This window comes from Hordeum vulgare, chromosome 1H, assembly GCF_904849725.1.
Source record: "Hordeum vulgare subsp. vulgare chromosome 1H, MorexV3_pseudomolecules_assembly, whole genome shotgun sequence".
Classification (NCBI taxonomy): Eukaryota; Viridiplantae; Streptophyta; class Magnoliopsida; order Poales; family Poaceae; genus Hordeum; species Hordeum vulgare.
This window is the reverse complement of record NC_058518.1, coordinates 370944977-371017065: the sequence shown is the minus strand read 5'-3', so window position 1 is coordinate 371017065 and position 72089 is coordinate 370944977. Positions and strand designations below refer to the sequence as shown.

The 72089-nt window shown below is 44.6% G+C and overlaps 1 protein-coding gene across 1 annotated transcript; it reads left to right on the top strand.

The window, feature by feature from the left end:
- The first annotated feature begins 23072 nt into the window (after nt 1-23072).
- Nucleotides 23073-46347, top strand: LOC123438056 (kinesin-like protein KIN-7L). Its single transcript, XM_045115749.1, has 14 exons — nt 23073-23376; nt 23482-23690; nt 23945-24058; nt 24136-24217; nt 24302-24369; nt 24470-24532; nt 24622-24764; nt 30838-30940; nt 31044-31124; nt 32499-32567; nt 32647-32706; nt 32836-32985; nt 33182-33409; nt 45735-46347. Exons 1-14 carry the CDS (start codon nt 23196-23198, stop codon nt 46101-46103), a joined length of 1920 nt encoding a protein of 639 aa, XP_044971684.1. The 5' UTR covers nt 23073-23195; the 3' UTR covers nt 46104-46347.
- The last annotated feature ends 25742 nt before the right edge of the window (nt 46348-72089 follow it).

Here is a 72089-nt window from a genome sequence, read left to right as displayed (position 1 = left end):
GAACCTCTCCTTATTTATCACTTCCTATTAATTGCAACAATGACCAAGGTCTACATTTGTCTACCCTCAACAAGTTTCAATCAACATTCTTTTTATATGCGAAGCCATCACTTCCCATAAGATCATTACATGATCTTTCATGCTTTTGTTATTTTCTCACTATTTTGATCATGGCAAGAGGCAAATCCCTCAACTAAGACACTCTTTATTATATGGCTCACGAGCTCGAATACATCGGGGGTGACACAAAGCAAATCTCAAGACTAAAACACTAAGACTTTTAATCAAATAGAGAAAAAGAAAACTGAAAAGGAACAAACTAAAACAAAGGTAAAAGCAAAAGATGTGATGGTGATACGATACCGGGGCAACTCCCCCAAGCTTGGAAAAAACCAAGGGGATTGCCCATACCCATGCTTAGTTGTCTTCCTTTGGAGGTGATGGTGGTGGAGTTGTTGCAGAGGTCTTGAGCTTGTTTAATTTCCACCTGAGCATAAAATTCTGCTCCCTCAGATCATCACTTTCCTCTTCCAGCTTCAACACCCTTTGGCATAATTCCTGCTTGCTCTCCTGCAAGAAACGAGAAGGGATAAACAAAGTCTTAGGCTTCTTCCTTGAGTCAGGGAGGCTCGACTTCTTGAACTCCACATGCGTGTGTCGAGGTTGAGGTAGAGGAGCCTCCTCTTCATCGGAACTTGTTTGTTCCTTCCCCTTGGGATCATAATCTTCTTCGTCATCAGTGGTCCAGCCATAAGGATCCAAGTCCCCATAGACCTTGGGGTTAGCAAGGTAATCAGCCACATAGCTCTCCTCCTTTGAATCCTGAGAAGACATCTTGACCTAGATCTGTGGCAGAAAACAGACTCGAAATGAAAACAGAGGAAATCTGCGTGATACGATGGTCAGACCTTTCGGGAGAATATATATTGATTTTTTCCAGACCAGAAGGAGTACTCCGCACGAAAACGGAGTCCGGGAGGCACACGAGGTGGCCACAAGCCCCCCAGGCGCGGCCAGGGGGTGGGCCCGTGCCTGGCAGGCTTGTCGCCTCCTCGCGCGCTTTCTGGACTACTTCCAATTTTTCTATTTTTTCAAATATTCCAAAACGGAGAAAAATTCCTATTGGAAAAGTTTTTGAATCTGTTTTCTTACCGAATCACATACCTCTTCATTTTCGGAGTCTGAAACAGGCTGATAAACATCCCTTAGGTATTCCTCCGGAGTTATGGTATTGATGATATTGCTTTCAACATTTATGGGAGTACCTGAGATATAATGCTTGATTCTCTGCCCATTTACAACTCTCGGACAATTACCTTCCGTGTTGTTGATCTTGATAGCGCCGGAACGGTATACTTCCTCAACAATATAGGGACCTTCCCATTTAGAGAGAAGCTTGCGTGCAAAAAATCTTAAACGAGAATTATATAGCAAGACATAATCACCTACATTGAACTCACGCTTTTGTATCCTCTTATCATGCCACCTCTTAACGTTCTCTTTGAACAACTTGGCATTCTCATATGCCTGAGTTCTCCATTCATCAAGCGAGCTAATGTCAAATAACCTCTTCTCACCAGCAAGTTTGAAATCAAAGTTGAACTCTTTGATTGCCCAATAAGCTTTATGCTCTAGCTCAAGAGGTAAATGACATGCTTTACCGTACACCATTTTGTATGGAGACATGCCCATGGGATTCTTATAGGCAGTTCTATAAGCCCACAGTGCATCATCGAGCTTCTTAGACCAATTCTTTCTAGACCTGTTGACCGTCTTTTGCAGAATTGGTTTAATCTCTCTATTGCTTAGCTCTACTTGACCACTGGACTGAGGGTGATAAGGGGACGCAATTCTATAGTTGACATCGTACTTAGCAAGCGTTTTACGGAAAGCACCAGGAATGAAATGTGAACCACCATCGGTCATTAGATATCTAGGGACTCCAAATCTAGGGAAGATAACTTCTTTAAGCATCCTAATAGATGTGTTGTGATCAGCACTACTAGTGGGGATAGCTTCTACCCACTTAGTGACGTAGTCAACAGCAACTAGGATGTGAGTATACCCGTTGGATTTTGGAAAAGGTCCCATATAATCAAAGCCCCAAACATCAAATGGTTCAATGACAAGTGAATAGTTCATAGGCATTTCCTGACGTTTATCGATATTACCTACTCTTTGACATTCGTCACAAGACAAGACAAACTTACGGGCATCCTTGAAGAGAGTGGGCCAATAGAAACCTGATTGCAATACCTTGTGTGCAGTTCTATCTCCAGCATGGTGTCCTCCGTAGGCCTCGGAGTGACACTTCTGTAGGATTTGTCCCTATTCATGTTCAGGTACACAACGTCTAATAACACCATCTACTCCTTCCTTATAAAGGTGAGGATCATCCCATAAGTAATGTCTCAAGTAAAAGAAGAATTTCTTCTTTTGCTGGTAAGTGAAACTAGGTGGTATATATTTGGCAACGATATAGTTTGCATAATCAGCATACTGATACGTCTCCAACGTATCTATAATTTTTTATGGTTTCATGCTATTATCTTGTCAAACTTTGGATGTTTTGCATGCCTTTTATATATTTTTTGGGACTAACTTATTAACTCAGTCCCAAGTGCCAGTTCCTGTTTCTTCCATGTTTTTGACCCCTTTCAGAGGAGATTTTGAAACGGAGTCCAAACGGAAGAAAATCCCCAAAAAGATTTTTTCTGGAAAATATCAAAAATACCGGAAGAAAAAGATACCGGAGAAGAGTACCGAGGAAGCCACAAGCCTGGTGGCGCCCCCACCCCCCTGGTCGTGCCCCAATGGCTTGTGACTCCCTCGTGGGTCCCCGTGACTTGTTCTCGACGCCATCTGGTCTTATAAATACGAAAAACCTCCAGAAAGAAACCTAAATCAGGAGTTCCATCGCCGCAAGCCTCTGTAGCCACCAAAAACCAATCTGGAGCCCGTTTCGGCACCCTGCTGGAGGGGGGATCCATCTTTGGTGGCCATCTTCATCATCCCGACGATCTCCATGACAAGGAGGGAGTAGTTCACCCTCGGGGCTGAGGATATGTACCAGTAGCTATGTGTTTAATCTCTCTCTCTCTCTCTCTCTCTCTCTCGTGTTCTTGAGATGTCTTGATCTCGATGTACCGTGGGATTTGCTACTATAGTTGGATCTTATGATGTTCTTCCCCCTCTCCCTTCTTGTAATGAATTGAGTTTCCCCTTTGAAGTTATCTTATCGGATTGAGTCTTTGAGAACACTTGATGTATGTCTTGCACGTGTCTATCTGCTGTGATCAATTTGTGTGTTTGTGACAATTGGGAACCTATGCATATGGGTTGGCACACGTGGATTCATGTGAGTACTTGATGTATGTTTTGGTGATCAGCTTGCGGGTTCGTGACATTGGGAACCTATGCATAGGGTTTGGCACACGTTTTGACTCTCTGGTAGAAACTTTGGGGCACTCTTTGAAGTTCTGTGTGTTTGTTGAATAGATGATTCTGAGATTGTGTGATGCATACCGTATAATCATGCCCACGGATACTTGAGGTGACAATGGAGTATCTAGGTGACATTAGGGTCTTGGTTGATATGTATCTTAAGGTGTTATTCTAGTACGAACTCTTGAATAGATCGATCAGAAAGAATAACTTTATGGTGGTTTCGTACCCGACAATAATCTCTTCGTTTGTTATCCGCTATTAGTGACTTTGGAGTGACTCTTTGTTGCATGTTGAGGGCTAGTTATATGATCCAATTATGTTATCATTGTTGAGAGAACTTCACTAGTGAAAGTATGAACCTTAGGCCTTGTTTCCACGCATTGCAATACCGTTCGTGCTCACTTTTACCATTTGTTACCTTGTTGTTTTTGTAATTTCAGATTACAAAAACCTATATCTACCATCCATATTGCACTTGTATCACCACCTCTTTGCCGAACTAGTGCACCTATACAACTTACCATTGTATTGGGTGTGTTGGGGACACAAGAGACTCTTTGTTATTTGGTTGCAGGGTTGCTTGAGAGAGACCATCTTCATCCTACGCCTCCCGCGGATTGATAAACCTTAGGTCACCCACTTGAGGGGAAAATGCTACTGTCCTACAAACCTCTGCACTTGGAGGCCCAACAACGTCTACAAGGAGAAGGTTGCGTAGTAGACATCACATACCATGGTGCACTACGGGAAGTATTGATGACATTCAATTGCTCATCGGGAAAGCTATCATCAATAGGTTGTGGGTCATCAAGAACGTTCTCTAACCTAGACAAGTTATCTGCTATGGGTTTATCAGCACCCTTCTTGTCGACAACGTGCAAATCAAATTCTTGTAGAAAGAGAACCCATCTGATAAGTCTAGGTTTAGCGTCCTTCTTTTCCATGAGGTACTTAATAGCAGCGTGATCAGTGTGAATAGTGACTTTGGAATCAACTATGTAAGACCTGAACTTCTCACATGCAAACACGCCTGCTAAAAACTCCTTTTCCGTAGTAGCATAGTTTCTTTGGGCACTGTCTAGAGTTTTACTAGCATAGTGAATAACATTCAACTTCTTATCAACTCTTTGCCCTAGAACAGAACCAACAACATAATCACTAGCATCGCACATGATTTCAAACGGCAAGTTCCAATCATGTGGTTGAACAATAGGTGCAGTTATCAAAGCCCTCTTGAGTATTTCGAAGGCTTCCTCACAATCATCGTCAAAGACAAAAGGAATATCCATTTGTAAGAGATTGGTAAGAGGCCTAGAAATCTTAGAGAAGTCTTTAATGAACCTTCTATAGAGACCAGCATGACCAAGGAAACTTCTTATACCTTTGATATCTGTGGGGTATGGCATTTTCTCGATTGCATCAACCTTAGCCTTGTCGACTTCAATACCTCTTTCAGAATTTTTGTGTCCTAAGACGATGCCTTCATTAACCATAAAGTGGCACTTCTTCCAATTCAAGACAAGATTGGTGTCTTTACATCTCTGCAAGACTCGATCAAGGTTGTTGAGGCAATCATCAAAGGAAGACCCGTAAACGGAGAAGTCATCCATGAAAACCTCAACAATCTTTTCACAAAAGTCAGAGAATATGGCCATCATACATCTTTGGAAGGTGGCAGGTGCATTACACAAGCCAAAAGGCATACGTCTATAAGCAAAGGTACCGAAAGGACAGGTGAAAGTGGTTTTATCCTGATCAGCTTGTGCAACTGGTATTTGGGAGAAACCAGAATAACCGTCTAGAAAGCAGAAGTGTGTGTGTTTAGACAGTCTTTCTAGCATTTGGTCGATAAAAGGCAAAAGGTAATGATCTTTCCTAGTGGCTTTATTCAATTTCCTAAAATCGATCACCATCCTATAGCCAGTAATAATCCTCTGTGGGATCAATTCATCCTTATCGTTAGGGACAACGGTAATGCCTCCCTTCTTAGGGACACAATGCACTGGACTCACCCAATCACTATGAGCAACATGGTAGATAATACCTGCTTCCAGGAGCTTTAGTATTTCTTTTCTCACTACTTCTTTCATCTTAGGATTTAATCTCCTTTGATGATCAGCAATTGGGTTGGAATCAGGATCAGTTTTAATCTTGTGCTGGCATAGAGTGGGACCAATGCCCTTAAGATCATCAAGAGTATATCCAATAGCAGCACGGTGTTTTCTCAGAGTTTTTAGTAACTTCTTTTCTTCATGCTCTGAGAGGCTAGCACTAATAATAACAGGATATATCTCTTTTTCATCAAGATAAGCATACTTAAGAGTATCAGGCAACTGTTTAAGCTCGAACACAGCATGACCCTTTGTTGGGGGTGGATCCCCAAGCAGTTCAACAGGCAAGTTATTCTTAAGGATAGGATATTGTTCTAAGACAACTCTATCTATCTCATCCCTTTCATCCATATGCATATCATTTTCATGCTCAAGCAAGTATTGCTCTAAGGGATCAGTAGGAGGCACGGCAATAGAAGCTAAGGCAATAGTTTCATCCTTACTAGGCAGCTCTTTTTCATGAGGTTATCTACCAAACTTGAAGAAATTGAACTCATGTGACACACCTTCAAAGCCAACAGTGACAGTTTGCTTTTCACGGTCAATATGAGCATTGACGGTATTGAGAAAAGGTCTGCCAAATATGATGGGACAAAAGCTATATTGTGCGGTAGCAAGAACGAGGAAATCAACAGGATACTTCGTTTTACCACACAAGACTTCAACATCCCTAACAATTCCCACAGGGCAGATAGTATCTCTATTGGCAAGCTGAATAGTGACATCAATAGGCTCTATCTCAACAGGTGCAATCTCATCTTTGATTTCATCATATAAGGATTGAGGTATTGCACTAACACTAGCACCCACGTCACATAAACCATGATAGCAATGATCTCCTATCTTAATAGAAACAACAGGCGTGCCAACAACAGGCCTATGTTTGTCTCTAGTGTGAGGTTTAGCAATTCTAGCAGCATCTTCACATAAGTGAATATTATGTCCCTCAACATCGTCGGATAGAAGATCTTTGATAATAGCAATGCTAGGTTCAACTCTAATTTGCTCAGGGGGTGTAGGTGTTCTAATGTAGCCTCTACGTATCACATTTGAAGCTTTAGAATGATCCTTTATCCTAACAGGGAAAGGTTGTTTCTCAATGTAAGCACTGGGAACAATAGGATCATTATAGGCAATTACTTTCTCTTCAACTAGATTGGGTGTAACTACATTGACTTCTAAAGGAGGATGATATTTAAACCACTTCTCTTTGGGGAGATCAATATGAGCAGCAAAAGATTAACACAATGAAGCTACTATCTCAGAGTCAAGTCCATACTTAGCGCTAAAATCACTAAAGGTATTTGTTTCAACAAAGGATTTAACGCAATCAAACTTGAAATTCATACCTAACTCCTTACCTTCTTCAAGCTCTCAATCTTCAGAGTTGCGTTTAATTCTCTCCAATAAATTCCATCTGAAGTCAATATCTCTCTTCATAAAAGAACTGGCACAAGAAGTGTCAAGCATGGTGCGATCATCATGAGAAAGCCGAGCATAGAAGTTCTGAATGATAATTTCTCTCGAGAGCTCATGATTGGGGCATGAATATTACATTGATTTAAGCCTCCCCAAGCTTGAGCGATGCTTTCTCTGTCACGAGGCCAAAAATTATAAATATAATTCTGATCACGATGTACTAAATGCATAGGATAAAACTTTTGATGAAATTCCAATTTCCACCGATTGTAGTTCCATGATCCAGTATCATCACATAGCCTATACCATGTCAACGCCTTATCCTTCAAAGATAACGGAAAGACCTTCTTCTTGACCTCATCCTCGGGCAAACCTACAAGCTTAAATAAACCACAAACTTCATCTACATAGATTAGATGCAAGTCTGGATGTGATGTTCCATCTCCTGTAAAAGGATTAGCCATCAGTTTCTCAAGCATACGCGAAGGAAATTCAAAGCAAATATTTTCAGTAGGTGCAGCAGGTTGAGGAGCAACTATTTGTGCTTCCGTTCAAGGTAATGATACCCCGAACAAGCCCCTCAAAGGATTAGTATCCATAGTGACAAGTGACAATAAATTTTAGCACACTATATGAATGTTTCCTTACCAAGTTCCACTTACCAAAGGCGCTTCACTCCCCAGCAACGGCGCCAGAAAAGAGTCTTGATGACCCACAAGTATAGTGGATCAATCATAGTCCTTTCGATAAGTAAGAGTGTCGAACCCAACGAGGAGCAAAAGGATCTGACAAGTGGTTTTCAGCAAGGAAATATCTGCAAGCACTGAAATTGTCGATAACAAGTGATTGTGTGGTGAGATGATTCATAGCAAGCAACAAGTAACAAAAGTAGCAACGGTGCAGCAAAGTGGTCCAATCCCTTTTGTAGCAAGGGACAAGCCTGGACAAAGTCTTATAGGAGGAAAAACCCTCCCGAGGACACACAAGAATTTCTGTCATGCTAGTTTTCATCATGTTCATATGATTCGCGTTCGTTACTTTGATAGTTTGATATGTGGATGGACCATCGCTTGGGTACTGCCCTTACTTGGACAAGCATCCCACTTATTATTAACCCCTCTCGCAAGCATCTGCAACTACGAAAGAAGAATTAAGACAAAGTCTAACCATAGCATTAAACTAGTGGATGCAAATCAGCCCCTTACGAAGCAACGCATAAACTAGGGTTTAAGCTTCTGTCACTGTAGCAACCCATCATCTACATACTACTTCCCAATGCCTTCCTCTAGGACCAAACAATGGTGAAGTGTTATGTAGTCGACATTCACATAACACCACTAGAGGAAAAACAACATACAACACATTAGAATATCGAACGAATACCAAATTCACATGACTACTATTAGCATGACTTATCCCATGTCCTCAGGAACAAAAGTAACTACTCACAAAGCATAATCATATTCATGACCAGAGAGGTAATGAGTAGCATCAAGGATCTGAACATAAACTCTTCCACCAAGTAATCCAACTAGCATCAACTACAAAGAGTAATTAACGCTACTAGCAACCTTACAAGTACTAATCGGAGTCGCGAGACGGAGATTGGTTACAAGTGATGAACTAGGGTTTGGAGATGAGATGGTGCTGATGAAGATGTTGATGGATATGAGTCCCCTCCGATGAGAGGAGTGTTGGTGATGACGATGGCGACGATTTCCCCCTTCGGGAGGGAAGTTTCCCCGACAGGATCGTCCTGCCGAAGCTCTAGATTGGTTCTGCTCAAGTTCCGCCTCGTGGCGGCGGCGAATCCATGAAAAAGCCTCCTATTGATTTATTTTCCGGATGAAACCCTTCATATAGCAGAAAAGGGGGGCCAGAGGGCCAGCTGGGTGCCCACAAGCTGCCTAGGCGCGGCCAGGGGGTGGTCGCGCCTAGCAGGCTTGTGGCCACCTGCTGGCGCCCCTCTGGCGCTTCTTCGGCCCAGTATTTTTTATAAATTCGGAAACAAATCCTCTTCGATTTTTACGGTGTTTGGAGTTGCGCAGAATAGGTATCTCAAACTTGCTCCAATTTCAGGCCAGAATTCCAGCTGCCGGCATTCTCCCTCTTCATGTAAACCTTGCAAAATAAGAGAGAAAAGGCATAAGTATTGTACCGTGAAGTGAAATAACAGCCCAAGAAGCGATAAATATCAACATGAAAGCATGATGCAAAATGGACGTATCAAGATGGCACGATCTTGATGTATCGCGAGCTTTATTAATATATATGAATCATATGGAGTTTTCCCCCTCTATCTTCTTGTGATGAATTGAGTTTTCCCTTTGAAGTTTTCTTATCAGATTGAGTCTTTAAGTATTTGAGAACACTTGATGTATGTCTTGTGATGGGTTATCCGTGGTGACAATGGGATGTTCTATTGATCCACTTGATGTATGTTTTGGTGATCAGCTTGCGGGTTTCGTGACCTTGGGAATCTATGCATAGAGGCTGGCACACGTTTTCGTCTTGACTCTCCGGTAGAAACTTTGGGGCACTCTTTGAAGTTCTTTGTGTTGGATTGAACATGATGAATCTGAAATTGTGTGATGCGTATAGTATAATCAAGCCCATGGGTACTTGTGGTTCCATTGGAGTACCTATGTGACATTAGGGTTTTGGTTGATGTGTGTATTAAGGTGTTATTTTAGTACGAACTTTAGGGCTGTTTGTGACACTTATAGGGATATCTCATAGGATTGATCGAAAAAGATAACTTTGAGAGGGTTTCGTACCCTACAATAATTTCTTCGTTTGTTCTCCGCTATTTGTGACTTTGGAGTGAACTCTTTGTCGCACGTGAGGGATTTATATACGATTCAACTATGTTAGTATTGTTGGGAGAACTTGCACTAGTGCAAGTATGGACCCTAGGCCTTGTTTCCAAGCATCTATACAATGTTTTGCTTGTTGTTTACTATTTTTTACCTTTCTCTTTTTATATTTTCAGATTACAAAAACCTTGTATCACCATCTATTCGCCGAATTAGTGCACCTATACAATTTACCATTGGATTGGGTGTGTTGGGGACACAAGAGACTCTTTGTTATTTGGTTGCAGGGTTACTTGAGAGAAACCATCTTCATCCTATGCCTCCCACGGATTGATAAACCTTAGGTCATCCACTTGAGGGAAACTTGCTATTGTCCTACAAAACTCTGCGCTTGGAGGCCCAACACGAGTCTACAAGAAGAAGGTCGTGTAGTATACATCAAGCTCTTTTCTGGCGCCGTTGCCGGGGAGGTGAGTGCTTGAAGGTATATCTTTAGATCTTGCAATTAAACCTTCTAGTTTCTTGTTTTTCACTAGTTTGGTTTTATAAAAGAAAACTACAAAAAATGGAATTGAGGTTGCCTCATATGCTTAATCTTTTCAATGTCTTTCGTGAAAATGATGGAAAGGAAAATTGTGCTCAAGTGTTAGAAGAAGAAGTTATTAAAATGTTGGCACTAAATCTTTGAGTGATGAGCATGATAGTAATATTTTTAGTATGAATTCTCTAAATATTCATGATGCTAATGATATGCAAAGCCGCAAGCTTGGGGATGCTATGCTTGATGAATATGATATTTTTAGTCCCCCAAGTTTTGATGAGCAAAACTATTATGAGGATAGCATGCCTCCTATGTATGATGATTATTGTGATGATATGTATGCTATAATTAGTGATAATAACCATGAAACTTGTTATCATGATTTTAATATTCAAAATGATTATGTCAATCAAGTACCTCATGATAGTTATTTCGTTGAATTTGCTCCCACTATTATGAATGAGAAGAAGTTTGTTTATGTGGAGAGTGATAAATTTTCTATGCTTGTAGATCATGAAAACAATGTTGTATGTGATAGTTATATTGTTGAATTACTTCATGATGCTACTGAAAATTATTATGAGGGAGTAACATATGCTTGTAGGGATTGCAATAGTATCAAGTTTCCTCCCTATGTGTTCAGAGTTTTGAAGTTGTGCTTGTTTTGCCTTCCTATGCTGGTTGATTCTTGCTTCCATAAATTGTTTGTTCACAAAATCCCTATGCATAGGAAGTGGGTTAGACTGAAATGTGCTTGTCGTGAGATTCATGATGCTCTTTTGCATGTTATAATTGTTATTCCTATGTGAGCATCATTGAAATCATCATGCCTAACTAAAAGTCTTTAAAGAAAAGCGCTTGTTGGGAGACAACCCAACAGTTTTACTTTATGTTTTTTTGTGTTCACATGATTAAGCTATTGTAGTAATCATGTTTTATGCCTTTTATTTCAATAAAGTGCCAATTAAAGCCTTTGGGATAGTGTGGATGATAGTTGACTTGATTCTGTGCAAAAATAGAAACATTTGCTCTTAGTCCAGGAATTTTGTAAATTCACTGGAACGTGATTTTAATCTGAAATTTTTGCACATGATTGATATACAAATTTCCTGTATTCTTCTAATTTGTCAGAATTTTTAGATATAGGGAAGTATGGTTACACTACAAATCTTCACAGACTGTTCTGTTTTTGACAAATTCTGTTTTTGCATGCATAGTTTGCTTGTTTTAGTGTTCCCGTAGCTTATATTCAGTGATATAAATTATGGGAATAGTAGAATACAGTAGGTATCATGTGGGAACAATTATGAATCTTGTCTTGACAGTACCTAAGTGAATGATCATTATTTATTATACTAACCCATCTCACGAAGTTCAGTTAAGTTCTGTGTGATTGAAGTTTTCAAGTTTTAGGTGAGACACCGATATGAAGAGAATAAGGAGAGACAAGAACATAAGCTTGGGGATGCCCAAGGCACCCCAAGGTAATATCCAAGGAAGACTCAAGCGCCTAAGCTTGGGGATGCCGCGGAAGGCATCCCCTCTTTCGTCTTCAACATTATCGGTATATCTTACTTGGAGCTATATTTTTATTCGTCACATAATATGAGTTTTGCTTGGAGCGTCATTTTATTTTGTTTTTCTTTGTTAGGTGTTATTTATAATATTTTTTTCAATAAAAAGTTGCAAGAATTGCATTAGGATGCTTGCATTGCATGCTTTGAGTGATGTTGTGTAAAAACAGAAACTGGTGTTGTAGTGTTTCAATTTTGATATTTTACCGGAACATGAAAAGTTTCTGAATTTTTTACACGGTGTTTTCATATAAATTTTATATCATGTCCTAAATTTTAGTAATTGTTTGAGTTACATAAGTACACTTTTTTCATAAATTGCTACATACTGTTATGTTTGGACAGATTGTTGTCATAGTTTTGTTATCTACTTCTCCTATAGTTTCCATAGCCTATATTGATAGATATAAATTGTGGAAATGATAGTAAACCATATATGATGTTTGCAATTATTATGCAACTTGTCTTGGCAGTACATAAAGAGTTGATTTATTATTATGTGTACTAACTTATCGCACGAGTTCTTTTCGAGTTTTGTGTGGATGAAGTTTTCGAGAATAGGTGAAACCGGGATACGAGAGGATTGAAAAAGATACAAAAAATCAATATTGGGGATGCCCAAGGCACCACAAGTAAATATTTCAAGAACTCTCAAGCATATAAGTTTGGGGATGCTACGCATCCCACCTCTCTTCGTCAACTATCGGTTAGCCTATGTTGAGCCTAAATTTTTATTCGTTCACATGATGCATCCTACTCTTGGAGTGCTATTTTTATTTTGCTTGTTGTTTAAATAAAATAATCAGATCTAAAAATCTTTATCAAGAGAGAGAGACAGAAAGTCCTCACATAGCTACTTAATTGTATCACTACTCATTGATCTTCACTTATATGTTTTGGAGTAGTTTTGTCATTTACTTTCGTGCTTCACTTATATACTATGAGTAAATGGTTGAATGAATTGAATATCATAAATCTGAAATTAAATATGCTTCATATACTTATCCCATGGGGAGTAATGACTTCACACATAATAAGTATAGGTGGAAAAAATTATTGAAAGTTAGCAAACACCGCATTGGTCACTTGAACAATTCATGAAAGAATATTGAAGGAAGAGAGATTTCACATATAAATATACTATCTTGGAAATCTTCTATGGTTGTGAATACCCGTTAATTATTTTCAAACTTGAGCAAATTAGTTGAAGTTGGACAAGGAAGACAACGTAATGAGTTACACTTGGGTATATTTGAATAGAAGTTATATTGGTATGGATCCTCCAACATGTGGTGCTTGCTTCCACCTCATACTAGCCAAAACTTCCGCACCAAGTAGAAATACTACTTGTGCATCCAAACACCCTTAAACCCGAAGTTGTTCCATATGAGTCCACCATACCTACCTATATGCGGTATTTACCTGCCGCTCCAAGTAATTTTGCATGTGCCAAACTCTAAACCTTCAAATAATATTCTGTTTTGTATGCCCGAATCTCTCAATATAGTGACTAGGGGATGTCAGTATCTTCCATGCTAGGTGAGTTATTCTCACGATATGTGTTGATTCACTATCATTCACGAGAAAGTGGCTGGTATTCGGGATGCCCAGTCCCATGCTAAAAAAAATCAAATCAAAATATAATGTAACAAAATTCCCCAGGATTGTTGTTTGTATGGACAGTGCCCGTGGATCCGGCTCGCCGTGGAGTGTGATTGATTGGTGGAGGGGGAGTAAAAACTTTACCATTTTGTTTGGGAACTGCCTATAATGTATCTAGCATGGAAGATACCGAGATCTCTCGGTCGTTATGTTGACAATGAAAGCATACCGCTCAAATTATTATTCATCTCTCTTTTAAAAGCTCGAGCTCTGGTACCTTTGAAAATCAATGCTTCCCTCTCCTAAGGGCCTATCTTTAACTTTCTAGTACTTACCTTTGTGCAAGAGTCATGGTGATCTTCACCACTTCCTATATTTCACCTTTTTCTCTTGGCAAGCGTCATGTGTTGGGGAATGATCTAGACATATATATCCACACATATATTTGATAATGAATTATTTTTGTTGACGATTATCTATATGATAATTAAGCTGGGAGGCAAAACATTAAGCCCATATCTTTCCCTGTGTTCGATGGATGCTATTTGTTCTTAAAATATGCTTTGAATTTCAATAATCACGGAAGACTATATGATAGTTGAGTATGTGGAATTTGCTAAATCAAAGCTCTTACATAGACCCTTCCTGAAAATACGATGAATTGCAATTGTTCGATCACTAGGATTATGGTTTGTTAGTTTACAAGAAACTTTTTGGTCTATACTTTAACATGTGAATAGCTTGTAACTTCATCATGAGAAGTTTTATGAGATGAGTTACTATTTATGATATATAATGATGCTAGAAAAAAGTGAGTGAAATTTTCATTGATCAAACTTGTGCACTTGCTAGCATTCACACTTCATGAATTATCTCTTTTATCATTTACCTGCTCGAGGACGAGTAGGAATTAAGCTTGGGGATGTTGATACGTCTCCAACGTATCTATAATTTATGAAGTATTCATGCCATGTTTACAATAATTTTATACGATTTGATTAGAACTAACCCGGACTAACGTTGTTTTCGGCAGAACTACCGTGGTGTTGTTTTTGTGCAAAAGTAGAAGTTCTTGGAATGAGATGAAAATTTACGGAGAATATTTTTGGAAAATATAAAAATATTAGCAAAAAAATCAACCGGAGGGGGTCCACCACCTGGCCACAAGCCAGGGGGGCGCGCCCCCTGTCTTGTGGGCCCCTCGGGCACCGCCTTGACGTGAGACCGATGCCGAAAAATTCTATAAATCAAGAAACCTCCAGAAAGAAACCTAGATCGGGAGTTCCGCCGCCGCAAGCCTCGAGAGCCACGAAAAACCAATCGGGATCCCGTTCCGGCACCCTGCCGGAGGGGGAAACCATCACCGGAGGCCATCTTCATTATCCTAGTGGTCCCCATGACGAGGAGGGAGTAGTTCACCCTCGGGCCTGAGGGTATGTACTAGTAGCTATGTGTTTGATCTCTCTCTCTCTCTCTCATGTTCTTGAGATGGCACGATCTTGATGTATCACGAGCTTTATTAATATAGATGAATCATATGGGGTTTTCCCCTCTGTCTTCTTGTGATGAATTGAGTTTTCCCTTTGAAGTTTTCTTATCGAATCGAGTCTTTAAGGATTTGAGAACACTTGATGTATGTCTTGCGATGGGATATCCGTGGTGATAATGGGATGTTTTATTGATCCACTTGATGTATGTTTTGGTGATCAACTTGCGGGTTCCGTGACCTTGGGAATCTATGCATAGGGGTTGGCACACGTTTTCATCTTGACTCTCCGGTAGAAACTTTGGGGCACTCTTTGAAGTCCTTTGTGTTGGATTGAACATGAAGAATCTAAATTTTTGTGATGCATATCGTATAATCAAGCCCATGGGTACTTGTGGTGACATTGTAGTATCTAGGTGACATTAGGGTTTTGGTTGATGTGTATCTTAAGGTGTTATTTTAGTACGAACTGTAGGGATGTTCGTGACACTTATAGGGATAGCTCATAAGATTGTCCGGAAAAGATAACTTTGAGGTGGTTTCGTACCCTACAATAATTTCTTTGTTTGTTCTCTGCTATTTGTGACTTTGGCGTGAACTTTTTGTCACACGTGAGGGATTTATATATGATTCAACTATGTTAGTATTGTTGGGAGTACTTGCACTAATGAAAGTATGGACCCTAGGCCTTGTTTCCAAGCATTTATACAACCTTTTGCTTGTTGTTTACTATTTTTACCTTGCTATTATTATATTTTCAGATTACAAAAATCTATATCTACCATCCATATTGCTCTTGTATCACCATCTCTTCGCCGAACTAGTGCACCTATACAATTTACCATTGTATTGGGTGTGTTAGGGACACAAGAGACTCTTTGTTATTTGATTGCAGGGTTGCTTGAGAGAGACCATCTTCATCCTACGCTCCCACGGATTGATAAACCTTAGGTCATACACTTGAGGGAAACTTGTTATTGTCCTACAAAACTCTGCGCTTGGATTCCCAAGACGAGCCTACAAGAAGAAGGTTGTGTAGTAACATCAGAAGGCCATCTTGAGAGCTTATTACCTTGGGAGGAGTAGGATCATACTTCTCCTCTTGAGGAACAAACTTGGGAACGGGATATGGACCTTATTCACAAACATCTCCATTGGCATTGAAGTAGCATACACCTTGCTTCTTCCGATGTCCTCCTTGCTCGCGCGCAATTTCCTCTAATTGCTTACTTCCGGCAAGAATTTTGAAGACACCTCTCTCTATAATCCCTTTAAATAAATCATTTTCTTGCTCAATTGTAACTTGGCTAAGTCATTAGTGGAATCAAGAGAGCTACTAGCAAGAACACCATTTGATCTAGCTATAGTGTTGTTGTTACTAGATGAAGAAACTTTCTTGCCTTTGTTACTAGTGTTCTTAGGTTTAACTTGTGGAACAAAAGTAGACAAGAGTAGTCATTTGGCTAGATAAGAAGAACTCTTCTTTTGAAGATCAACATTGATTGCTTTTAGGAACTCATGATCTTGCTCCAAGTTGAGCTTCTTGAAGAGTAGATTCTCACGAGTTCTTGCAAGCTCTCTATGGTCTTCTAGAGTAGTTTCATGAGCTAACTTAAGAGTGTTTAATTCTTTAGTTAGTCATTCAGTCTCTTTCTTATCATCATCATACAATTTATCGTGACTAGCGTTATTTTCAAGTTCATTTTCAATGTTATCACTAGCTTTATCAAGGAGCAAGTCATCCTCATCACTGTTGAAGTCAAAGTACTCGGGGTGTGATACCTTGGGTCCTTGTGCCATGAAGAAGTTTCCAATCCCTTCATTTGGTGAATCAAATAAGTCGTAGGAGTTGGAGGAAATAAGTGCAAGACCGGCAATACCTTCATCTTGACTATAGTCAGAGTTGGAATGGTAGCTTCTCTTAGATTGGTTGTCACACTCGGAGCCGAAAACCCATTCACCAACGTGAGCTTGATGTCTTCTTCTTGAGCTGCTCTTGGTGTACTCGTCATTCCTCTCCAATTCCTTTCCTCTCCGGGAGTGTATTCGTTCATGATGATCTTCTCTATTGATTCTCTCTCTACGAGATGACTTATCTCTTGAGCTTCGTCTTATAGGTGACTCTTCTCTTCTTTTGTGGGGAGCCAAGCACTCATTGGAATAGTTTCCAGGCTTTCCACAGTTATAACAGTTTCGGTCATGACTAGACGAATGCTCTTCATCATATCTTGAGCTTGAGATTCTTTCTTTACCTCTACTCTTGTAGAACTTGTTGAATTTTCTGACCACGAGGCTGATCTCTTCATTGGTAAAGAGGTTGTCATTTGCAGTAGAGGGAGTATCACTTGAAGCTTTGTAAGCACCACTTGACTTGTTGTGCAACTCATATTTTTTTCCTTGAGTGACGTTTCATGAGCAACAATCCTTCCAATGACTTGAGTTGGCTTGAGATCCTTGTAGTTTGGCATCATTTGGATTAATGCCACACGGTGTCGTATCTTCCATCCAGGGATCTAAGTATCTTCTTGATGATGAATTTGTCAGTCATCTCTTTGCTTCCTAAGCCAGCAATCTCATTTATGATGAGAGCTAGCCTAGAGTACATCTCAGCGACTACTTCACCATCGTTCATCTTGAACTTGTCAAGCTAACTTTGAAGCACATCCAACTTAGATTCCTTGACAGAATCAATACCTTCATGCATATCAATCAAAGTATCCCAAATTTCCTTTGTATTCTCAAGGCGGATGATTTTATTGAATTCTTAGGGACACAAGCAGTTGAACATGATATCACAAGCTTGAGCATTATACTGCAACATCTTCAATTCACCTGTTGTCGCATCATGATCCGGTTCTCTTCCTTCTTCTAAGGAATCACCTTGCACACCAACACGAACAACAGCCCAAACGGCAGGGTTATGACCAAGAATATGCATTTTCATCTTATGCTTCCAACTAGCAAAGTTTGTACCATTCGAATATGGACCTCTACGGTGATAATTTCACTCACTAGACGCCATACTATCCTAGGTTGTGAAACCAATGCAATGGAGACCAAGGCTATGATACCACTTGTAGGATCAAAAGTATGTCTAGAGGGGGGATTAGACTACTTGACAAGAAAAAAACTTAGCCTTTTACCAATTTTAGTTGTGGGCCACTTTTAGAAATTATGACTAGTCAAGTTCACCCTACACATGCACATCTAAGAGTATAGCAGCGGAAAGTAAATACATGCAAATGTAATGTAGAGAGTAAGGTAAGAAGATTAAACGCAAAGGTTGACACGACGATTTTTGGCATGGTTCCGATAGATGGTGTTATCGTACGTCTGTGTTAGTGCAGACTTCAACCCACGAAGGGTAACGACTACGAGAGTCCACGGAGGGCTCCACCCACAAGGGGTTCATGAAGAAGCGTCCTTATCTATTCCAACATGACTCCCGTCCGCCCAAGACTAGCCTCACTCACGGTAGATCTTCACAAAGTAGGCGATCTCCTTGCCCTTACAAACTTATTGGTTCAACTCCACAACACAAAGTAGGAGGCTCCCAAGCAACACCAAGCCAATCTAGGAGGAATCACCCTCTAAAAGGTAATAGATGCGATAGAACACTGAACTCCTTGCTCTTGTGCTTCAAAAGATAGTCTCCTGAACACTCAATCACTCTCTCACATATTTGGCATGGGTAGGAGAGATTGATCTTGTGGAAAGCAACTTGGGGAGGCTAGTAATCAAGGTTCAAATGGTTGGATTGGAATATCTTTATCTCAACACATGAGTAGGTGGCTCTCTCTCGGAAAAATGGATCTGGCAAGTGGGTGTGTGTTCTGAGTGCTCCCTGTGCGAATGAGAGGAGGTGGAGGGGTATATATAGGCATCTCCCAAAATCCAACCGTTGCAACATTATTGCCCAACTCGGTGACACCGAAATGAATCTTAGTGGTACTGAGTTGCACTAAATGTGGCAAATTTTGAATTCTCGGTGAGACCGATATATGAATCTTGGTGGTACCGATACGATGACCTAGACGAGTTTTCAAATCTCTGTGAGACCGATTTCAAACTCGGAAATTCTGATTCTTGAAATCTTCTCAACAGAAAGTTGGTCACTGAATCTTGGTGGCACCGATGTGAAAGTTGGTGGTACCGAGATGGTAGGGTTTGGCATAGGATCTGTCTGGTGGAAAATAGGTAGGGCCGAGTGGAAATAATTGGTAGCATCGATTTTGCTGACATGGCTTTGGATAGAGATATTTTGTGGGAGAATGGTTGAGTATTTTTGGTGGCTACCTCTAAGCACTTGAGCAACCAATTCATCATAATACCTCACCCCTGTTTAATAGTATTGGCTTTCCTATGGACTCAAAGTGATTTATCACAATAAAATGTAGAGTCTTCTTGCTTGAATCTTGAGATAATCCTATCCCTATCCTTGCATCAAGGGGCTTCTCCTCGCAATCATATAGCCAAGGCATCTTTGAACTTTTCTGAATATACTTGAATAAAATCATTAGTCCAAATGATGCATATGTTATTATCAATTATCAAAACCACCTCAGGGAGCAATTGTGCTTTCAATGATGTGCTACACGTGTGTACCTTCACTCTTCGGGAAGTACTCCTTGAAAGGGGGGAATGTCGGCGATCGGTCCTTGAACAAAGGCGCTCTTTTATAATCAACCAAGGTGTGAGTAGCTTGACGCAAAGTTGGTCCTTTACGTTACCTGCATGTGCCCGAGGACGTTCATGACCATAGTTTGGTTTAACCGAACACAAGGTCTCATGTAATCAGTCCCCACAGTCGCCCATGGTATTTTAAGTGCAATATTGTGTCTTCGAGGCATGTATTTTTCTGGAGGCGAGGTGTTGTTGTGGGGAGCGTATCCTTATTTATTTTGATCATGTGAGGTGGTCGGGAACTGTGGCGGAGCGTGAGATCGTTTGTGCTCCTTGACGGTTAGCTGTGACTTTAGAGTCGTGTTTCCAAACTGTACTTTGGCTGCTAGAGCCGCACTATGTACTCAAAGTTTTGCAACTGATTAAACACAATTCTTGGTAAACCTCTAATGATAAGATTGATAGTGTCAAGGTTACCAAGCATATTAACTTCATCGTCATGAGAAAGATGTATGGGGTCAATGGGAGGCGCATAGGGATATTCACCATGCTTGCGCAAATGGAACTCATCAAATATAACAAGCATTTCATTTTTCTATTGTCTAAAGTACTCCCCATCAAGAATAGACACTCTGCAACTAAAAATCCAGGAATTAGTCACATTCATTTTCCTCCAATGACGGTTAAACCAAGGTTTTGGAGACCTTGCTCTGATACCAGTTGAGGGATCGATAGAAGATGTGTCTAGGGGGGTGAATAGACTACTTGTCAAGATAACATTTCTAGCCAAACCCAAAATCTAGGAGGGCAGAAACTCAATAGTTCTAATATGTCTAGTGCACCGTGCACATGCTAGTCAACATATATGGCAGTAGAAAAATAATGAATTTGCACATGTGAAGGAGTAGAGGTTAAGAAGATCAAAGGCATGAGATTGACACGACGATTTTTGCCATGGTTCTGATAGATGGCGCTATCGTACGTCCATGTTAGTGGAGACTTCAACCCACGGAGGATAACGGATGCAAGAGTCCACGAAGGGCTCCATCCATGAAGGGTCCACAAAGAAGCGGCCTTGTCTATTCCACCACGGCTTCCGTTCACGAAGAACTAGCCTTACTCACGGTAGATCTTCATGAAGTAGGCGATCTCCTTGCCTACTTGATATTGCGCTTCTAAAGATAGTCTCCTCAACACAAATCACTCTCTCACAGAATATGCATGGCTAGAAGAGGTTGATTTGGTGGAAAGCAGTTTGGGGAGGCTAGAGATCAAGTTTCAAATGATTGGATTGGAATATCTTGGTCTCAATACATGAGTAGGTGGCTCTCTCTCAAAAAATGGATCTGGCAGTGAAGTGTATGTTCTGAGTGCTTCTTCCACGAATGAGAGGTGGGTGAAGGGGTATATATAGGCAGCAGCCAAAATCCAACCGTTACACACAGAAGGACAAACTCGGTGACACCGAAGTTGACAACTCAGTGGTACCGATTAGCACTAAAGGTGTGAACTTTTGAATCTCGGTGAGACCGATATATGAAACTCGGTGGCACCGAAAAGGTGACTAACGGTCACATGGCCAAACTCGATGGCAACGATACACAAACTCGGAAATTCTGATTTTGTGTATCTTGGCAACAGAATGTTGGTCACACTGAACTCGGTAGCATCTACTTGGTTTCAGTTGCACCGATTTGGTGGGAATGGCTAGGGTTTCTGTTTGAGGTCAGACTCGGTGGGTCCGATATGAGAATGTTGGTGACACCGAATTTTGTGTATGTGGATGTTGACAGAGTGGATATGTGGGAAAAATGACTGAGTGTTTTGGTGGCTAACTTTGAGCATTTGAGCAATCAGTTCATTTTACTACCCCATCCCCTTTTAATAGTATTGACTTTCCTATGTACTCAAAAGTGACTTCTAACAAATATAAGATGAAGAGTCTTCTAGCTTGAAGCTTGAGCCAATATTATTCCTTTCTTGCGTCCAGGGGCGTCCACACATAATCCTTTAGCCATAGCTCTTCATGGACTTTTCCTGAAATATTTAGGTAAAAGTGTTAGACCAAGAGACAATGTGTGTTGTTATGAATTATCAAAATCACCAAAGGAGCATATATGCTTTGAGGATTGGATTAGCTAGGTCATACTCTAGATGCTCTTGAGATTACTTAGAGCAACAACAAGCCGACCCAATTCGTGTGCCCGTATTTATTTGGGTCAAAACGAATAAAAGCGTCGGTCCAACGCGTCGACCCAAACCTAAAACGCGTCCGTCTAGACGCATTTCACACTTAAATTTGGGCCGCATTTGCATCCACACGGACACGAAACGAATAAGACGCACATCTTCTCGGCGTCCGTTGCGGCCCCACATATGCCCTAGTACGCGTGCGCGCACGCGAAGGAGGTGCGCAGGCGGTGGGAGCTGCTGACCTCTAGCAGCGGCGGCAGCCAGCGTACGCGGCCAACTTCCTAAACTGAGATGTTCAGTTCGCTATGAAACACGAGTAGGAGAGCCTTCACGACGTCCATAACGTTGTTTGTGATCCTATACCGGCCCCTACGGTGTCGTCGTCCTAGACTGGCGTCTCAGCGAACGCACATGTTGCAACAACATCACATCATCCTTGTCGCAACGAAGGACCTCATCATTTTCAGAAGATGCTATGTGTCAAACTAACATGGATCACAAAGAGACGCGAGCTGCCTTGGTGAAATCAGACAACCATCAACATCAGATCGGACGGCTAGCTAGCGAGATGGTAAAAAAAAGAAAACCAACTCTCCCCGGGCCAAAATTTCAAGGAAAACCTTTACAACCGGTGCGCCGGCCGAACGCTCGGGCCCGTCGCGTGCGACCCACACGATCCCTCTAATCTGGCGGCCCGTGCGCCCGTGCGTTGCTGCCCTTATGCTGCTGCCGCCCCTGCGCCCGTCCTCGTCAACCGCCCGCATCGCCGGTTTCCGCCCCCGTCGTCCGCCCACTCCGCCGGTTCGAGCCTCTGTCTGCCGTCCTCGTCGCGTGCTGTCATGGTCGGACTCGTGCGTATACAAGTGTTGCAAACGTCATCTAAAACAACTTCAAACGTTGTTAAAAAAACTTCAATTATAGACGGAGAAAGCTTCAATCATCGGCTCTGCACAGCAAGGAAAGCTGCAACCATAGTTGCATTTTGCTACTCCGAGTTAACTTTTTTTTCTACATCCAACGGGGTAGACATGCGACCTAGCGACGACTGCGATGATTTATTGCTGTAGTTGCATTTTGCTATTATCGGCGAACTTATTTGCTACATCCATCAAGACGGTGTTGCGACCTCGTGATGACGATGACGATGATTTTATTACAACCATGTTTTTACTACATCTATGATTAAAATTTGCTACCTTCACTGTTCGTTTTTTGCTATCATCGACCATTTTCTTTTGCATCACTCAAATCTCAAATAGGGTTCGATCCACGCCCGACCGGGTGAAAGTTTCGCGCACATCAGTGCCCAAATTTCAAATCCGCTCCTATCTGCCCCGACCATTCTAGCAGTGGCCGACCCGCCGTGGCGCCGTCCATCCGCTCATGGAGAAAATCTCCGTCGCCGTCCGCTTCCGCCCGCCCAAGCTTTCGGTCGACGCCAACGCCGACTCGTCCTCCTTCTCGGGCGGCGGCGCTGTCGGGAACCGCGAATGGCGCATCGACGACTCTCGAATCTCCCTCCTCCACCGCGCCGTCCCCGTCACCGGCACCTCCTTCGTCTTCGGTACGGATCCTTCCTCTATCTCACTCTCCCCCCACCTTCTGTCCCTCCGTTTCTAACTCGCGCGCGCTCTCCTTTTTTGCTGGTCGGTTCCTTGCCCACGCGAAGACCACGTGTTCAACGAGGCGGTGACCAACGCGCGGATCTACGACCTGCTCGTCCGCTCCCTCATCCGTGCTGCCGTAGATGGCTTCAACGGCACCGCCTTTGCCTACGGCCAGACCAGCAGTGGCAAGACGTTTACCATGAACGGCTCCGATGCCGACCCTGGGATCATCCCGCTCGCTGTTCGCGACATCTTTGACACGGCGGCCAAGGTAATTGCTTACTCGACGAGATCAATTTCCTTTTTGAGCTCCAGTTGTCGGAATTCCCCACACCAAGACCGGCTGTGCTACAAGTACATGCCAAGGATTAGTACATCTGTACATGAGGTGGGAATAGGCTTTAGTAGAAAAAAAATCCACAAAGGCGATGTACCTTATCAGGTGTTCCGACTTTCGTGGCAAGCCAGTTGGGCTCAAGATTTTTATTTGGTCGAGTCCTCAGTTTGATTCTTGTTTTGGGACAGGCCGCAGACAGGGAGTTCCTGATTAGGGTCTCGTACATGGAGATTTATAATGAGGAGATCAATGACCTGCTGACACTTGGGAGCGAGAAGCTGCCAATTCATGAGAGCCTTGAGGTAAATACTAGGAATGGTTATGGTAACTTTCTTCTACTTGCTGTTACACTGTGTAAGGATTTGTCTTGTGGCTGCAGCGTGGTGTGTATGTGTCCGGTCTGCGGGAAGAAATTGTTAACAATGCTGAACAAGTGCTACAACTCCTTGAGCTTGGAGAAGGTTCCATTTCTGTCCATTTATCGTCGTACTTGTTCAAATGTATATTTTCATTTTCACGAATTCATATGCTTCCATTTTTCTCAGCAAATAGACATTTCGGAGAAACAAACATGAATGTCCGGAGCAGCCGATCCCATACTATTTTTCGGATGGTACATTGAAAGCCACAAGTGATTGTAGCTAGTTTCAGTCCATTTACATAGAATGGGCATGGTAACAAAATACTCAATTGTGTTGTTCTGCTGGTTTCAGGTAATTGAAAGCAGTGCTAAGCACCAGATGAACTCTGGAGATGTAATCCGTTTGTCTATTTTGGTATCTGCTTTTGACTCCCCAGCTTACAAAATAAAATAAATATGTCAAGAAAAATAATGCTTTGATTGACACTGCTTTTTTACATGTAGAACTTAGTTGATTTAGCTGGGTCAGAAAGAATCGCCAAGACAGGAGCTGACGGTGTGCGGCTTAAGGAAGGGAAGCATATTAATAAGAGCTTGATGATTCTTGGTAATGTCATCAATAAGTTGAGCGAGAACGGAAAGCAAAGGTATTTCTATGGAGTATTACCCTGACTTAATAATCTGTAACTTTCTCTAACTAAACTGTGCCAAGCTTTGACATATAGCATGAGATGACAGCAATCGATAGCAATGATTACTATATATTAGTTAATCCAAGTTCCCAACAATCAAAAACAGCTTGCAGTCCTATTCATTTAGTTTAAAACATGGACAACAAATTGCAAGCACCAATTTTAATGTAAAACAAAACACGGGTTTTATTTATCCTTTATCACCACTTATCCTATTACTAGGTTATAATAGCTAATATATCTTCGAAGAATGTGGCATCCAGAAATTATTTGAGCTTCCCTTTCCATCCTTTGAAATGTTCAAAGTCATGGTAATGGACCAAATGAAAAGAAAGACACTTACTCAAGCGAAAGGAATATTCGAGTCCACAACCAATTCATTTTATTTTATTCAATCATGGAATCACCCTGTTATTGTCTATTTGGCTAATTTGATAGGCCCAATGATTATGGGACCATAGATATCGTAGTCCTAAAAACCTATAAAATCACGGGCTCATCCCTAATAAAAAGGTTACATTATGTAAGGGAAGAAAAATCTATTGCTAACTCCTTGGGCCTGTTGAAGTGCATATGTGGATTGCCTAGCCCTTTCCATCAGTTCGGACTTTTAGTTGTGTTGGCTAGTGCATCACGCTTAACATGGTATTAGAGCTCTAGGTTTTTCTTCGCACGCGCAACTTGTGCTCTTTCGATCTAATTCCTGCGTTGGCCGGCGCCGTCACTGCTGTCAGAGTACTATGCATATAGCCATGTAACCTTTCGTATCTACCCCATTGTATAAGGGGTTTCCTGCATTGTATAAGGGGTTTCCTGCATATTCTACACATGTACATATATATATACTGGCATATGGCCAGCTGGAAATACAAGTTACATATTCCTAACATGGTATTAGAGCCCTAGTTTTTTTAACACGCGCAACTTGTGTTCCCGATCCAATCTCTCATCCATGCCGCCGCCGCCCGTCTCCTCTGCACGACGTGCTCTCTCGCCACCGTCCCGTCGCCAGGTCCCGCTCGTGATTCGGCCTGAGTTGGCCGACGCTTCCGCCAGCTTCCAAGATGTTGGTTCTCTTGTCCCAGCCGCCTGCTCCTCCAGCTTCCAAGACTGACTGCCGATTCTCCTGCGTCAATCGATGTTCCCGCTGCCAGCCGTCATTCTCGTTGTGACTGTTGGTGCTCCCGCCTCGCGCTGTCACAGCCGCTGCTCCCGTTGCCAGCCGTTATTCTCGTTGCTAGTCGTTGTCCTTGCTGGATCTCCCCGGCTTCTGCTACCAGCCGCTCGTACTGTCGGCCCCGCTTGCTGTTGTTGTGCGGTTGCTGTGTCGCCGGCCGCCGTTCTCGCCAAATCCTGTTGCCGGCCACCGTACTCGCGTAGATCCCATCGCTATGCTTGCTGCTAGCCGCCCGTATTGCTGGCCCTGCCTGCTGCTGTTGTGTGGTTGCTGCTTCTTGCGGTTGCTTGTTTGGTTGACTAAAAAAGCAAGAGAGAGAGAGATGTTTACGTCAGGTCTGTATGTCCGTTGCTGCCCGGTGACTCTTGACGGTGTTTTCTTTACTGCTCCCGTCTCGCATCTGGGTCGCTCCTCGACGCTTGATGCTCGTTTGTCCGTACGCCGTCTCCTTTGGCATCTTTCGCAGGTTGTGCTGGTAGGTCTACTGCTGCTCCTCCCGCTAGCTCCACAAATGATTGTCGCTCTACACCGACCCCTCTCGTGACTTTCACCGGTGAATGTCGCTCTTCCCCGACACCTCTCGCGACTTTCACCGGTTGTACCGGTGCATATGGCTCCATCGACTGCGCTTCGCACACGTGTCTTCCCTTGGCGCTTGGTGCTTGTGTGCACACGACCTCGTCTTCTCCATCTGCCTTTGCAGACAATATTGGTCACGCTACACCGCAACACTTAGCGACTTCCACAGGTGCTGGTGGCCGCTTCTCTCCCGGTGCCACTACGTTGCCTACTTCAGCTGTGTACTTCACCATGGAGGAGATTGTGTGACTTCGCGCCTTGCTGATTGCCTCTGACTCTCTGTTATCGGGTGCATCTACATCGACATCTTCAGTTGCGCCCCTGACTGAGCAGGAGATTGTGCGATTTTGATGCTTGATAGCTCCTACTTTTGGTTCTTCATTGATAGGTTTTGTTGGTTCTGCTACGGACTCTTCTGGCATTGTGAGACCACCTTCTACACAAGCAGGTACATACATGGATTCTTGATACTGGAGCATCTTTTCATGTGACTCATGATTCATCAACTCTGTCATCTACTCGACCTCTCGATTCTCCTGTTCATGTTTTTATTGTTGATGGTACTTCTCTCCCGGTTACTGGTCGAGGCAGTCTTAGCACTTCATCTTTTCATGTTCCCGATGTTGCTCATGTTCCTCGGCTTACCATGCAACTCATTTTTGGTGGTCAGATTATTGACTCTGTTTGCAGGGTCATTCTCGACTTTGACTCCTGTTTCCTTCTGGACCGTCACAATGGTGCTCTTCTTGGTGCTGGCCCTCGACGCCGTGACTCTCATGGTCTCTGGAAGCTTGACTGACTTCACCTTCCATCCGCTGCCACCGTCGCTAGTCTCTCCACATCTGTTGCCTTGTCTACCAGCTCTTTTCAGTAGTGACATCATCGCCTTGGTCACTTATGTGGCTCATCCTTAGTTCCGCATGGTCTTCTTGCATCCATCTCCGGGTGTGTATCTTTAGACTGTCAGGGTTGCCGGCTTGGTAAACAGGTTCAATCACCTTATCCTCATAGCGAGATTGTGTCTCGATGTCCTTTTGTCCCTGTTCATTCTGATGTCTGGGGTCCAGCTCCCTTTGCTTCGAAGGGAGGCCATCGCTGCTATATTATCTTTATAGATGATTTCTCTCGACACACGTGTATATATTTCATGTCTTCTCGTAGTGAGGTCTTATCTATCTATAAGCGATTTGCTGCCATGGTTCACTTAGTTCTCTGCGCCTATTCGTGTGTTTCGTGCTGACTCTGCTGGAGAGTATATCTCCAAGATGTTGCGTGGATTTCTTGCTGAGCAGGGTACTCTTGCTTAGTTCTCTTGTCATGGTGCTCATGCTCAGAATGGCGTGGCTGAGCGCAAGGATCGTCACCTTCTTGAGACGGTCGTGCGGTGATGATTGCCGCCTCTCTTCCGCCTCACTTTTGGGCTGAGGCTTGTTAGGAAAGCAACTTATCTTTATTGAAGGCCCAAGGGGCATATATATATTACACATGACTTGAGGTGCAAGGAAAGTAAACATAGACTAATAAGGACTCCTAGACTAATACTAATAGACTAATAAGGACTCCTAGACTAATACTAATACTTCCTAACAAGGCTATCTCCACTTCCACCTATCTCATCAATCTTCAGCCGTCGGCTGCTTTACAGGATGGTGTTCCTTTCGAGCGTCTCTTTGATCGTTCTCCTGAATACTCGGCGCTTCGTTTGTTTTGTTGTGTTTTCTATGTTCTTCTTGCCCCTCATGAACGCACCAAACTATCCGCTCAGTCAGTTGAGTGTGTCTTCTTAGGCTATAACGATGAGCATAAGGGTTATCGTTGTTGGGATCCTGTCGGTCGTCAGATGTATATTTCTTGGTTGTGACTTTTGCTGAATCTCGTCCCTTCTACCCGCGTCCGTCTTCCTCGACCTTTGAAGTGGAGGATATATCTTTCCTCACTTTTTCTGACACACCTCTCTCTTCCATTGAGCCCTTGCCCGTCCGTCCTACTGCCCCTTCTTCTTCGACTATTGTAGATTTGACGCCATCATCTCCCATGGTTTCCTCACCTCACTTGTCACATGATTCTGAACCTTCATCCCAATTGTCTTCTGCGTCACCCTCGCCTATTCCAGAGATTTCTCCTTGTATTCTTCTGTCTTTTCCTCAGTATTATACTCGTCGTCCACGTGTTGTGGATGTGTCTACTGACGTGCCATCTTCCTCGTCTTAGCCTAGTTATAGCCCGCGTCCTCGTTCGCATCCGCCTATTGATCGCCTTGGTTTTCCAAGCGCTGGTGCTGCCGTTCTTGAGCCGACGTCTTATCATCAGGCTGTTGTTCATCCCGAATGGCAGTTTGCGATGGCCGAGGAGCTAGCAGCTCTTGAGCGCACCGACACGTGGGATCTTGTTTCTCTTTCTTCTCGTGTTCGTCCCATCACTTGTAAGTGGGTCTACAACGTTAAGACTCGCTCTAATGGTTCTCTTGAGCGTTACAAAGCTTATCTTGTGGCCCGTGGTTTTCAGCAGGAGCATGGTCGTGATTATGATGAGACTTTTGCTCGTGTGGCCCATATGACCACTGTTCGCACACTTCTTGCCAGGGCCTCTGTTCGCCACTGGTCTGTGTCCCAGCTTGATGTTAAGAATGCCTTTCTTAATGGTGAGCTGCGTGAGGAGGTATACATGTAGCCACCACCTGGGTATTCTATTTCTGATGACATGGTATATCGTCTTTGTCGCTCTCTCTATGGCCTTAAGCAAGCCCATCGTACCTGCTTTGAGCGTTTTGCCTCTGGGGTGACTACCGCTGGTTTTCCAGCGAGTGCTCATGATCCAGCGTTGTTTGTCCAGCTTTCACCTTGTGGACGAACTCTTCTTCTCTATGTCGATGACATGATCATCACAGGCGACGACCCCGAGTATATTGCCTTTGTAAAGGCCTGTCTTAGTGAGCAGTTTCTTATGTCTGATCTTGACCCTCTTCACTACTTTCTTGGGATTGAAGTCTCTTCTACCTCTGATGGCTTTTTTATATCCCAGGAAAAGTATATACATGATCTTCTTGCTCGTGCTGCTCTTACCGATGAGCGCACTGTTGAGACTCCTATGGAGCTCAATGCTCACCTTCCTGATACTGATGATGACCCCTTGCCTGATCTGACGCGTTATCGTCATCTTGTTGGGAGTCTTGTCTATCTAGCTGTCACTCGTCCAGATATCTCCTATCCAGTCCATATTCTGAGTCAGTTTGTCTCCGCGCTCTGGTTCACTATAGTCACCTCCTTCGCGTTCTTCGATATCTTCGGGGCATCATCTCTCACCGCCAGTTCTTTCCTCGCTATGGTTCATTACAGCTTCAGGCCTATTTGGATGCTACGTGGGCTAGTGATCCCCCGGATCGTCGTTCTCTTTCTGCTTACTGTATTTTTCTTGGTAGTTCTCTCACTGTCTGGAAGACGAAGAAGCAGACTGCAGTTTCCCGTTTGAGTGCCGAGGCTGAGTTGCGAGCTATGGCTCTGTTGACGGCAGAGGTGACTTGGTTACGGTGGTTAGTTCAGGACTTTGGTGTTTCTGTCACCACACCTACTCTGCTACTGTCTGACAGTACATGTGCTATTAGCATTGCGCGCAACCCTGTGAAGCATGAGCTCATCAAGCATATTGGTGTTGATGCTTTCTATGTGCGTGCTGGTGTGTAGGATCAGGTTATTGCTTTTCAGTATGTTCCTTCCGAGTTACATTTGGCGGATTTCTTTACGAAGGCCTAGACTAGAGCACAACATGGCTTCTATCTCTTGAAACTCAGTGTTGTTTATCCACGATGAGTTTGAGGGGGGCGGGGTGTTAGAGTTATATTCTAGCCTGTATATTTCCCCCATTGTATGAGTGGTTTCCTGCATATTTACCACCTGTACATGTATATATATTGGCCATTGGCCCTCAGGGAATACAAGTTGCATATTCCTAACTTGGTATCGGAGCCCAAGGTCTTGAGTTCAAGTCCTGGCTTTCGCAGTTTATCTAAAAAATTGTTGTCGCCCCCTTTTGTCCACGTATGGGCCTCTTGAGCTATACCTCCGAGTCTATCCACATGTTGACTTTCCGCGTCACACGTGGGAGGGGGTGTTGAAGTGTATATGTGGATTGCCTAGCCCTTTCCATCAATTCCGACTTTTGGTTGCGTTGGCTAGTGCATGACGCTTAACAGAGCCTACTTATTGAATTATGTGAAAAGTTTCCTAAGATCCAGGACTGATTGATGCACTAAAGTAGTTAATTATTTTGATGCAGAGGGCACATCCCTTATCGTGATAGTAAGTTGACTCGCATCCTCCAGTCTGCACTTGGAGGCAATGCAAAGACATCAATCATTTGCACGGCTGCACCTGAAGAGGTGTGTTATGTTTACCTTTGATACATCCACCTAAATTGTATAGTTTTAAACCCTCATTCACTTACCACCATTGCTATTGCATCTTCTAAAAAATTAACTACAGATTCATATCGAGGAAACTAGAGGAACTCTTCAATTTGCAAGTAGAGCAAAATGTGTCAGCAATTGTGCTCAAGTAAATGAGGTTAGTATTGTAACTTTTATATTGCAACAGATGAGTTTTAATTTCAGATGTTAGTACCGTTAGGAACATGCAACTTGTATTCCCTGAGGGCCAATGGCCACATCCTGGATGAGGAATGGTTATTCTTCACCCCCCTCTATTTTAACATCAATGCACCGTAGTTTTATGTTTTGTAAATTTTGTCTTATTTTATACGTAAAAAGAGACTGTAAAAAAATATAATCAATGTAAGAATATTTTATGTCACGTAAAATTACGACCATACAAAAACAGTGCAAAAAATACAATAAACTCAATTTGTTTTGGTATTGTGACCTATATTTTTGTTTTTCTTTTGTCAAATTTTCCGTAGTGATTCAATATAAATGTAAATATTTGTATTTTAAATGTAATTTATTTATAAGTTGATCGTAAGATTATCTCGGGTGAAGAATAAACTATTCTGCACCCTGGGTGATGAATAGAGTTTCTATATATATATATATACATGTACAATTGGTAAATATTCAGGAAACCCCTTTTACAATGAGGAAAATATACAGGCTAGAATATAACTCTAACAAGTACATTTGACATTAATATTGGCTCGAGATTTGGATTGAAATGGAAGAGGAACTTCACCTCGATCGCCTGGCCACGATGGTTCCAGGTTCACGCGATGAAGGCGGTCGCCGATGCGAGGAGCGTTAGCTTCCTGCCACGCACCTGCAGTGACTGAGATTAATCTAGGGTCGGGGGTTCAACCCCAGCAGGCTGCACGCCCGATGGAGGAAACGCCAACGCACCCACTCGGGGGCGACGGACGTTGATCCGGATGGGCTGCGACGCCTTGAACTTGCGCCACTTCCATGCGACGGCCGGATCCGGCGACTCGGCTTCCACCATGGCCCAGAAGATGAATTCCATGGCGTCGCAGTCGTCCTCGCCGGAGAAACGCGCCCGCTCCGCAAACGTGGAGTTCCTGATGATGCGAACACCGATCTCGCTCCACTGGGACGGCTATGGGAACTTGGAGCAGACAATCCTGCGGTTCATACCCTCCACGGCCGCACCACCCATCAACCCCCCCCCCCCCCCCCCCCCCCCCCCCCGACATCCTGAAGCAGCGGGGGGCGGGGAGGGAGCGAGGGGCCCGGTAGATGAGGACAAGGTAGCGGGGAGTGGATGGCGAGGGATCCAAGCTCATGTGGTCGAGGTAATGGCGTGGTAAGTGGAGGTTTGGGTTCCGCCTCGTCGGGCTCAGCCATCAGGTTTGCGAGATCTTATGGGTTTCACCTCTAGCCTACCCCAACTTGTTTGGGACTAAAGGCTTTGTTGTTGTTGTTTATAAGTAGTGATAATCTGAGAACCTAATAATGATTGTTGGTATATCAGATTCTAACAGATGCTGCTCTGCTGAAGAGGCAAAAACTGGAAATAGAGGAACTTCGCAAAAAGATGCAGGTTTGTCCTGCTTGTTTGATGTTGCTCTCTATATGTGATGTGCGTTACTGTGACTTAAAGTTTTTGTTTTAAATTTCAGGGTTCACATTCTGAAGTCTTGGAGCAGCTTATCCTAAAGCAACGCAATGACATGCATAAGGTATGTAAAGACTAACATTTCCAGTAGAATATGTAGTTCCTATTCATTATGAATTTCCTCTTATGGATGCATTGTACAACTGTTAAACTGTTTTTTAACATATAAAGCTATGCTGGTTATCTCTTGTAGTCTGAACTCGAACGTGATCGTCTAGCAATGGAACTTGAAGAGGAAAGGAGGTTAAGGCTGACATTAGAGCACCGGTTGGCAGAGCAAAAGATGTCACAGAACCACAACAATGCTGACATATCAGTAGAGCAATTTGCTGATTCTAGCCAGGTATGCTTGGTGAAGCAGCAATACGTAAAACTTTTGTTAGTGTAACGTGTAGTCAATTCTAGCTTCATATTTTCAATTTTTGCACATCTTCGTCCTGGTCCTCCGGAACAACATCACATTCTTCCTTTCAACCTGCCTGTTAATACTCAAGCCCAGATGTTGGTGAAATTCACAACTATTGGTTGACCTTTTGCAGCTTGACACATTGAAAACTCCAGATTCTAAGCGGACACCAGATGGATTCGTTGCTAGCCGCTCACGCTATTTGAAGGATGCGGAGTTCAGCCCAATACCTGAAAATTTAGGTTTTGTGGCTGATGAGAATCTCTGGATGCAATTGAATAAAGGATGCATCACTGATCTTGATATGCTTGAAATGAGATCTGATTATAAATGCCCTCCGTCCCTAGAAGATACGACAACGGTAAGTTCAATTTCAATAATTTGTTTTTGATGATTCTGCAAACATGTTTGTCTACAGGTATTTTAGGCGGTATATGTTTATAGACTAGAAGCAAACGTGTGCTTTGCTGCGCCAAATCATTTTTCTTGTAAATTTATGAAGATCCACATGATTTTTTGGAACTGATGTGGAATAACCAACAATTATAAGGCTGGCACATTTCAGAAGAACCAAACTGTCCAAAAATAGGGAAACAGAAATTCACAAGCAGTCATTAAGCAATCTGAACACAAATCACCACTTAAGAATCCATAATTATACACGAGAGTAGTATGAAATTGTTCATTACAGATTTTGTTTAGTTGCTCTGAAAGATACTCTATTCATATGAGGCCAATCTTTTGAGTAGGATTAGCTCAGAACCAGAAATGCAAGAGCTCATTACTTCAAGTGAGAGAGTTCCACATATTTACCGAAGAGAGTTCCAAATATTTACCTCTGCCAAGACATCCACGGCTAAAGAATCTCTCTGCTGCAAAGATACACTAGACCCATGAGAAGTACCTATGAAGAGATACATCTTTTCCGATTTATCCGAAAATCTTGACCGCAGTCAAAATATTAGACCCATGAGAAGTACATATTCGTCATTGTGTTTGAAGTTCCAGCCGGAGCATACAAAGAGATACATCTTTTCCCTAAGGATTTCATTTCTTTCTAGATTTTTCCCTAGGTGACTGCTGGTGGGTTGAAGTTCATGCCAAAGGTTAAAAGTTTCTCAACTTTGGGGGGAACTATCTGACTTGAAGTGTTTGTAATAGAACATTTAGACAAATAAATGGACGTCAGCACAAAACTTTCTTGTCTTTAGGAGTCCATGGGTTTATTACAGCCAGCCCCTTTATCAACAACAATAGGATCCTCAGTTAAACCATTCTTGTTGACACACCGAGCACTTCCCTTGCCTTTTCCACCTATAATCACTGGTGCCCTTTTGAAGTAATTTCTGAAGTGCTCATAGTGCAATTTTCCCTGTAGGTACGAAACATACTTATTTTAATTATGGTACACAAAACAGAACAAGCAAGGTCAAATTAATCTAATTGCAACCAGCCATCCTTTATGGGAACATTAATGCCTACGCAATAACTTAGTATGAGGTAGGCCAAATGTATATCATGTTTTAGACCCAACTCATGCATACATTTGTAGATTTTAAGAATGAGTATACTTAGTAGATTCTTGAAAAGTGTATATTCAAGTACTTGCATGCACTGCATATCTGTAAATAAGACGAAATGAGAAGTATGCTTTGATTACAATTGTTCACATAAATTCTATATCGATTCTCTTTTTTCTAGCAAGTACTCCCTATAGTTGAAAAACATGGGTAAAATGCCTCATAATAAGGTTAATGTATTGTCAATGATTTTTCGAGCACGAATATTTTTCTTTATTGTCAACAGAAATGGAGTAGATATCTTGATCAACAAGAGCCTCAAGTATGGAGTGGTAGATGTCAAGAGGCAAGGGGAACAAATTATCCTGGTCAAGCTAGTCTTTAGGGACTTAGTTCTCAATGTTATCAGCACGTATGCCCCGCAAGTAGGCCACAACAAGAGTACTAAGATGACATGGTTAGGAGTGTATCTATTGGCGAGAAGCTCTTCATAGGAGGAGACCTCAATGATCATCTAGGTACATCTAACATAGGTCTTGAAGGGGTGCATTGGGGCTTTGGATATGGCAGCGGGGATCATGGAGGGGAGGATGTCTTAAACTTCACTTTAGCCTATGATATGATCATAGCTAACACCCTCTTTAGAAAGAGAGAATCCCATCCACTGACTTTTATTAGTGGACAACACTCTAGCCAGGTTGATTTTCGTCCTTTTGAGAAGAGAAGATAGACGTGCTTGCCTAGACTGTAAGGTGATTCCTGGAGAGTGTTGTCCCTCAACATAAGCTTGTGGTGGCTGACTTTCGTTTTTGGATTCATGTCCCAGGATAAGCGCACTGAAGTCGCTAGAATGAAGTGATGGAAGCTCAAGGGGGTGGCAACTCATGCTTTCAAGGAGAGGATTATTAAGGTGGGCCCTTGGGAGGAAAGATGTGATGCAAACAATATGTGGATGAAGATGGCGCATTGCATTTGAAAGGTACCTAGGGGTGGAATGATGATGTCCATGGGTAGTAGATGCGAAGCTAAAGATACGTAGGGGTGGAATGATGATGTCCACATGGCTATTAAGGAGAAGGAAGACTATTTCAGACGCCTACACCTAGATTGCAGTGCAGGATAGCAGTGTAGAAAACGTAGAGAAGTACAAGGTGGCAAAGAAGACAACAAAGCCAGTCGTTAGTGAAGCAAGGGGTCGGGTGTATGAGGACCTCAACCAGCGTTTAAACACGAAGAAAGGCGAAAGAGACATGTATAAGATGTCCAAGATCCAAGAGAGGAAGATGAGGGATGTCAACCTAGTCAAATGCATCAAGGACGGAGTAGATTGTAGAAGCGCATGCTCTAGCCAATGCAACCAAAAGACCGATCTGATGGGAGAGACTAGGCAGCACATTATACGTCAACACTCCCCCTCACGTGTGGCTCCCTCAGGCCTAAACGTGGACCGATAGTGGGCTGCAATTTAATTGCGCCAGCCGGGTCTTGAACTCGAGACCTCTTGGCTCTGATACCATGTAGAAGTGCATGCTCTAGCCAATGCAACCAAAAGACCGATCTGATGGAAGAGACTAGGCAGCACATTATACGTCAACATAGATCAGCTTCTGTTGAAGGACGAGGAGATCAAGCATATATGGCGAGAGTACTTCGACAAGTTGATCAATGGAGAGAATGACAACTCTACCATTGAGCTAGACGACTCCCTTGATACCAATAGACGTTTTGTGCGACGAATCTAAGAGCTCAAGGTTGGGGAGGTTTTAAAAAGGATCAGAGGAATCAATTTGATGGCCCCTGATTGTATCCCTATTGCGGTGTGGAGGGGCCTTGGAGATATAGCGATAGTATGGCTTAGGGGTGGGCATAAAAACCGCCGAACCAAATGCCGAACTGATACCGAAACCGAATAAACCAACATTTCGGTTTTTGCTGCTACTATAGTAAAATTCGGTTTTTACTTTTAATAACTGAACTCAAATGGTTAGGTTCGGTGTAAAACCGCTAACCGAAGAAAAAACCGATTCCTCCAGCGATCCTGTACTCGAGGGAAGTACGAGGCTCCCTCATGCGCGAAGCCAACGACCACTCGCGGCCTCTATGTAGCCCACGTGCAAGCTACCTTTTTTGTGCACAGGCCCACGTGCAAGCTAAACCAGCCATCAACCACTTGTCATAGGCCTAGGCCACCATGTAACTTGAATGGCCCAATCGTGCTGGTGCATTTTATACCAGGTGCAGTGTGCAGCGGCAGGGGACTACCTAATTTGTTTAGTCCCACATCGACCAGCTATGCTCAAGCAGATAAGTTCCTCGGTTATATAAGAGGTCTCAGCCTCGCGGAGATGGGTAAGGATTTGCGTTGTAGCTAGTCCGCAACAAAGAAGCTGTTCGGTATAAACTGAAAACCGAACCGAATTTTTGGTTAACCAAATTTTCGGTTAGCTGTTTTGTGTTATTAATTTTGGTTTTTAGTTTTACTAACCGAAATTAGAAAAAAACCGAATGGTATAAACCGAATTTCCGGTTTCTACCGAATGCCCGCCCCGAGTATGGCTAACTAACTTTTTCAACCTCATTTTTCTGTCAAACAAGATGCCCGATGAATGGCGACAGAGTATACTAGTACCAATCTTCAAGAACAAGGGGGTGTTCTGTTAGCTAGCTATAATCTTGTGCACATGTTTCCCCCCTTCCTAGTTACCTGGTTTTCAGTTAGCTAGCATTAGTATCAAGTTTGTTAGTGCGTAGAGGGTAGCTCTGGTGGGTACTGTTGTGTGCAACAATACCAGGTCATAGGATTGCAATCACAGTGGATTGTGGTGCAAAAAGTGCTCCCGTCTTCATGTTATTTTAGTTGTAAAGAGAATAAAAGGAAAAAATGATAGACGAAAAAGTTTGGCAAGTTTATGCAACACAAAACTCTTTAAACTTTGTCTTCCTCGTTGTGTTCGTGTGAGTTGGACGACAGAGAGAAATAGAGAGAATTGGCTGACAATTGACATCAGAGCTGCTTATGCATCGTCTTGGCATCGACTACGAGGAGGTCATTGTGTCGGTGGCTCGCATGAAATTAGCGCGGCTGGTCATCGCTCTCGCTGCGCACGAGGGATGGCGGGTACATCATATAGATATGAAATCCACCTTGATTGGAGAGCTCGAGGAGGTTGTCGACGTCGTGCAGCCGCCAGGGTTTGAGATAAAGGGGGAGGAGCACAAGGTGCTTCGCCTTCAGAAGGCTCTATACGGCCTCAAACAGGCGTCGAGGGTATGGAATGCCAAGCTTAATATTGTACGACGCTGAATATTGGCCAACTAAAAGGCAACATGTCCAACAGCTAGGTGTAACAGAGATGCACATGTTGTTCTCTGTGATAAGAGTGCCACAAGAACTAAAAGGCTTGTTCTAGAGGGCAACGATTTAACATGCGATGTTGTATGGCGCTGAATACTAGCCAACTAAAAGGCAACATGTCCAATAGCTAGGTGTAGCAGAGATGCACATGTTGAGATGGATATGTGGCTACACAAGAAATGAACGGGTCCGAAATGATGATATATGTGAAAGAGTTGGGGTGGCACCAATTGAAGAGATTCTTGTCCAACATCGTCTGAGATAGTTTGTGTATATACAATGCAGGCCTCTAGAAGCACCTATGCACAGTGGATAGTTTAGTCGTACTATAATGTTAAAAGAGGTTGGGGTGAACCAAACTTGACACGGGAGGAGTCCGTAAAGAGTGATCTTTGTTAGGAAAGCAACTTATCTATATTGAAGGCCCAAGGGGCATATATATATTACACATGACTTGAGGTGCAAGGAAAGTAAACATAGACTAATAAGGACTCCTAGACTAATACTAGTAGACTAATAAGGACTCCTAGACTAATACTAATACTTCCTAACACCCCCCCTCAAATGCAAAGCGTATGCAATATCATTGCATTTGAAGAAGTGTAATACAAAAAAAAATGATAATCCAAATCCGTGTCTTGAGAGTGTCGTCGTAGCATGAAGAGTCTTCAAAACTTGTCGAGTCGCCGAAGGGGATAACGAAGAGATGGCACATCAAAGGTAGACACCGCATCACTTGAAGATACAAGATAAGTATCAAGAGAAGATGGGTTGCCAAAAGAAGATGGCACATCAAGAGAATAAAGCATTGCGCGGAAAATCATAGTCCACGACAACCGTCGGCAAAAAAAAGCTCGGCGGATAAGGCACGATGGACGTAGATCGACAATGCAAAAGAAGTCCAGAAAATCCTATAGAAAACAACAAGGGCAAGTAGGACACAAAAGTTGCATAGAAAGGATCAGGACCAAAGAAAGGCTGACGGACTAAGGTATGGTGGACTCGTATGGCATGAGAAAACACAAAATATCAACGGATTTGGTGGACGCAGCGGAAAACAAAGAAAACTAGAAAACACACACTAGATTAGGGATGATGGCAGCGAAAAAGAAAAAAAATAATATCATGGCGAAGGGAATAGCAGTAGCACGCAAGCTGGACGTGCGGGAGCAGAACATGCAATCGGGAGCTAAGCAGTACACGCCACGACAAGGTAGCATGCAGCAGCAAGCAGCACGTGTGTAGCAGAGGCAGCGATGGCCAATAGCATTATGTAGCAGCACCACGTAGCAGCAGTTTTTTTTTTGGAAACGCAGTCAACAAACCGCAGCTGCGTCAGGAGCCGCGTCGATCTGGATCCGCAGCTGCGTCAGGAGCCGCGTTGATCTGGAGCAGCCCTTAGTAACAGATCTGGCTGGGAGGACGGGAGAAACCGGGATCCAGCAGCAGTACGTCAGGTTGTTGTGGTGGGATCCAGCAGCAGTACTCAGGTGGGAGCGGTGGGATCCAGCAGTAGGTGGGATCTGTGGTTGACTTCACCGAACCGGCTGGGATCCAGCAGCAGGTCTGGAGCGGTGGGATCCAGCAGCAGGTCTGGAGGCGGTTGACTTCACCGATCGGGGCGGGACGGGCAGGGGCTGGCGGACGGGAATCAGCCGCCTTGATCTGATCTGGAGATGGCGGCGGGGGCCAGAGCTGGAGGCGCGGCGGCTGGAACCAGCAGGACGAGGCCGAATCCAGCAGGAGCGGTGACGGGCGAGACCGAGAGCGTCGAGCGGGATGAGCTGACGCAGCCGATCCGATCCTGACGGGAGTCTGAAGGCTTCGAGCGCGGCCAGCGCGATTCGGCGGGACCAGGAGGGTTCTAGCGGGGCCTGCGGGAGCAGACGAGAAGGAGGACTCGATCGAGACGAACGGGAGATCGAGGACGAGATTGGATCGGGAGGGCGAGTTGCGGCGCCCGAAAAAAATAACCTAAGCTCTAATACCATGTTAGGAAAGCAACTTATCTATATTGAAGGCCCAAGGGGCATATATATATTACACATGACTTGAGGTGCAAGGAAAGTAAACATAGACTAATAAGGACTCCTAGACTAATACTAGTAGACTAATAAGGACTCCTAGACTAATACTAATACTTCCTAACAATCTTAAGGACCAGAAGCACCTAGAGTAGCACTCCTATGAGAGATGCTCTAAATGAAGGGAAGTTAAACTGTGATACGATAAGGAAAAAAAGGAATAATTTTGACACACTACATTTTCACTGCATATTCTCACCAAGCCGATGGCATGTTAGATATAGTTAATAGAATGGTTGGTAATAACAAGTTGGTCAAGAAGCATTGGAGCATGACGAGGGCCACTTAAAGATGTCATAATTTCATCATTAACCAACGAAAGCAAGCACAGAAAAATTATAATTGACATAATTGCTGAAGAGGTTGTTGAAAAGCAGTAAGCATTATAAGATGGGGAAGACATCTGCAGGAGAAATTTTGTGCAAGGAAAATTTGAATATCCAACATGGTTGGAATATGGAAATAAGTATATGAGAGGATTATATTTTTCTTGCAAACACTATCTTATAGGCCAACAACATAACAATTAACAATACGATAATGCACTGGCAAATCAAAATGCTTGATCGACTTGAAGAACAATGCTTCCAACGGAAACTTTAGAAAAAGAGCAAAAGTTAAGAATGTATTTTATCATCAAAGTTTATTATTTCTATAATGGAACAACATTATCTCCATGAAGGATCATGAGAAACAAGTGTGGTCATGATACGACCACTAGTGCAGACTAGGGTATTCTAGGCTAAAGGGAAGAGACGACTTAGGAATACTTGGAGTTGCACCAGTTAGAAAAAAGAATATTGTTTTGGCATCGAAGGAACACATATCATCCACACTAGGCATAGCAAACTAGAATGTACCCACACATCGGCCCAGGGCTGGCGCAATTGGAAAGAACATCAACGACATACAGGAAAACGATCTCCTTAGAGAACACCCAAAAATTTCAATCCCCTCGCCCCACTCCAAGCCCAATCCATAGCATGCCTCCTGCACAACACAAGATGAGCAAAGAGAGGCTCGGTACATGGCCGCCCAAAGAGGGAGGGACACAAAGAAGCCTCACCATGTGGAGGAATTGCCATGACGAACCAAGAGACAAGGACGTCAAAGAAGCAGGCGCTGGGACGACGCAACCCTTGGGACGCAGCAGCAAGATTCGAAGGTGCCCAATAGAGACCAGAATAGTCGATTGTGGATGACACGGCCCCAAATTGCCTCCCCTCCCATGACAGCCGATAGCTTGCCCACCTTCCCTTTCTGTGTTAAGCTTCATGCACTAGCCAACACAACCAAAAGTCCGAACTGATGAAAAGGGCTAGGCAGCCCACATATACACTTCAACACCCCCACTCACATGTGAGACGAGAAGTCAACACATGAATAGTCTCAACGGTATGGCTCAAGAGGCCTATACGAGGACAGAGAGGGGAGCAATAACAATTTTTGAATAAATTGCAAAAACCAGGGCTTGAACTCAAGGCCTTAGGCTCTGATACCATGTTAAACTTCTTGCTTTAGCCAACACAACCAAAAGTCTGAACTTATGGAAAAGGCTAGGCAATCCACAAATACACTTCAACAAAGACGACACCCACCTCATAATGGAACACATGCGACAAAAGGGATTTAATCAATATGCTAGCGTCGGTTGCATGCGTTGAGCCATATAACTGCACACCAACATTACATCGACCTACCCGGACCACTTCGAGAGAAAAAGTACATCAAAGCTGCAATGAGGATCTATCCTTAGGGAGCTTAAAAACTTGTAAAATTAGAATGTTAGGTATGTGCAACATTTTTCTGTTGCATAGCCCAAGGGCATATTACACAAGCCTTGGGGGTACAAGAAAGGAAATATGGACTAATACAGACTCCTAGACCAATAATAATATTCCTCAACAGCCCCCTCAAATGCTAAGCGTATGCAATAACATTGCATTTCAAAATGTGTAACATTAGAGAAAAATATAATGATAAAAAAATGTTCGTCTTAGAGAGTGTCGTCGTACCATGAACAATCTTCAAAACTTGTCAAGAGTCAAGCCAAGGGATAATAAGAAGATGACGCATCAGAGGAAGACATCGCATTAGTAGAAGATACATGATAAGTAGAGAAGATGGGTTGTGAAAAGAAGATGAAATATGTGCATAAAAACCCGAGTAATGACATAAAAAAATTACCTATGTTTTGCTGGAATGTCGTTTAATTCCCATTCTTGCAAATCCCAGGCACTCGATATGTCCTACTTTCTAGCACAAGTCCGCTTCATCCCCTACAACCTCCGCCCTAGACCCGGTAGAACCCTAGCGGTTCCTACCACCGCCTTTTGTCACGATTAGCCTGTGCGCCTGTCCCCCTTTGATTTGCTGCCCTGTGGTCACCCTTTCCCGCTCATATTTTCGGGGAAGAGGACCAAAGCACTAGAAGAGGGGACGGACCACTTCCATGTAAGGGGATCGAGCCATTCTCTCCCCCATCTCTTGTGTACCTCGAACACACCTCCCCGTTGCAGAGCAATCCAACGCAGGCAGGAGTAGGGTATTACACCGCACAGTGGTCCGAACCTGGATAGCTCGCGCGTCCCCTTCGTATCCTATGAGATTGAGTGCGCTCGTTGTCGGCCTCGCCGTACTTACCGTCGTGTTGCAGGTTGCCAGGCCAAGCCCCCACGGTGTTTGAACCTTACTTCTTGGAGAAGTTTCTTGGACGCAGATCCTCGACTCCGACAACGGCGACGGTGGCGACAACGCGGTGATAGGAGGGGGAGGGGGGAGTGAAGAGGGAGAGTGAGCAACAGACACCATTAGAGCATAAGGGTAAAATAGCAGTAGCGCGGTGAAAGACCCATCGCTACTGCTAAACGCCACCGTTAGTTGGGGCCCACAAGCTGGCCCGTGTATAAATAGTAGCAGCGGGGTGTCCAGGACCAAAGCTACTGCAATTAGATTAGCAGCAGCGCGGGTGGTGCACCCAGCGCTGCTACTGTTGCCTCCCCCGGGATGCTTAGCAGTAGCGCCTTATGGCCTGGCCAGCGCTGCTGCTAAGATGTACATATAACATTGTCCTCGAACCGGCGCTACTACTATTTAACAGTAGCGTCGGCACCAGACCCAACGCTAAAGCTAAAAATCTAGGTATAAGGTATTTCCTAATAGTGAACTGAACACACAAACTTAACACACAGGCAGTCAACGGGACACAGATAGATGAGGCGCTGAACAGGGCCTGGAACCGTGTGGCCGACAGCAACTACGAGAGAAACAAATCTCCGGGAGCAGTGCACTACCAACAGCAGGAGGCAAGCATCACGCTAGCAAATATTCATCACACCATGTTAAGAGTTATCAGGAGCACCCGCGCAGCATCGAGACCCAGGTAGAGCAGCGGCCCAACAAAGATAACGTGGGCGACAAACAGCAGCCACATGCAACAGCAGAGCAGGGGCATCATGCAAGTAAGGAAGCAAGCTGCACAAGCTGCCACGATGAGCAGGCCTGTAAGCTCGCATGGGAGTAGGCAGCTACAGTAACATGCTGTTGCTGGGACCAAGCGGAGGGTGGGGGAACTGCTGCTGGCATTGCGGACCCAAGCCGCCGACGACCTGAACCGGAATCAAATCTGAGAGTCAGTGTTAGAATAATTCAAGGCGCATAGTCAATTTATCAAGGACCAAGCAATCACACGATGCACGGCATCGAGATTTGCGAGTGATGTGCATCAAACATTGGCCAATCCCCAAGACAATGACTACAGACGCTCCTCCCCCTTGATACCGCACAGTGGTCACTTGGCTGTCGGAACATGCTGCTAGCTTTCCCCGTGTGCATGTGCTATTATGTTGATATAGATTACATCGTGTGTCGACTCCCATATTATATAGGAGGCCTGAGATACAAGTATCCTACTCAAACACCACTCCTTACCTGTCTACACATCATGTGACTCCAAGTCCAACCGTAACCTACCTTGTATGAAATATCCGACACAATTCCAACACACTCCACCTTGATGAATATCCTCCACCACCTTGAATCCAAGGTCATACCTTCATGTACATCGGACTTGAGGTTATACTAGGAGTACCACTGCTACTCCCAAACTTCACGTGAGTCCACTTGCAAGTGTACTTGCTTCTTCTTCGTCATAGTCAATGCTCTAGCAAAATAAAGTTCTTCACTTTAGTTTCTGCTCCCAATTTCTGGAGTATCCTTTAAACGTCATTACACGTTGATCATTGTGTCACCATATCTGACAATACCTTGTATTGTTGTCATCCTGGTAGCTTATTCCCTTATATGCGTAAAACTGAACAACTCACATATTTGACGCCTGCATTTAAGAGTTACCCGAACTAAATATGGTTGCTCTTTCTTGACTGATATCTGACACTCGAAGGAATTCCATCGTCATCCTAAGTCAAATTCATAGCTGTCTCACCTTCTTTTCCAGATGGTCTTTTACATGCCCCATAGCTATAGCAATCCGCCTCCTTTTGTATTTGTCATCCACACTTTGCCATGTGCATCAAATACCATAGAATATACGACCATGTACTCTTCAAGGTTTTTGACATTTTAGACTTTCCATCACTCATCTATTTGACGTGCCAAACTCGATAGATCTAATCACTAACATGAATCTAATACTCGCCAACACTGCTTTAGCACCTTCTACGCACTTTACATGACAACACGTCTGATCATAAGTGCCTTGGTCTGTCGTCATGTCCTGTTGTTGACGCACGCATCCCTGTCCGCATCGAGCCTCCGCTCTCCCAGTGGAGTATCCTAGGTAGCTCCTCAACCCTAAAGGGCTCATTATACCATGTTAGGAATATGCAACATATCTCTATTATATAGAAGAAGGAGCATATTACAAGACATGTGGTACAAGAAAGGAATTATAGATTAATACTGACTCTTAGACCAATACTGATATTCCTTAACAAAGAAATGTTCTGGATTTTGTTATTGCAGAAAACAGTAAAAGAGAAAAAAATAGTAAAATAAGTTAGAACTATGGACACTTTTTTTTGGGAACTATTAGCACACATACTTGATTGGACTGGCTGTTTGATGTTTAAATGGTAATAAGTAAGAATTTCTTACTCAACATGTGTAGCACTCACACAACCAAAGACTGCCTTTTTTCTTTGAAAAACACAACAGAGACGTAGACGCTTACATCCATGCACATACATCCATCCTTATGAAGGCACACACGCACACCCTATTCTTATGAGCACCTTCAAAAGACTGAGCCAGTGGGTCTTGAGATTGACGAAGTCACCACATGCACCTTGCTATAGGCAGTAATTTCGGTTCCCACAAAGAATATTCTGCATTTATGAGACACACAAGCGTCAAACTTGGGGTTTTATCCGTGGTGGGCTGGGATACAACCACCTTTCTAACCATCTAACCACAGGTTTGAATCAAGGCACAAGTTCAACACCAGAGCAAGTTAAAGATTCCATTGTAGTTGCGAAGGTGTAACTTCTCCATCTAGCAGGTGGTATATTGTGAATTGTCCAAAATAAAATGTGTTAAAATCATCCTCGATATCAAATTAACTCAGGTTTTCCTAGTGCAAAACTGAAGACTGATGAACATCAGTTCTAGTTTTGTTGTTGTTGTTCATGATAATTTGTGATTGAACTGCTAAATTTGGTCATCAGAGTAACTCTTTTCTCGCTGCTAACACTTGTCTTGTCCCCACAGATTGTGCCATTAGAGGAGCCTATTGACGTGAGATGCCAGAGGCTAGAAACTGCATGCAGCTCCGATAGGCAACAGCTCGAGGATTCAAAAGGAAGATGCACAACTCTCGAGAAGAAGCTTGAGCTGCTCAAGGAGGAAAATTCATCCTTGCGACAAGAACTCTGCAAGTCGAAGCACGACACAGATCACGAGAAAGAGGTGCTGCTTAAGGAGCTGGAGACCGAGAGGTACAAGATGGAGGAGCTCAAGCAAGATATCAGGCTCTTTAGCCAGGCCTTCTCACAGAGGCAGGGTCAGCTGACGTCCCTGTACACCAAATCCAAGGCCGTCGTGGAGAATTGCAAGGCCTCTCAGGTGGAATTTCCCTGATGAGAGCCTCAGCTGCTCTGGAAGTTTATGCATTTCTGCAACACTGCTTTACTGTAGATTTCGTGGTGCTTGTAATACAAGTGCGTGTCGTGTCTGCAGTGTGCTGGGCTTTCTAGTTCAGTCGTTACCACTAAGGAGATGTTTGTTTCGGAGATTTCTCTCCGGTACCTGTTTACGGTGTAAACAGAAAACATTAGTCATTTGGTTAATGTACATGGTAATCGCCTACCACCATTCCAGGCCAGGTCTTGGTCGATACCGCCCACCTCCGTCCGGTAAAGGTCGAGTAATTTGAGAAAATGCCACAGCTTTCTCGAGACTTTGCTCTTATAGCACATCTTTCCTTTTTTTCTTGAGTAAATAGCACATCTTTCATTATTAATTGGACAAAATAGCACATGTTGATTTTTTAACCTTCTTCTCTACGTCTAGACCCACAACATATTTTTTGTTTGGACAGATTTACCCTTAGGCCGTTTCCACGATCAGCGCACGACAGATAAAGAAAAGCAAGAAACGATCAACGCAACATACCAGAACGGAGCACGATGCTGCTGCCTCGCCGTGCATCCTCCCGGCAGCGCCACCTCACCGTGCCTCCTCCCCGCGAGCCACCGCCTCGCCGAGCCTCCTTCCCCCACCTTCACATCATCGTTCCTTCCTTCCTGGTGCGCGCTGCGTCGCTGTGATACATCCCGCCGTCGCCTTGTCCTGTTTCTTCTCATCCTCCGATGCTCCGTACGTACGTTCTGCGCCAACAGGTTGCCACTCCACTCTATCTCTCTAATTTGGTCTGACATGTGTACTGAACGAACCCTAGACCATGAAGATTACTGGGAAGGAGCAGAGCTAGTAGGCAAGCTGCACATGTATGTGTAGTACGTGTTGTTCAAGAAGATGGAGCCAATGGGCACAACTCCACAAGGGTTAGTTGATCAATCTAAGCTTATGAATTGGAGCATTCTTTGAATTGTTAAATGTATATTGTTGAATACTTATGCCTAACCATTAATTATATTTTAAAAATTGTATATTTTTATAGGGAAGAAGGTGTCGAGTTGCGTATTGTCATTTATAAACTAACAGTTAGAGTTCTTCGTTTTGTGGTAAAGCTTGACGATGGCAGCGAGCGTCAAGTTGCCGAACATGATGTGGAGTTCGAGGTTAACATGAAAATAACAGTTGAAAAAATGATATAACTCATTGGGTCCAAAATTGTTTGGGGGAGTGGGCAGGAGGTCCATATTTTGTGGAAAGACAAGCATTTTGAATCAGTTGAGAGGACTGATAACTACTGGAAGTTGCTGACATCATTTCTTGAGCGATGGGAAGAGAAAGAATTACTTGTGTTAGCTCAAGTTGTGGACATTGCAAAGGGGGTTGCGTCATCATCTTTTTCAGAAAATATCATATGTAGTGAGATAGTGGACATCTCTTAGTAGCCCTCTTGGAGGCACATCTTCATTTGTTGTGCTACAAGGCAGCCCTGGTCCAATCACAAGGAGGTGACAACAAATCAACTATTTTTCTTCAAGTGTGTATAACATTGTTTCTATTATTTAATGCATGAAATTGATGTATTATATAGACAACTTTCTATGAAAACAGAGAGTCCCACTTCTTCACCAAAAGTATTTGTGAAGGCCACAAAAAAGCACGCCGAGAAAGAGAAAAAGAGTGTAGCATGCCATTTGTGATCTTGTCGTCCGTTTAGTGATCTTCATGAAGTTGATGCCACTTTTTCAAAAATTATGATGCTTTTGGATTGAATTCCTGCTTTCCAATGTCTTTTGTGTTCCCGTCGTGCATGTCGTGAGATGATGACTCACTCTATTGTTTTGGATGCAACCTGTCAGACAAGGACGACTGGCATTATTCTTCAAATACAAATTCATACGTATTAATTCTGGACGGTCAAGTCTATGGGCATATATACACTTATTTAGATAATTATGTGGATTGTCAAATATATTCTTATGATATGTGATAATGGTACAGAAATATAAAGGTCATGTCAGATTATAGGTCAAAATATTGTCATTTTTTACTATATCCATATTAACTAAACTTATAAATCAAAACATGTTACATCCATTCAATCTGAAGTTTGATTAATTACATCCATACGAAGAAGCTTCCATATCCTCTTGTAACATTCCTACCTCTAAACCATAACACCTGACAAAGTTGTTAGTCTATGCCACTAGTATTTTAGTTAAGCCATAAGCTAACAAAGCTAATAACTTGAGCAACGAGCAACTCCAATCAACCTCTACAGCGATCAACCTCTACCTCTACAGCCGGTACAGCGGCTAACAATCAGAACATACAACCACCGATAGTCAGCGAGCTTATACAGCTACACCTGGACGCGGGGCATGGTGCAGAGGCTCTTCAAGAGCATGCGCCTCTCTGTACTAGCAAGACAGAGGGGCTGGAGCACGGCGGACGGCGCCGCTTCCCGAATGGCCGGTTCGTCGGTGAGAAGGCACGGCGAGGCAGTGGCTCATCGAGGATGTGTCATGGCGAGGAGGCAGCGTCGGGGAGCGGTGGCGCACTCCTTTGTGTATTTGTCTCATGTGGATTTATAGTTTCACAAGACGAGAAAATGTTCGATCAAACAGGAGGCGATTGTAACGACTCGCAGGGCAAACCCGTCCTAAAGTATGTGAAGTGTGGGACCGGACGTGGAAAAGAAGAAAAAACATAATTTGTGGTGTTTTATCTAGCTATCAATGAAAAGTGTGGTATTTAATCCAATAAAACGAAAGGTGTGTTATAGGAGCAAAGTGCTAGGAAAAGTGTGGCATTTCCTCAAATTGCCCAACCTCATAAAGGCCATCAAGGAACTATAATCAGAGAAAGCCGCACCATCGCCTATGTCGATGCCACACCACAAACCTAAACAAACGACGTCGATCCAGAACGACGAGTCGACATGGCAAGGCGTCGCGTGGATTCCACCATAGAAAGAAAATGACGATCTACGTTGGTGAAGAGCGACACGTGGTGATACGGCCGCTGCCAACCACGTTTACTAGGATAATGAGACGGGAAACGGGAAGAGAGACACTGCGTGCGCTTCGTCTCCCAACAACAATGTCTTCTTTTTCTAAGAGCGTGTGTTTTTGTGTAGGACAAGTCCCTTATGTTTGGGCCAAGTCAATAGTGCAAAAAATATAATTTTTTCTTCAATAAAATAAAATATTATTAGAATAAATATCTCTTCAAAAATTGTTCCTTTTTATATAAAGGTTCCAATTTAATAGAAACGTTAACTATTCTTAAAAAGTGTTCCAAATTTTATGTAAACATTAACTTTTATTAAGAATAATAATTTTTTTCACATTTAACTTTATCATTGATGTTTACTAAAGTTTGATATAAAAATGGTGCACAATAGCACTTGAACCAGGTTGTTCCCCTTTTTTCCACCCGATGCCACGCACGACCATTTCTACCAGTAGTGTAAAAAGAATTAAAGAACTCCAACCAGGTGTGAGGTAACTCTATTTCGATTATCACATGATGATAATTAATTTGAGTGAAAGACAACTGCCCATTGTTCAGTCCATTGAGAAGATCAACATCAGCCTCTTCAACCATGTGCACATGCTCATTCCAAAGCCTTGAACCATCATCATGAACATAATCATCAGTTTGAACACCATCCATCATAGAGGGCCCCTCATAACCTGTAATTTCCCTATAGCTGATACCCTGGAAAAGAGCTAGGATAGGAGGAAGTACATACCAAGCACCCCAGCCCTGCTGATTAGGAACTGGAGCTAGATTTGGAGCAGCATCCCAAGCATTAGCAACATTTTCCATTTGCCACACTTGAGCAGCATGCTGAGCTTGTTGTATTGCTGTCAGAAATTGTGGGGACCCCGACTTACGAATCGAGATCGCCGTGCTCAGTGATCCCAGAGATCAATGCTCACCGAACACAGATACCGAATAAAGAGTCTTACATCCAAGTACCGATTATTACAACACATGACCGAAGGGTCAAGTTCACAAGGCAGGGCCTAAGGCCAAATCACACAAATACACTAGTAGCGGAAAACATAGGGGCTAAGCGGGTGCCCATGCCATCAAGTCTACACCGACATACATTCTGACTTGGAAGCGTCCTAGTTCGCAGGGGCGTCTCCGAAGACGTACTCATCTCCAAACTCCGGTCCTTCCATGTCTGGTCAATAACATAACCAATGGCAAGCCAATGAGTACTTTGAATGTACTCGCAAACAGCCCATGATATAATCAACGAAAGTGAAGGATAACAATATCATGCATCTTTAGTGTAACTCATCTTGGTGGAATGATCATGATTATGCATCAAGTTAAAGAATTACTTTCGAAGAACAGGTTACAGATATCAATATATCTGTCGAGGGCTGAACCATCCGGGTTCACCCTATATGCCAAGTCACCGAACTTGGTCATATCATTACTGCCGCAACGAAACCTTTTTCCAACACCACACATACTCACACTTGGTTTATGCGGAAATAACTGGACGTAGTTTAAGCAGGATTACCCAACTGTCCTTGACCGTGGACACGTCTATTCAAATAGTTTACACTCTGCAGAGGTAGTACGCTAGACCCACGAGATCCGGGAAACTTCCGTGTCATCCACGACTCGCGGTATATCACATACCCGAGGTAAGTACCCGATCAATGCCTTTCCCCTGACGATACTAGACAAAGAGGTCCACTCGATTGGTACCCATCCCACATTTTGTACGTCTTACGAGCACCAACTCTGGACAGTACCAACCATGCGGGGACCAACGGTGTGACTGGAACTCATAAAAATGGTATAGTCGTCCTACCTGGCACGACCCCATCACGAGAGTGACCACACATCACTCCCGCCACTAGTAATGTGGCTCTTTGCTAGCACCGACCAGAGTAATTAACATAGCCCCGTCCCACGAGGGATAACGTGGTCGTACTGGTAAGGTTGGGACGGTCGACACATCATAAATCTAATCCCATTTCTGAAACCATACTCACACAAATACTGGGTGCATCACTTCACCGAAAGTGACCACCTAACCCATCATCACCCTCGGGCATTAGTGGCACCTGACAGGGTTTTAGTAAACTCCTTGCTTTATGTCAACAACATGCTCATGATAATACTACTTCTATCTTTACTTGTCAACATGGTATTAGCAGGACCCTCAAGGGGTAGGGTCAAGCTCAATGCATGTGCTCCGAGGGAGCCTTCGGTAAAATCATATCAAATGATTACCGACACTTATGATCATATGCAACGGGAATACTTGCTATCTTAACATGCAAAGTAACATATGCTCAGTCATGGTCAAAGGGCTGCTTGCCTTGGTCAGCTAAGTATCCGGGGTCTTCGAGGTCTTCCGCTCCGATTCCCTCGTCACACGGATTTTCTATCGTCGATAAAACAATAAATAAGAAATAGCTCACACTGAAACAGATCACAAAGTCATTTTTAAAAATGTTCTTTATTACTGATAAATCTAAGGTATCATTTTAAAAAATATTGCCTAAATTTTCCTTAAAGGAATATTTTTGAAATCAACCAAACAGAAGAAAAACTATTTCAATTTAGTCCTTTTATTAATGTAAAATAGAATAGTTGTTGGAAAATTCATCCAAACATATTATTAAATACTACACATTTTTAGAAGAATAACAGTGGAAAAATTATATTTTTACATTGGTTAAATGTTTTTATAAAAATCTTAGAAACTAGGGTTTTAAAAATAAAAGAAAATCGGCCAAACTCCCGGCCTGGCTCGGCCCAGAGCTGGGTTGGCCCATGGCCAACCGACAGCCTGCTCAGGCACGCGCGCTATCAGGTTTGAACCTGACGTGCGGGGCCGTGCGGTCAGTGGCTGAGGACAGCGCGGGGGAGGAGCCTGGGCCACCGACAGGTGGGGCACACGTGTCAGGGTCGACCCCTACCTCTGGCCAGAGAGGAGGAGGAGGACGCCGACCAGGTTGCCGACGCTCTCATGTCCCAACGAGGACTGGAATGGGTTCGCCTTATTGTCGCCTACCTGCTGGTGGTCGGAACAACGATGGGGAGGCAGGGGTTCGCCGGCGACGAGGAGGCCGTTGCGGAGGAGTTTCGGGAGGTGGTCGAGGAGGTGGCTAGAGACACGGAAATGCTCGGGCGAGTTGGGGGAAAGCTTCCTGGGGTCGAGAGGGTTAGTTTGGTGGGCCGGGGGACGCATGAGCCGTCGTGTAGCCGGAGATCGACCGGAGCTCCGAGGCGGAGGGGCCTCGGTCGATCTCGAGCACCGGGGCTCTGCTAGGTTGCTGGGGTGGCTAGGGAGGTACTAGTGATCGTGGTGAAGCTATCTGAGGGGTACTCGAGCGAGGGGGAGGGATATTTATAGGCTCGTGACGGTGAGCCGATTTGGGAGTGCCGGTGACTCACCGTGGCGCGCATGGGGGTGCAGAGAGAGGCTAGGGTTGAAACCACGGTCTCAGGACGTGGTTTTGGACTACCCGAACTATCTGCAGCAGAGGGAGAGAGAGAGAGGAGTCGAGCATTCGTGGCCGCGCAACCTTGGCCGGTTCTGGTGCGCGCGGGCACGCGTCGCATGAGCTCTAGCACGGGAGAGGAGGGGCCCTAAGGCTTGCTCGACGCACAAGGGTTGTCGAGGAAGAGGTTGCACATCTCGGGGGAGGCTGGAACTGGCCGAGAACGTCGCCCCCACCTCGGTGACTTCCTGTAGCGCGCCCATAGCGTAGTTTTGGCATGCCACGGCATGCTAGCGCGCTCTGAGGCACTTTGGACGTGTCTAGCATGTCCTGGCACTGGCTGGTAGTGTAGCTAGCCGTTTGGTTCTTGTGGGAGCTTCGGCTGGTCAAGGGAGACAAGAAATACTGGTGGTGTCAGCCATGAACTGAAATCTAAATTGGGGTTTTGGCCTTTCCACTTTGAACCAGTGAGGGGCCAGTTGACCGGGGTTAGGCACAGATGCTGGCCACTTAATCTATGAGTTTGAAGCAAAGGGGTTTGGTTTAGCTGTGGCTAAGGTGGCTTTTTCCTATCTTTCAGAAGGTGTTCGACAGTGGGTTAAGGGGGTTGCACCCCACCACTGGTGCTGCAACTTAACAGGTTTAAGTTTGGTGGTAAACCATGGGGTTTCACAAAATTTGAGCTCCAAAGGACAAGTTTAGCTTTGTAAACTTGAAAATACTCCAATATGACCAGATCTGTTCCTTCCAAAGGGAGTGTGGGCAAACTAAGTCCCATAAATCCCATTTTTGGTGTGGAACCCTTATTTGAGGTATTAGGCACTTCTGCAAAGTTCCAACATCATTGGATGAACTTTCCTATGTAGAGTTGCTCTAACTTGATTCTGGACAAAAGGGGTTTTTGGGTTATTTGGGGTCCTTATTCACCTTTGATCAAGGTGAAACTTTATGTGGACACCAATTAGGGCTTAGGGATATCACTGCAATTTTCTAGGAATTTATTGAGAATAATTCCTTTGGAAATTTTCAAAATGCCAAAACAGACAGAACTAGCTTTCATGGTTTTATTCAATAAATATAATATAAAATGGGGTTTAAAATCCTATGTATGGAAAATATATGTCCTTCTGATCATCTCCAAATTTAATCAGAATTTTCTAAGGCAGAAAAGTATTTTTCCATGTAGGAATACCAATTCTGGCCTTAGAAATGGACATGTTATTTAATTAGGAAAATAATTACAAAAATAATTATCTTTGTGGTTTTTAAATATAAAGATAGGTTAAAATCATATCACCAACTTTGAGTAGAAGCACTGCTTGCTATCAAGGGCATGTAGTGCAACTCAAAGTAGGGTTTTACCTTGATCAGAAATAAGTAAAGGTTTTTGGGAAAACAATGTTATGAAATAGGGTTTTCTTCCTCACATGATCAATCACACAAGCATACAATGTCAATCATGGCACTCACAACATTAGTTTAATTTTTTTAACAAGCTCATGTTTTCACAGTAGAGATAACTGATAGCAAAAACAGGGTGTGACAGAAATGGTGGTTGATGAGTGTGTGGAGAAGCACCCATGGGAGGTACCTCATCTTCATTGCCAAGAAGACCATGGCTAGCATCTCTACCATTGAGCACATACACACGAACAGTCCAAGACTGCCCCATGCCACTAATATCATTGAATCTTTTGATAACTAAGTTGTAGGGCACCAGGGTCAGTTCATTGACCAAAACCCTAACAAGCACTTGCGACCTCTTGAATCTAGGTCTATGCCAAGACATGAAACAACCTTGTTAATGTAATGCTCACTTTGGTACTTGAGAGGAAAACCAAGTAGCATAACCCAAGCCTCTCTTTCAATCACCGGCCTTCTCATATTAGGCCCCAAATCATGCCGCAATAAATAGAAAGTTGAGACCTCATCCAGAGATTGTTCCCCAAATCTACCATAGCATATCTAATTAAATGGTCATAGATACCGCATTGCGGTCCTCATCCAAAACCCTCCTAACTTCAGCAAGCACCGCTTCCCTTTGTAAATCTGGAGGTGAAGGAACAACAAATTCCAGGGCATGTTGTACATGATCAAGCGGCGACGTATCAACGACCACCATGTTCCTCTGTAGTCGCCTATAGGGGCTTTGTTGGATGTTCATCGCCTCGGCACAAACTGGTATGGCATCACCGGGAGTGTGGACATTGCAGTAGGAGTGGGAGAGGATGACGAAGATGGCGTCCCGTAGAAGTCTTGGGACGGAGCACAGTCACCGAACGGAGCAACATAGAAGGATTTTTTGGGGGAAGGCGATGGTAATGGTTTGACTGCTTGTCAGCGATTGTACTTGAAGGAGACAGAATGACCAGGGTAGTATCGGTAACCCATGCAAACGATGGGATATCCTTTCGTGGTATAGATTTAACAATCCAAGTTTGTTTCCCAAATTTTCCCTCACAACTGGAGATGCTCTGTTTTGGTCGCCACATTTTCCGCTGCACCGTTTTTAGGTTCTTGCCGGCTTTGCCTTTCCAAACCATGGGCCTAAAAGTGGCCCTAGACAAACATTGCCAGCCTATGTGACCCAACCAGTGGCATTTGCGGCAACGAATCCCAACAGTGCATGAGAATTTTAGGTGCTCGTAAGAGAGGCACTTGGTGCAAAATTTAGGTTGCACTATCGGGTCCTTTTCTGTGATCAAATTGTTGGGTAACGTAGCATAAATTCAAAATTTTCCTACGCCATAATCAGATCTTCCTATGGAGAGACCAACAACGAGAGAGGGGTGAGTGCATCTTCATACCTTTGGAGATAGCTAAGCGGAAGCATTGCTAGAACGCGGTTGATGGAGTCGAACTCACGGCGATTCAGATCGCGGTGTGATTCCGATCTAGTGCCGAACCACGACACCTCCGCGTTCAACACACGTGCAGCCCGGTGACGTCTCCTGCACCTTGATCCAGCAAGGAGGAGGGAGAGGTTGGGGAAGATCTCCGACAGCATAACGGTGTGGTGTCGATGGAGAGTCGAGGTCTCCCGGCAGGGCTTCGCCAAGCACCGTGGGAGAGGAGCAAGGAGGGGAGCACGGCTGCGTCGAGGGAGAGAAGAAACCGTGTGCAAAACAGCCCCAAACCCCTAGGTATATATAGCAGGAGGGGAGGGGGGGTGCCACCCCTAGGGTTCCCACCCTAGGTGGTGCGGCAGCCCCCCAGATGGGAGGTGCAGCGGCCAGGGCAGGGGGAGGGGGTGGCGCACCCCTAGGTGGGCCTTAGGCCCACCAGCGCCTAGGGTTCCCCCCCTCTCCACCTCCTGCTCCATGGGCCTCTTTGTGGGTGGCGCACCAGCCCACTTTGGGCTAGTTTCCCTCCACCTTTTGGCCCATGCTACCTCTTGGGGCTGGTGGCCCCTCCCGGTGGATCCCCGGGACCATTTCCGGTGGTCCAGGAGGTCCCGGTACGCTATCGGTGACGCGCGAAACATTTCCGGTGTCCAAATCCATCCATCCTATATATCAATCTTTACCTCCGGACCATTCCAGAGCTCCTCGTGACATCCGGGATCTCATCCGGGACTCCGAACAACTTTCGGTAACCTCGTATAACATTTCCCTATAACCCTAGTGTCATCGAACCTTAAGTGTGTAGACCCTACGGGTTCGGGAGGCATGTAGACATGACCGAGACACTCTCCAGCCAATAACCATCAGCGGATCTGGATACCCATGGTGGATCCCACATGTTCCATGATGATCTCATCGTATGAACCACGATGTCAAGGATTTAATCAATCCCGTATACAATTCCCTTTGTCTGTCGGTATAGAACTTGCCCGAGATTCGATCGTCGGTATACCTATACCTTGTTCAATCTCCTTACTGGTAAGTCTCTTTACTCATTCCGTAGCATGTCATCATGTGACTAACTCCTTAGTCACATTGAGGTCATGATGATGTTCTACCGAGTGGGCCCAGAGATACCTCTCCGTCACACGGAGTGACAAATCCCGATCTCGATTCGTACCAACCCAACAGACACTTTCTTATCTGTCAAAAGGTGTTCGACAGTGGGTTAAGGGGGTTGCACCCCACCACTGGTGCTGCAACTTAACATGTTTAGGTTTGGTGGTAAACCATGGGGTTTCACCAAATTTGAGCTCCAAAGGACAAGTTTAGCTTTGTAAACTTGAAAATACTCCAATATGACCAGATCTATCCCTTCCAAAGGGAGTGTGGGCAAACTAAGTCCCATAAATCCCATTTTTGGTGTGGAACCCTTATTTGAGGTATTAGGCACTCCTGCAAAGTTCCAACATCATTGGATGAACTTTGCTATGTAGAGTTGCTCTAACTTGATTATGGACAGAAGGGGTTTTTGGGTTATTTGGGGTCCTTATTCACCTTTGATCAAGGTGAAACTTTATGTGGACACCAATTAGGGCTTAGGGATATCACTGCAATTTTCTAGGAATTTATTGAGAATATTTCCTTTGGAAATATTTCAAAATGCCAAAATAGAGAGAAATAGCTTTCATGGTTTTATTCAATAAATATAATATAAAATGGGGTTTAAAATCCCATGTATGGAAAATATATGTCCTTCTGATCATCTCCAAATTTAATCAGATTTTCTAAGCCAGAAAAGTATTTTTCCATTTAGGAATACCAATTCTGGCCTCAGAAATGGACATGTTATTTAATTAGGAAAATAATTACAAAAATAATTATCTTTGTGGTTTTTAAATATAAAGATAGGTTAAAATCAGATCACCAACTTTGAGTAGAAGCACTTCTTGCTATCAAGGGCATGTAGTGCAACTCAAAGTAGGGTTTTACCTTGATCAGAAATAAGTAAAGGTTAAACAATGTTATGGAATAGGGTTTTCTTCCTCACATGATCAAGCACACAAGCATACAATGTCAATCATGGCACTCACAACATTAGTTTAATTTTTTTAACAAGCTCAGGTTTTCACAGTACATATAAGTGATAGCAAAAACAGGGTGTGACAGACCTTTCCCCCTTACAAGAATCTCGTCCCCGAGATTCCTAAGCTAGGTGCTAAAAAGGTGTGGAAACTCAGATCGGAGATAGTCTTCTCGTTCCCATGTAGCTTCGGCTTTGGTGCAGTTGCTGCATTGAACCTTGAAATACTTGATAGTGCGGCTCCTGGTGCAACGCTCTGCTTCGCCCAGAATGCGGATCGGCTTCTCGCGGCAGGTGAGATCAGGTTGAAGGTCAATGGCCTGGTGGTCAATGTCCTTGTAAAGATCGGAACGACTTGGCGCTTGAAGACACTTCCGAAGTTGTGACACGTGGAAGATGTTGTGCACACCCGAAAGTTCCGGAGGTAGCTCCAACTAATAAGCAACTTCTCCTCGCCTTGCCGTGATCTTAAAAGGTCCAATGAACCTTGGAGCGAGTTTCCCCTTAACGTGGAAACGCTTGGTTCCCTTGAGAGGTGTGACACGAAGGTACACCAGATCTCCGGAAATGAACTCCCCATTCCTGCGGCGAGAGTCCGCATAGCTCTTTTGTCGTGACTTGGCTGCTTTCATATTTTCTCAGACTAGTTGCACCTTCTCTTCTCCCTTGTGCAAGACTTCTGGTACGAAAATCAGCCCGTCACCGGTTTCAGACCAATTGAGCGGGGTGTGGCACTTCCGCCCGTACAATACTTCGAACGGGGCCATCTGGAGACTGGACTGGTAGCTGTTGTTGTATGAAAACTCAGCGAACGACAGACAGTCTTCCCATTTGGCTCCGTGCGCCAGGACGCATGCGCGGAGCATATCTTCGAGTATCTGATTCACCCTTTCCGTTTGTCCTCCTGTTTGCGGGTGGAAAGCGGTGCTAAAGGAGAGCTTGGTCCCGAGGGCCTCTTGAAATTTCCTCCAAAACCTTGAGGTGAATTGCGTGCCTCGGTCATATACAATCTCCTTGGGAACTCCATGAAGGCTTACTATACGCTCAATATAGAGACTAGCCAACTTGTTCCCATCATAAGTGGTGTTGACAGGGATGAAATGGGCCACTTTGGTCAAATGGTCGACAACAACCCATATCGAGTTATGGCCCTTGCTAGACCTTGGTAATCCGGTAACAAAGTCCATGGCTACCTTGTCTCACTTCCATTCCGGCACCTTGAGAGGTTGTAGCAGTCCTGCGGGTCACTGATGCTCAGCCTTGACTTGCTGGCACACGTCGCACTTGGCCACATAAGACGCTATTTCCCTCTTCATGCCGTGCCACCAGAATCTTCCTCGGAGATCTTGATACATCTTGGTACCACCAGGGTGAATGGAGTAGGGTGTATCATGTGCTTCCCGTAGGATTAAATCCTTGAGTTCAGCCTTGTTGGGTACGCATAAACGCTTCCCAAACCACATCACTCCTTGTTCATCCTCTAAGAATCCTGGGGCCTTGCCTTCTTGAATCTCCTTCTTGATACCTTCAATGCTCTTGTGACCCTTCCGGGCCTCCTTGATGTCGTCTACCAGCGTTGGTTTGACTTCGAGGTTATCTAGGAATCCAGATTCCACTAATTCCAACCCAAAGTTCTCCAATTCTTCATATAAGGCGGGCTGCCTTTCCTTAAGCATGACATTCAAGGTGCTGGTCTTCCGACTCAAGGCATGATCCACTACATTAGCCTTACCGGGGTGATATTGAATGCTGAGGTCGTTGTCCTTGATTAACTCTAACCACCTTCGTTGCCTCATGTTCAATTCCCTTTGGGTGAAGATATACTTCAGACTCTTGTGGCCAGTGTATATTTCACATCGCTTCCCTAGAAGGTAATGTCACCATGTCTTCAGAGCATGCACTACTGCTGCCAATTCGAGATCATGGGTGGCGTAGTTCTCCTCATGCGGGCGCAGTTGCCGTGACAAGTATGCCACGACTCTGCCATCCTGCATTAGAACCCCACCTAGACCGGTCCTTGAGGCATCGCAATATATCACGAACTCCTTGCTGATATCTGGAGTGGCCAATACCGGGGCGGTGGTTAGTCTCTTCTTCAATTCTTGGAACCTTGCTTCACATTCCGGCGTCCATTCGAACTTCTTGCCTTTCTTCAAGAGCTGAGTCATAGGTCGCGCGATGCAGGAGAATCCTTCTACGAACTTGCGGTAATATCCCGCGAGTCCGAGGAAGCTCCTAACTTCCTTCACGTCAATTGGCAATTCCCAGTTGGTTACCGTGGTAATCTTAGAGGGATCAACTGCCAATCCACTTGCTGTCATGGTATGACCCAGGAATCCAACTTCCTTCAGCCAAAACTGGCATTTGCTGAACTTGGCATGCAGTTGGTGCTCTCGAAGCTTCTCCAATACTAACCTCAAGTGTTGCTCATGCTCTTCTTCAGACTTGGAAAAGATTAATATGTCAACAATGAATACGACGAAAAACTTATCCAGGTATTCCATGAAGACCTTATTCATGAGGTACATGAAGTAAGCCGGGGCATTAGTCAATCCAAAAGACATGACAGTGCATTCATACAGACCGTACCGGGTCACAAATGCTGTCTTCGGTATGTCTTCGGGTCGGATCTTTAGTTGGTAATATCCAGATCGGAGGTCGATCTTGGAGAATACCTTAGCTCCATTTAGCTGATCGAACAAGTCTTCAATCTTGGGGAGTGGGTACTTGTTCTTGATCGTGACCTCATTGAGAGAATGGTAATCGACGCAAAGTCTGATTGTCCCATCCTTCTTGGACACGAAGAGAACAGGTGATCCCCAAGGTGACGCACTCGGACGAATAAACCCTTTCCTGGGTTGCTCATCCAGTTGCTTCTTAAACTCTGCTAGATCTTCGGATCCCATCCTGTAAGGCTTCTTATAGATAGGCCTTGATCCGGGCATGAGTTCGATGATAAAATCGATGTCTCGGTCAGGAGGCATCCCTGGTAGCTCATCAGGAAAAACGTCCGGGTATTCACAGACTATTGGCACTCTGTCGAGTCCTTCCTCTGACAGGTTGTTGACCCGTGGTACTCGAGCGGGTACTGGCTCAGAGACATACTTGACTTTGACCCCTTGATCACTTGTCATGGTAATGGCCCTGTTGGCACAGTCCAAGATGCTTTGATGCTTGGCCAACCAATCCATGCCGAGAATTACTTCTAGGCCTTGCGACTTAAGCACAATGAGATCCGCTGAGGAGCTCGTCCCATTGATAACTATCTCGACCTTCCTACATCCTAGGTTGGTCCTCAAAACTGCTCCCAGGGTTTGAATTGCCATATGCCCACGAAGCAAGGTAGGTTCTAAACCACACTTTTCCGCAAACTTTTGCGTAACAAAAGAATGCGAAGCACCACAATCAAACAATACTGTTGCTGGGGTAGAGTTGACGAGGAACGTACCCAGAATGCAGTCCGGGTCTTCCTGTGCCTCTTCTGTGGAAATATGATTAATCTGCCCCTTGCCGTGATACTGCTGATTGCGGGGAACCTGATTCCTGTCTGGTGCTCCTTGGCCTGGATTTGGCGCATTGGGGCACGGAGCATCGTGTTTCTTGTTGGGGCACTACCTGGAATAGTGCCCTGTTTGTCCACATCCGAAACAGGTAACTTGCGCTGGAAGATTGGTCTTGACCCCACCATTGTTTGGCGGATTGCTTGCTGGCTTGGTGTTGACTTGCTGCTGAGGCTGGTAATTCTGGCGAAATATCGGATACTTGTACTGTTGCTGCTGATAGTTGGGTCTTGCTGGAGCTGACTGCCATGGTCGTGGCTTCGAGCCACTTGGTCCTCCACTACCCATTAGCTTGCGCTTACGGGTGTCGTCCATTGCACGATGCTTGTCTTCCAACATAAGGGCCTTATTAACCAGGTTGCTGAAGGTACGACATTCACAAACAACCAGCTGATACTGGAGTGGCTGCTGCAGTCCTTCCATAAAGCGTTCCACTTTGGCAGCCTCAGTGCTGACGTCTTCAGGTGCGTACCTTGATAGGAGGTTGAACTTCTGCAAATACTCCTTGACAGATCCACTGCCCTGCCTTAAGGCTCGGAATTCTCGCTTCTTAATGGTCATCATTCCCGAAGGAATGTGAGCAGCGCGGAATCCATCCTTAAACACGGCCCAAGTGATGACTTGCCCTGCTCGCATGATCTGAAATCCATCCCACCAAGCTTTGGCTGTGCCTCCGAGACAGTGAGTTGCATAGAGGACTTTCTCATGGTCATCAGTGCACTTGACCAGCGCAAGAAGGTCTTCAATAGTGCAGATCCAGTCATCAGCATCCAAGGGTTCAGTCGTCTCCGTGAATATGGGTGGCGTAGTTCGCATAAACTCAGAGAGAGTTGAGCGACCGTTGCCAATCCCGTTCTGCGGTGGGTGCTTCACCAAGGTTTGAGCGAGTTGCTGGATAGCGGCATTGTTTGCTTGATGCTCCTCTTGAAGAGCTTGAAGGAACTGAGCCATGGTCAAGCTTTCAAGAGGAGGCGGTGGTGGTGGAACATCGTCTTGCTGCTCGTGGTGATCTCCAGCTTGAGCTTCCCCTCCGATTTCCTGCTGCTGTCCTGAAGAGGCAGAGCCGGGGTTGCCGAAGGTTCTGTTGTGAGTTGCATTCACCATCCTGTCAGGGGAGTAGATAGGTCAATTTGCCGAACTAGTTGCATTCGAAAGGGATGATGCTCTAGTAAAGAGGGGGGGGGGCTGGTGTTGTGCTAGTGTGCAAGATTTTTAAGACAATGGTTTTGAGAAGAACTACTGCATTAAATTCGAATACAAGCAATGTAGTCGCTCACAAGCTGCCTAAGGCAGAATGCGACTTGCATCCAACAGGCTTACACAACACCTGGGGTCATACAATCCTGATACGAGAACCCCTACGCTCGGGTACATCCTAGTGGCCTACATTGCTAAGTGCTACTGTAACAAAAGACCTTCCAACGGCGCTAGAAACGTGCTGATGGGAGACTGTTCTTGTCTTGATACTCCTCAGCAACGACACCAACAATCCTTCTGCTACGGCTACGCCTTAAGGGACTTCCTAGGCAAATATGCAAAGGATTTCCCTCGTGGCCTTGGAGCCTTGCGTTGGTGTTCCCTCGAAGAGGAAAGGGTGATGTAGCGCAGCGGTGGTAAGTATTTCCCTCAGTTTGAGAACCAAGGTATCGATCCAGTGAAGGAGTATCACAAGTGCCTGCACAAACACAAAAAGCTTGCTCCCAACACTATGAAGGGGTTGTCAATCCCTTATAGATTGCTCGCCAAGTGAGAACTGAAAGCAACAAAGTAACAAAGCAAAGTAAAAGCGAAAGTGGAAACGATAGGTGTGAATAGACCCGGGGGCCGTAGTGTTCACTAGTGGCTTCTCTCATGAAAGCAAGTAGACGATGGGTGAACAAATTATTGTCGAGCAATTGATAGAACCGCGCAAAGTCGTGACGTCATCTATGGCAATGGTTATATCTATAGGCATCACGTCCAAAACAATAGACCGATACTTTCTGCATCTACTACTATTACTCCACACGTCGACCGCTACCCAGCATGCATCTAGTGGATTAAGTCCAAAAGAACAGAGTAACGCCTTAAGCAAGATGACATGATGTAGATGGACAATCTCATATCTACGACAAAGCCCACCTTGTTACCCTTGATGGCAACTACACGATGTGTGCCTTGCTGCCCCTACTGTCACTGGGAAAGGTCACCACACGGTAAGAACCCAAAACCAAGCACTTCTCCCATTGCAAGAATCATAGATCTAGTTGGCCAAACAAAACCCAAGACTCGGAGAGACTTACAAGGATATCAAATCATGCATAAAAGAAATCAGCGAAGACTCAAATATATATCATAGATAATCTGATCACAAATCCACAATTCATCGGATCTCGACAAACACACCGCCAAAGAGGATTACATCAGATAGATCTCCATGAAGATCATGGAGAACTTTGTATTGAAGATCCAAGAGAGAGAAGAAGCCATCTAGCTACTAACTACGGACCCGTAGGTCTGAAGTGAACTACTCATGAGGCATTGGAGGGGCGATGATGTTGATGTAGAAGCCCTCCAACTCCAAAGTCCCCTCCGGTAGGGCACCGGGAAGGGTCTCCAGATGAGATCTCGCGGAAAGGGAAGCTTGCGGCGGCGGAAAAGTGTTTTCGTGGATTCCCTGATTTTTTCTGTATTTTAAGGAATATATAAGCGAAGGAGCTAGGTCAGGGGGGTGCCAGGGAGGCCACAAGCCTACTAGCCGCCACCCCCGGTGGCGGCTACAGGGCTTGTGGGCTCCCTGTAGCTCTCCTGGCTTGGCCCACAAGCCCCGTGATCTTCTTCCGTTCGGGAAAAATTTATTTCGGGGATTTTATTCCGTTTGGACTCCGTTCCAAAATCAGATCTGAAAAGAGCCAAAAACACAGAAAAAACAGGAACTGGCACTTGGCACTGAATTAATAAGTTAGTCCCAAAAAAGATATAAAAGGTACATAAAACATCCAAAGATGACAAGATAACAACATGAAACCATCAAAAAATAGATACGTTTGAGACATATCACTAAGCGATCGACTGCGTGGTCTCATAAGCCGGTTCCGTGGGATCTTCGTCTTCGTCTTCATCTCTATCTTCATCTTCATTAGTGCTTCCCTTCCTTGAAGGAGTAGGGGAAGGAAGCGGACCATCACGAAGTCTCTTGGTTGGCGAGGTAGCGAAGAGTTCAGTGTACTCTTCTGCGGTCAATCGACGACTCTGAAGAGGAATGGCCTGAAGCGGGGGTATTCCTCCTCTGAAAGCAAAGCCAGGTGATATTATGGGTGCTCCTTCTTTCTTCACCTTGCGGTTCTTCATCTTCTCCGTGCGAAGTAGGTCCTTGACTTGGTGCAGCTCTTGGCGGATCCTAGTCGACTCCTTGATCAAAAGATGTGTCAAGGTGTCTGAGGAGAGACTGAAGTAGGTCTGAAACCTCAACGGCGTCCCGTCCTCGGAAGAGGGGTTGAGTGTCCAACTCCCGTCTACCTTATCTTTAACAAAAGGTAGGTGACGAGTAGCTGGTTCGTCAGCTATCTCAGGAAGGATGTCGCGGAGTCACACGAGTGCCTCTCGTGCCGCAGTCTCCATGGCCAACATGAGGTCCTCCATCTGTGGCCCTTCAAAGAACCAGCTAGTTGGGGAGTCGTTAGCCTTCACTATCACGTCCACGTGATACTCCTGGGTGTCGGCGTTGACCCAGTGTTCGTGGTAGAGGAAGATGGGTGTGAGACGTACTTGACACTTCGCGAGGCTATTGCTCAAAAGCAGAGGAAAGCCCGTCTCTAGAAGCATCTCAGGTACGGCGGCCATCTACAAGGTGTAGAGGAGAGGGTTAGAAAATTTTAGTGGGTGCAGGTTCTCCGGTCAATCTTATGTGCACTAATCGTTTCATCTATCGTCCATGATACCTAAGGCTTCCTATAGTCAGGATGGCTCTGATACCAGCTCTGTGGTGACCCCGACTTACGAGTCGAGATCGCCGTGCTTAGTGATCCCAGAGATCAATGCTCACCGAACATAAATACCGAATAAAGAGTCTTACATCCAAGTACCGATTATTACAAAACATGACCGAAGGGTCAAGTTCACAAGGCAGGGCCTAAGGCCAAACGACTCAGATACACTAGTAGCAGAAAACATAGGGGCTAAGTGGGTGTCCATGCCATCAAGCCTACATCGACATGCATTCTGACTTGGAAGCGTCCTAGTTCACAGGGGAGTCTCCGAAGACGTACTCATCTCCAAACTCCGGTCCTTCCATGTCTGGTCAATAACATAACCAGTGGCAAGCCAATGAGTACTTTGAATGTACTCGCAAACAGCCCATGATATAATCAACTAAAGTGAAGGATAACAATATCATGCATCTTTAGTGTAACTCATCTTGGTGGAATGATCATGGTTATGCATCAAGTAAAATAATTACTTTCGAAGAAAAGGTTACAGATATCAATATATGTGTCGAGGGCTGAACCATCCGGGTTCACCCTATATGCCAAGTCACCGAACTTGGTCATATCATTACTGCCACAACGACACCTTTTTCCAACACCACACATACTCACACTTGGTTTATGCGGAAATAACTGGACGTAGTTTAAGCAGGATTACCCAACTGTCCTTGACCGTGGACACGGCTATTCAAATAGTTTACACTCTGCAGAGGTAGTACACTGGACCCACGAGATCTGGGAAACTTCCGTGTCATCCACGACTCGCGGTATATCACATACTCGAGGTAAGTACCCGATCAATGCCTTTCCCCTGACGATACTAGACAAAGAGGTCCACTCGATTGGTACCCAGCCCACATGTTGTACGTCTTACGAGCACCAACTCTGGACAGTACCAACCATGCGGGGACCAACGGTGTGACTGGAACCCACAAAAATGGCATAGTCGTCCTACCTGGCACGACCCCATCACGAGAGCGACCACATATCACTCCCGCCACTAGTAATGTGGCTCTTTGCTAGCACCGACCAGAGTAATTAACATAGCCCCGTCCCACGAGGGGTAACGTGGTCGTACTGGTAAGGTTGGGACGATCGACACATCATAAATCGAATCCCATTTCTGAAACCATACTCACACAAATACTGGGTGCATCACTTCACCGAAAGTGACCACCTAACCCATCATCACCCTCGGGCATTAGTGGCACCCGACGAGGTTTTAGTAAACTCTTGCTTTATGTCAACAACATGCTCATGATAATACTACTTCTATCTTTACTTGTCAACATGGTATTAGCAGGACCCTCAAGGGGTAGGGTCAAGCTCAATGCATGTGCTCCGGGGGAGCCTTCGGTAAAATCATATCAAATGATTACCCACACTTATGATCATATGCAACGGGAATACTTGCTATCTTAACATGCAAAGTAACATATGCTCAGTCATGGTCAAAGGGCTACTTGCCTTGGTCAGCTAAGTATCTGGGGTCTTCGAGGTCTTCCGCTTCGATTCCCTTGTCACACGGATTTTCTATCGTCAATAAAACAATAAATAAGAAATAGCTCACACAGAAACAGATCACAAAGTCATTTTAAAAAATGTTCTTTATTACTAATAAATCTAAGGTATCATTTTGAAAAATATTGTCTAAATTTTCCTTGAAGAAATATTTTTGAAATCAACCAAACAGAAGCAAAACTATTTCAATTTAGTCCTTTTTATTAATGTAAAATAGAATAGTTGTTGGAAAGTTCATCCAAACATATTATTAAATACTACACATTTTTAGAAGAATAACAGTGGAAAAATTATATTTTTACATTGGTTAAATGTTTTTATAAAAATCTTAGAAACTAGGGTTTTAAAAATAAAAGAAAATCGGCCAAACTCCCGGTCTGGCTCGGCTCAGAGCTGGGCTGGCCCATGGCAGCCGACAGCCTGCCGAGGCGCGCGCGCCGTCAGGTTTGAACCTGACGTGCGGGGCCCTGCGGTTAGTTGCCGAGGATATCTCGGGGGAGGAGGCTGGGCCACCGACAGGTGGGGCACACCTGTCGGGGTCGTCCCCTATCTCTGGCCAAAGAGGAGGAGGAGGACGCTAGCGAGGTCGCCGACGCTCTCATGCCCCAACGAGGACTGGAATGGGTTCACCTTACTGTCGCCTACCTGCTGGTGGTCGGAACAACGATGGGGAGGAGGGGTTCGCCGGCGACGAGGAGGCCGTGGCGGAGGAGTTTCGGGAGGTGGTCAAGGAGGTGGCTAGAGACACGGAAATGCTCGGGCGAGTTGGGGGAAATCTTCCTGGGGTCGAGAGGGTTAGTTTGGTGGGTCGGGGGATGCAGGAGCCGTCGTGTAGCCGGAGATCGACCGGAGCTCCGAGGCAGAGGGGCCTCGGTCGATCTGGAGCACCGGGGCTCTGCTTGGTTACTGGGGTGGAAAGGGAGGTACTAGTGATCGTGGTGAAGCTATCTGAGGGGTACTGGAGCGAGGGGAGGGCTATTTATAGGCCCGCCACGGTGAGTCGATTCGAGAGCGCCGGTGACTCACCGTCACACGCATGGGGGTGCAGAGAGAGGCTGGGGTTGAAACCACGGTCTCAGAACGTGGTTTTGGACTGCCCGAACTATCTGCAGCAGAGGGAGAGAGAGAGAGGAGTCGAGCATTCGTGGCCGCGCAACCTTGGCCGGTTCTGGTGCGCGCGGGCACGCGTCGCATGAGCTCTAGCGCGGGAGAGGAGGGGCCCTAAGGCTTGCTCGACGCACAAGGGTTGTCGAGGAAGAGGTTGCACATCTCGGGGGAGGCTGGAACTGGCCGAGAACGTCGCCCCCACCTCGGTGACTTCCTATAGCGCGCCCAAAGCGGAGTTTTGGCATGCCACGGCATGCTGGCGCGCTCTGAGGCACTTTTTACGTGTCTAGCATGTCCTAGCACTGGCTGGGAGTGTAGCTAGCCGTTTGGTTCTTGTGGGAGCTTCGGCTGGTCAAGGGAGACAAGAAATACTGGTGCTGTCAGCCATGAACTGAAATCTAAATTTGGGTTTTTGGCCTTTCCACTTTGAACCGCGAGGGGCCAGTTGACTGGGGTTAGGCACAGATGCTGGCCACTTAGTCTATGAGTTTGAAGCAAAGGGGTTTGGTTTAGCTATGGCTAAGGTGCCTTTTTCCTATCTGTCAGAAGGTGTTCGACAGTGGGTTAAGGGGGTTGCACCCCACCACTTGTGCTGCAACTTAACATGTTTAGGTTTGGTGGTAAACCATGGAGTTTCACCACATTTGAGCTCCAAAGGACAAGTTTAGCTTTGTAAACTTGAAAATACTCCAATATGACCAGATCAGTCCCTTCCAAAGGGAGTGTGGGCAAACTAAGTCCCATAAATCCCATTTTTGGTGTGGAACCCTTATTTGAGGTATTAGGCACTCCTGCAAAGTTCCAACATCATTGGATGAACTTTGCTATGTAGAGTTGCTCTAACTTGATTCTGGACAAAAGGGTTTTTTGGGTTATTTGGGGTCCTTATTCACCTTTGATCAAGGTGAAACTTTATGTGGACACCAATTAGGGCTTAGGGATATCACTGGAATTTTCTAGGAATTTATTGAGAATATTTCCTTTGGAAATATTTCAAAATGCCAAAACAGACAGAAATAGCTTTCATGGTTTTATTCAATAAATATAATATAAAATGGGGTTTAAAATCCTATGTATGGAAAATATATGTCCTTCTGATCATCTCCAAATTTAATCATATTTTTCTAAGGGAGAAAACTATTTTTCCATGTAGGAATACCAATTCTGGCCTCAGAAATGGACATGTTATTTAATTAGGAAAATAGGTACAAAAATAATTACCTTTGTGGTTTTGAAATATAAAGATAGGTTAAAATCAGATCACCAACTTTGAGTAGAAGCACTGCTTGCTATCAAGGGCATGTAGTGCAACTCAAAGAGGGTTTTACCTTGATTAGAAATAAGTAAAGGTTTTTGTGAAAACAATGTTATGAAATAGGGTTTTCTTCCTCATATGATCAATCACACAAGCATACAATGTCAATCATGGAACTCACAACATTAGTTTATTTATTTTTTAACAAGCTCAGGTTTTCATAGTACAGGTAAGTGATAGCAAAAACAGGGTGTGACAGAAATGGTGGTTGATCAGTGTGTGGAGAAGCACCCATGGAAGGTACCTCATCTTCATTGCCAAGAAGACCCTGGCTAGCATCTCTACCATTGAGCACATACACACGAACAGTCCAAGACTGCCCCATGCCACTAATATCAGTGAATCTTTTGATAACTAAGTTGTAGGGCACCAGGGTCAGTTCACTGACCAAAACCCTAACAAGCACTTGCAACCTCTTGAATGTAGGTCTATGCAAAGACATGAAACAACCTTGTTAATGTAATGCTCACTTTGGTACTTGAGAGGAAAACCAAGTAGTATAACCCAAGCCTCTCTTTCAATCACCGGCCTTCTCATGTTAGGCCCCTCATCATGCCGCAATAAATAGAAAGTTGAGACCTCATCCAGAGATTGTTCCCCCAAATCTACCATATCATCTCTAATTAAATGGTCATAGATTCCGCATTGCGGTCCTCATCCAAAACCCTCCTAACTTCAGCAAGCACCGCTTCCCTTTGTAAATCTGTAGGCAAAGGAACAACAAATTCCAGGGCATGTTGTACATGATCAAGCAGCGGCGTATCAACGACCACCATGTTCCTCTGTAGTCGCCCATAGGGGCTTTGTTGGATGTTCATCGCCCCGGCACAAACTGGTATGGCATCACCGGGAGTGTGGACATTGCAGCAGGAGTGGGAGAGGATGACGAAGATGGCGTCCGGTAGAAGTCCTGGGACGGAGCAGAGTCACCGAACGGAGCAGCAGAGAAGGGTTTTTTGGGGGAAGGCGATGGTAATGGTTTGACTGCTTGTCAGCGATTGGACTTGAAGGAGACAGAATGACCAGGGTAGTATCGGTAACCCGTGCAAACGATGGGATATCCTTTCGTTGTATAGATTTAACAATCCAAGTTTGTTTCCCAAATTTTCCCTCACAACTGGAGATGCTCTGTTTTGGTCGCCACATTTTCCGTTGCACCGTTTTTAGGTTCTTGCCGGCTTTGCCTTTCCAAACCATGGGCCTAAAAGTGGCCCTAGACAAACATTGCTAGCCCATGTGACCCAACCAGTGGCATTTGCGGCAACGAATCCCAACAGTGCATGAGAATTTTAGGTGCTCGTAAGAGAGGCACTTGGTGCAAAATTTAGGTTGCACTATCGGGTCCTTTTCTGTGATCAAATTGTTGGGTAACGTAGCATAAATTCAAAATTTTCCTACACCATAATCAGATCTTCCTATGGAGAGACCAGCAACGAGAGAGGGGTGAGTGCATCTTCATACCTTTGAAGATCGCTAAGTGGAAGCGTTGCTAGAACGCGGTTGATGGAGTCGTACTCGCGGCGATTCAGATTGCGGTGTGATTCCGATCTAGTGCCGAACCACGGCACCTCCGCGTTCAACACACGTGCAGCCCGATGACGTCTCGTGCACCTTGATCCAGCAAGGAGGAGGGAGAGGTTGGGGAAGATCTCCGTCAGCATGACGGTGTGGTGTCGATGGAGAGTCGAGGTCTCCTGGCAGGGCTTCACCAAGCACCGTGGGAGAGTAGGAAGGAGGGGAGCAGAGCTGCGTCGAGGGAGAGAAGAAACCGTGTGCAAAACTGCCCCAAACCCCTAGGTATATATAGCAGGAGGGGAGGGGGGTGCCACCCCTAGGGTTCCCACCCTAGGTGGTGCGACAGCCCCCCCAGATGGGAGGTGCGGCAGCCAGGGCAGGGGGAGGGGGTGGCGCACCCCTAGGTGGGCCTTAGGCCCACTAGCACCTAGGGTTTCCCCCCTCTCCACCTCCTGCGCCATGGGCCTCTTTGTGGGTGGCGCACTAACCTACTTCAACCACCTTTTGGCCCATGCTACCTCTTGGGGCTGGTGGCTCCTCCTGGTGGAACCCCGGGACCATTTCCGGTGGTCCACGCGGTCCCCGTACGCTATCGGTGACGCGCGAAACATTTCCGGTGTCCAAATCCATGCATCCTATATATCAATCTTGACCTCCGGGCCATTCCGGAGCTCCTCGTGACATCTGGGATCTCATCCGGGACTCCGAACAACTTTCGGTAACCTCGTATAACATTTCCCTATAACCCTAGCGTCATCGAACCTTAAGTGTGTAGACCCTACGGGTTAGGGAGGCATGTAGACATTACCGAGACACTCTCCGGCCAATAACCATCAACGGGATCTGGATACCCATGGTTGCTCCGACATGTTCCACGATGATCTCATCGGATGAACCACGATGTCAAGGATTCAATCAACCCCGTATACAATTCCCTTTGTGTGTCGGTATAGAACTTGCTCGAGATTCGATCGTCGGTATACCTATACCTTGTTCAATCTCATTACAACCGGTAAGTCTCTTTACTCGTTCTGTAACACGTCATCCTGTGACTAACTCCTTAGTCACATTGAGCTCATGATGATGTTCTACCGAGTAGACCTAGAGATACCTCTCCGTCACACGGAGTGACAAATCCCGATCTCGATTCGTACCAACCCAACATACACTTTCGGAGGTACCCGTAGTGCACCTTTATAGTCACCCAATTACGTTGTGACGTTTGATACACCCAAAGCACTCCTACGGTATCCGGGAGTTGCACAATCTCACGGTCGAAGGAAAAGACACTTGACATTAGAAAAGCTTTAGCATACGAACAATACGATCCAGTGCTATGCTTAGGATTGGGTCTTGTCCATCACATCATTCCCCCAATGATGTGATCCCGTTATCAATGACATCTAATGCCCATGATCACGAAACCATGATCATCTAGTGATTAATGAGCTAGCCAACTAGAGGCTTGCTAGGGACACATTGTGATCTATTTATTCACACATGTATTACTGTTTCCTGTTAATACAATTATAGCATGAACAATAGACGATTATCATGAACAAGGAAATATGATAATAACCATATTATTATTGCCT

What these genes read in the sequence shown, in the direction of transcription:
- LOC123438056 (XM_045115749.1), top strand. Translation starts at nt 23,196, where the DNA reads ATGGAGAAAATCTCCGTCGCCGTCCGCTTCCGCCCGCCCAAGCTTTCG. An exon ending in CAATTCATGAGAGCCTTGAG is followed by an intron (nt 24,059 to 24,135) that starts GTAAATACTAGG and finishes TTGTGGCTGCAG; the next exon opens with CGTGGTGTGTATGTGTCCGG. An exon ending in CCCATACTATTTTTCGGATG is followed by an intron (nt 24,370 to 24,469) that starts GTACATTGAAAG and finishes TGCTGGTTTCAG; the next exon opens with GTAATTGAAAGCAGTGCTAA.